This window comes from Megalobrama amblycephala, linkage group LG6 (assembly GCF_018812025.1).
Source record: "Megalobrama amblycephala isolate DHTTF-2021 linkage group LG6, ASM1881202v1, whole genome shotgun sequence".
NCBI classification, from domain to species: Eukaryota; Metazoa; Chordata; class Actinopteri; order Cypriniformes; family Xenocyprididae; genus Megalobrama; species Megalobrama amblycephala.
Window position 1 is genome coordinate 3,389,972 of NC_063049.1, and position 72,089 is coordinate 3,462,060.

The following is a 72,089-nucleotide window of genomic DNA, read 5'->3' on the forward strand; positions in this document are numbered from 1 at the left end:
GGTGTAACGGCCACGGTTCTTCATTGAATTTTGATATCAGCTAGAGCCGGCCAGAGCGCTACATAATAAGTAGCCACGCTTCCCAGTATGGAAATACACACAGACAATGACACGCCCCTACTGCGTGCTAGAATCTCCGAAAAACAAGCCGATTTCGACCTCAAAATGTACGCTTTTAAATATACCAATACTGCTATCTCAAACACGGAAAGGCTTCTTCATGATCTCAACTAACAGATTCTGCAAAAAAACGAAAATCACCAATTTTGAAAAAAAATGCTTCTTTCTCATTTTGCTCGAGAGTTGTGCTGCCGACTTGTGTCCCTAGATTCCGTGACGGGTCACATATATATATATATATATATATATATATATATTTACAATACATAACACAAGCAAAGTTTAAACAGGTTTGGTGTGATTTCTTTTTCCCAGACTAGGACAAATAGATACTTGCAGCTGAACGAACGAGTCCCCGTGTTAGACAGGTTGTTTGATGACTTGACTTGAAAGCAGATTTCAGGGCTTTCTGTCGAGACAGTCAATGTTCAGCCTTATTCAAATTCTCCACCGTCCTTCTGACCAAGGTTGGAGACTTGAGATCCAGGTGTCTGCATTTGTGTACTGGTTAGTGAGTGCAACATCATACAGAGTAGTGGCAAACACATTTCACATCCCATGGGCTACAGTACACAGGATTGTGCACAGGATAGCGAAGGCAATTACATTTTTTAACATATCAAATCAAGTGCACATATTTATCCATTTAGAAAGTGTATGGTGTCAACAGTTTCTTTTCAAATTATATTATTTGAATACACTAGGCCATGTTAGGACTGTTTGACATAATAGTCACCTTTCCACGGCCAGAAGATCTCCCAGTTTCAAGGCCAAGGTTTCGCTGCCCTGACTGGTTCTCCAGTTTTCCACAATGCTGTTGGCAGCATTGATGGTTGTCAGGTGGGTGTACAGCATGTTATCTAAAATAATCAACCTTCCAATTAATTAAGAAATAAATGTAACAATGACATCACAGTCGTATACAGTGATTTCCATTATTCTCACTGCCCTCTAATTAAAGCAAATTCTGTAAACTTGACAAGAGAGTAAACAACAAATTTACTTACGCTCATGTTGCTGCTCGACTTTTAAGTGTCTGTACCAGCCTTCTGCGATTGTACTTTTGAGTTGCACAGATGAAAACATAAGTACTGGAACAACTGAAATGTTTTTTTTTCCCCCCTTGTTTTCTACATAATTTGTAGGTCAGGATTAAAACACAGAGTGAAGATGCTGCATGTTACCTCAACAGGAAACTTTTCCACTCCATTAATCTCCAGGCCATGTGTGACCACAAAATGAGATTTTTGGATATTTTTGTGGGATATCCAGGGTCAGTACATAATTCTCGCGTGCTGAAAAATAGCCCCTTTTTCACACAGCAAAAATACCCACCACAAGGCTATTACATTTTAGATGTATAATACCCATGCCTCAGCCAGCCAGTAACCATCATAACACCATATCGAGAACCTGTGAATGATCCAGCAAAACGAAGGTTAGCAGATGTAGTGGTAGGCTTTTTGTTACAGTACATAGTAATACAATTTTATCAAATTTTGCAAATAATTACGACAATCGACAGGTTCAATCAAACATTTTCTCTTGGAAGGTGCATTATTGAGAGAGCCTTTGGTGTCATGAAGTCCAGATGGTGCTCAATATTCTTTAAAGCCCTGGAGGTCCACCACACCTTTACTCCTAAAGTCATAGCTTGTTGTTGTGTTCTTCACAATATCTGCATTGACAATAAAGACACTGTCGAGGTTAAGTATAAAATTATGGTTAAGAAAATAGCTTTACCAAAACAATGTGTTCAATACAAAAAAAAGTGGATGAACCACAGGGACACTGGAGTGGTGAAAACCTCAGGGGAAGGCTGGTGGCTGAACTGTCTGGACAGCACAATGAGCATAACTACTGTGCTTGTAAATGTGAGTGAAATGTTGGCTTCTTGTGATATATCCTACCTCCCACCTCTGAATTCATACCTAAAAGGATGACACATTCAAGCGTTTCATTATTAGCTACAATAAGAAACAGACAACCCATGCTTAGTGTAACATATTTCAAATTCAGTTGTTGTTTACACTGGGACATGACCAAAACGGTAGCCCTATCAAAATAGCTGTATTTCAAAAGAAAAAAATAAATAAAACCAATGCAAACCAACAATGTACTACAGAATCTATACTCTTTTCTGGCATGTTGAAAGTGTGAGTTCTTTCAGCTGGGACACTAACATATCAAAATTGTCAGCAACTTTTTTAATCATAATAATGACTTTGCTACTCTGAAGTTACACCTGCATGGCTCCTGAAGTTATATTTATGGTAATTCTGATAGCACATGAAGGAAGCCTGCATAAATGCCAAAATTATGAACATCATGAAATTACTGCATTTTATTTTTTAAACTGTCATTAAGAACTTAACACCAAACTACATGCTTTTTCAATAATTTTCTCTAGAAAATCTTCTCCTCTCTCTCTTCTGCCCTCCTCTCAAACCCCCTTGCATATTCTGCTTCCTCCATTAGGAATTGCAGAACTGCGTCATTGCTCTTCCTTTTTTTAGGCCTCCTCTCCTGTCTTAAGGCCTGTAACACCAGGACGAATATCGCACGCGTTTATCACCAGCGTTTTTCCGAGACGTTTTTTGTGAGACGTTTGTTTTCATACCCAAGCGATTTTCACTGGCGATGCGCAGAGTGAATGTGCAAATTCACTCCCTAACAGTATGTGGCGCTTGTGCTTAACGGTAGTGCAAATAAACATATTTATGATATTAATAAAGTTAAAGAAGATAAAAATGCAGATATTAAATGTCATATATATGACATATGAGAGATGGTAGTCAGAAACGGTAGTGCAAATAAACATATTTATGAAATAGACATTCTCAACTTTATTTCTTGAATGTAAAAGAAAAAACAAACAGTAAAACTACAGAGATAATACACATCTATTGGTGTGGCCAAGAACTGGCAGAGCACCCATAGCGTGCATCTCAATCAGCTTTGTGCTTGAGCGCCACCAAGTGACAGTCCTCCTTGTGTCTTATTATTATAATTGAATTTGATTACATTTATGAAATTGACATAAAAGATGATGCATGTATCATTAGGTTTAAAGAATGGATTTATAAAGGTAAAAATGAAAATAAATTTAAACGTATTGGGAAAAAAAAATAATTTCTGTTACTGCTGTGAACTGACTATCATGCAGAATATGAAGAATATTAAAAACTGTCCTGAGTCAGCTGTCCATGACAGTCCCAAACCTGCCAAGGTACCAGCACAGTAGACACTCAGCAAAATATCATCTAATTATCATTATTGTCACGTTTCCGCCCGCTACTCAGTCATGCAAGGATCCAGCAGCTTTTCTGAGGAACACTGGTTAGGTATGGACACAGCAAGAAATTTGTTAGCCCTTCGACAAGGCCCACGATCACTGGAGAACTATGCTGACAAATTTTTAGCCATCGCAAAGTTTTCTGATCTACCGGACTGTGTCTTGATAGACTTTTTTTTGTGATGGCATTAATCAACCTCTACAGTCCAAGATTAGACGAGAAGGTCCGTGTTCATCACCGAGGTATTGTTTAGCCTTGTATCCGACCTTGTCTCCGTGTTCCTTGCCTTGCCTTGCCTAGCCTAGCCTTGCCTAGCCTGTGTTTTTGACCTTGGACTGTTTCCTTGTTGATGATCGTTTGCTACCTGCCTTGACCTTTGCCTGTGTATTGGACTACTCTTTTGCCTTGCCTTCCTGTTTCTGTTTGCTGGTGTTTGACCTACTGCCTGTACGACTATGCTCTTATGAATAAAGCCTGCACATGGATCTCCAACTCTGTTGTCCCATCCGATACATTACAGTTATCGATAAATATTGCACACTTATTCATTTCACAGCCACCTGTTGTCTGGTGGAAAATTACCAGCAAAATATGCTTAGTGGCCAAGTTAACTTCTCAGACACATCTGACCCTTATAGTCACATAGGCCAAGAGGCCTCAAAATACTTCTAGCTTTTATAGTATGCAAACTAATTCTACAATTATTTTCTAAAGGATAGATAAAATACTCTGTCAAAATTTAAAACAGTCAGCACCCAGTACAAGAGGTGATGGTGAAATAATTGAAAAGAGTTTACTGAGTAATCTTAGTTGCATAATGTTAATTGGGTAACACTTTACATTAAAGTTCCCTTTGTAAAGGGTTTATAAAGGTGTTTGTTAATGAGTAATAAGTCCTTTACAAATGCATTATAAATCATTAATAATGCAGTTATAACTACATGAATAAAAAGGGCGACTAATGCAATACCTGACAAATAGTGAGCCATTTTTGAATCATGTTATAAATGCTTAATAAATGTATTTATTAACACTTATTTAACTCCTAGTTTATTTCATGATGCAGCAAAAATTGACTATCATAATTAGACTGAAGGATGTTGTATTTGTAGTTTTCTTATTAATATCTCATGACTGCCACTTTTCTATGTTGCTTACCAGAAGTTTCTGTCTTACCCATGATACTGTCCAAAAAGGTCATGATGCCTATCCACATCTTGTTTATCAAGATGAAATTGAACCTTTTTTTATTATCAATAAATGTATTATTTTTTACATGAACAATTTACAGAATCAGTTCAGTAAACATTTTTTTTCTAAACACCCTCTCACCCCTGTCCCACCCCTCAAAAGACAGAACACTTGCATGGACATCATTACAAGGCCTTGAGCTGATGTGTAAGATAAAAATTATAATAATAATAAAATAAATATATAAATACATTGCAAAAAAGTTAAGGTAAAGAAGGGTTACATTATCACATGAGCATTTTCAATCAATGTAACATCCAAATTATTCAACTATTCAATAAATTTGCCCCAAATCTTTAAACATTGATGATTATGTTTTTCAAATTAAAAATTATTTTTTTCCACAGGCACATAGGACAAAAGTTCTCTAAGCCATACTGTCACGATCACCATCTGTTCCTGTCATGTTCCTGTCACATCCCGGACTACATTTCCCATGATCCTCCATTGCTCATCACCTGCACTCACTTCACAATCACTCCACACTAATCACCACACCCAGCTGCAGCTCATTATCAGGACTATAAAGGACTTTCACTCACACCACCTCACCGGGAAGTCTTGATTTCCTTGTGTGTCATTTCTGAGCGTTTATTCCCTGTCTGTTCTGCCTGTTACCGTTTGGACTGTTACCCTGTTTATCCCTGTCTGCCGCCTGCCTCGACCTCTTGCTTGTATACCGACCTGTGAGTGATATCTGCCTGTCCTGATCATTGCCTGTTCCTTGACCACGATTCTGCCTGTCCCTTGCTGTTCCTGTTCGCTCCTGATTGACCCTGCCTGTACGACCACTCTCACTTGTAAATAAAAGCTTGCATATGGATCTTACCATGAGTCCCGCTTCGTAACAGAAGACTTCGCCAACACAGATCCAGCAGCTTTCGTGAGTGTTCCTGTCATTACCACCATGAATCCATCCGCCCAGTTGATCGGTCTCCGTCAGGGAGATAGATGCATTGAGGATTATGTAACAGACTTTATTGAACTGGCACATTTGACCTGCTTTACCGAGGAGTGTCTTATGATATTTTTTCGCGGTGGACTATCTGACCCGCTCAGTGCGGTCATGCCGATACACGATCCCAACGGGACGTTGGAACAGTATATTGAACAGGCTTTACTACTGAGCGGATCTCCCTTTACTGTGGGTGTCGCAGAAGAATGCGACACCATGCTTGATCACGTAATGGACGCCGCATCAAAGAACATTCACAAAATGGCGGCCACCATTACAACAACACCAGTCTATGTCCCAGCTGATCTCCATGAGCAACGTCACGTCTCCGCTGATCGCCCAGAGTCACGTCACGTCTCCGCCGATCGCCCAGAGTCACGTCACGTCTCCGCCGATCGCCCAGAGTCACGTCACGTCTCCGCCGATCGCCCAGAGTCACGTCACGTCTCCGCCGATCGCCCAGAGTCACGTCACGTCTCCGCTGATCGCCCAGAGTCACGTCACGTCTCCGCCGATCGCCCAGAGTCACGTCACGTCTCCGCTGATCGCCCAGAGTCACGTCACGTCTCAGCTGACCGTTCAGTGTCACGTCACGTCTCTGGATCTATCCAAGGGCGCAGAGGACTACGTTCCAGTGTGGCTGATCCTCCGCTGACTTCAGCACGAGCGGCTGGCATTCCGAAACCCACGCCGGCCGCTTCGCTCTCAAGCCTGCCGGCCGCTTCGCTCTCAAGCCAGCCGGCCGCTTCGCTCTCAAGCCCGGCGGCCGCTTCGCACTCAAGCCCGTCTGTTTCAACGCTCTCAAATTCGTCTGTTTCAACGCTCTCAAATTCGTCTGTTTCAACGCTCTCAAGTTCGTCTATTGCAACGCTCTCAAGTTCGCCTATTGCAACGCTCTCAAGTTCGCCTATTGCAACGCTCTCAAGTTCGCCGGTTGCAACGCACTCAAGCTCACCAGTTGCCATGGACTCAAGCGCCCTGGACGCGATGGACAAGATGGCTGCTTTGCCAGTGCCTACGGGCAAGATGGCCGCCCCTTCGGTGCTCACGGAGGTAGGGGGCGTTCCAGCCATGGAGTCCACCCCAGAACCCGCTTCAGCCAGTGAGTCTGCTCCAGAAACCGCTCCAGTCGGTGAACCATCGCCTCATCCTCAGAAGAGGAGGAGGAGGAGGAGGAAGAAGGCTCCTTCTGTTCTTCCCCTCTTACGTCCAAGCGTCTTGTCCTGCCGGCGCCACCCGAGCTCCTCGGTCTGCCAGCACCACCCAAGCTCCTCGCTCTGCCGGCGCCACCTGTGCTTCTTGCCCTGCCGGCGCCACCTGTGCTTCTTGCCCTGCCGGCGCCACCTGTGCTTCTTGCCCTGCCGGCGCCACCTGTGCTTCTTGCCCTGCCGGCGCCACCCGTGCTTCTAGCCCTGCCGGCGCCATCCACGCTTCTAGCCCTGCCGGCGCCATCCACGCTTCTAGCCCTGCCGGCGCCATCCACGCTTCTAGCCCTGCCGGCGCCATCCACGCTTCCAGCCCTGCCGGCGCCACTCAAACTCCTTGCGCTGCCAACGCCACTCAGGAGTCTTGCCCTGACGGCTTCACCCACACGCCTGGCCCTGCCGCCGCCACCCGAACTCCTTGCCCACGAACCTGCGACGGGCCCCGCTGAAATCCCCAAGAACTTTTTTGGGGGGGCAGTATACCTAGGGGTGGGGAGTTTGTGGGTGGGAACCCTGCACGGCCGCGGTCATCAGCGGTCCCTGAACTGCCCAGACCACCTGACCCGCCGTGGTCGCCAGAGACTCTTGACCTGCCATGGCTGCCCAAGCCACCTGAACTGCCGTGGCCGCCCGAGCCACCTGACCTGCCGTGGCCGCCCTTGCCACCTGACCTGCCGTGGCCGCCCTTGCCACCTGAACTGCCGTGGCCGCCCTTGCCACCTGACCTGCCGTGGCCGCCTGAGCCACCTGACCTGCCGTGGCCGCCTGAGCCACCTGACCTGCCGTGGCTGCCCGTAGCACCTGACCCGCCATGGTGGTCGAGTTCCTGGAACCTGCATTGGGACCCTGTTCATGTCCGCATACCAGTCCCCAATGCACCCACCCCCCCTCCCTAGCTGTTCCATTTACGTCGCGAGGACGCGCCTTCCGGGAGGGGGGCGTTATGTCACGATCACCATCTGTTCCTGTCATGTTCCTGTCACATCCCGGACTACATTTCCCATGATCCTCCATTGCTCATCACCTGCACTCACTTCACAATCACTCCACACTAATCACCACACCCAGCTGCAGCTCATTATCAGGACTATAAAGGACTTTCACTCACACCACCTCACCGGGAAGTCTTGATTTCCTTGTGTGTCATTTCTGAGCGTTTATTCCCTGTCTGTTCTGCCTGTTACCGTTTGGACTGTTACCCTGTTTATCCCTGTCTGCCGCCTGCCTCGACCTCTTGCTTGTATACCGACCTGTGAGTGATATCTGCCTGTCCTGATCATTGCCTGTTCCTTGACCACGATTCTGCCTGTCCCTTGCTGTTCCTGTTCGCTCCTGATTGACCCTGCCTGTACGACCACTCTCACTTGTAAATAAATGCTGCACTTGGATCTCCTGCCTGAGTCTCCATTCGTAACACATACAGCATGACTGGGCAGCTTTTCTGATTTTCTTTACATGAAGGTTAACTTTCACGGGTTATTAATGTTAATAACTCATTAATAAATGGTTCAAGTGTTCACTTTACATTAAGGTTAACTTTCACACACTCAAAAAAATGGTTTTGCGACACTGTTGTCCACTATACTTAATTATCAGTTATTAAACTAACATAAAGGGTTTAATTTCACGATTCAAAAAACTGCATGTGATGATTTCCAACATATTGGATGAAGAAGACGGCGCAAAGGAGGTGGGAAGGTGAATGGCGTCAGACCTAGAAGTACCAGCGAGGTAAGAAAATATAAAGTTAATCTAAAGGCAAAGTCTTTAATTTCTGTTAGTGTTTCGAAAAGTATGTTCTGGGATACTTTTAATATATTTAGTTTCGAATATTGTGTGAAATGTGTTCATTGCACCATTAATGGATGATATGTGGCTTAATGCTCTAAGACAGTGATATTAAAAGACAAAACTCACTATGCACCTTTTTAATAAACCAAACGTGCAGATGAATCCAGCATATGGACGCTTAACGTGTACGTTAACTAAACGTGTTGCATTCATATTCTGGGTTAATCTGCTTATCTTCTCGAATAGCATGTGGTTTACACTGAAAAAATAAAAACCTTGGATCAACTTAAAAAAATTGAAGTAATCAATCACACTAAATATTTGACATTGACTCAAAGTAAATAATTTCATTTAGTTTAATCTGAAAAGTTTAAATCCATGCAACCACTTTTTAAAGGTTGATCAAACTAATTATTTTAGTTTGGAACAAACTAATTATTTTAAGTTAGAACAAACTAACAAAACTAATATGTATAGGTTAAAGTAAATTAATTATTTTAGGTTAGAACAAACTAATATGTATAGGTCAGAGTAAATTAATTATTTGACTTGTCTCAAAAAAAAATGCTTTTAAAACATTTTGATCAATGACTATCATAACACTTTCCTTTAGAACACATTTATGTTTATTGTTCAATAAACTGACATTGAACATCTGTTACAATGTATGAATATTAAATTAGGAAGGTTTGTCCTGACAGAACACATTTTCATTACCATAAAACATCCTAAAATACAATTAAATGTTTAAACAGGTATACAATACTGTCTTTATACAAATGTATATGATGATGAACAGTTTCTTTCAGCTGAACACCAGAGACAAATCCTGGAACTGTTCCTCAGACAGTGAACAGTGGAACTCCTAAGACACTGACAGTTTCTGATACAGAGCTGTAAGCAACTAATTTATATGCAATTTAGCAAGCTCCTGGCCCTCTCCATTGGTCTGAAAATCTAAACTCTTTCATACAAATCTGTGCATACACTGAAAACACTGCAATCAGTCTCTCCAGTTGTCCATAACACTTGGCCTTTGAGGCTGGTAACCATCGAACTTGGGCAGCCACATTTCTAAATGCTGCTTGTGAAAATGCAGCTTTGTAAGTGCAACCTCTTACAAAAGGATCCGAAGTCTTGGCTTTAAAACACCATAAAATTTAACTACAAACATTTCAGAACACTTGGCCTACTTCGGCCTTTGAGCCTGGTAGCCATCGAACTTGGGCAGCCACATTTCTAAATGCTGCTGTGAAAATGCAGCTTTGTAAGTGCAACCTCTTAAAACACCATAAAATTAAACACAAATGGAAAATAAAATCAAGCAAGTCTGTGCAATTCAGCTCTGCCTACTCTGTGCTGTACAGCTGGGTGGTCAGTCTAGTGACTTTTGGGGTCATCTTTTTTCCATCAAGCTCCATCAGGACCTTTTGCACAAACTCAAAGGTGAACTGCAGCCTTTTCGGATATTTTAGGTTAAGTGTGTATATGAGCCCAAAGACCATGGCAAAAGCGTTTGCAACCGAGGGACACTGGTTCAGGACCTCTGTTCCTTCGATGACAATTTTAATGTCTTTTGGTGGATGGAGAGGATCCTCTTTCCCAGTGATAAAGATCGCCATGGTTGTCTGCTCCAGTTCTTCAACTTCATTTTCCTGCATAAAAAAGAGAAAGAGACAATAAGTACGTTATAGTTTCAGAAATCTCCCGATTTCATGTTAGATCATAATGTGCCAAGCTCTTATACACTCTAAACTGAACTTGAATAGGCGTGTGACGAGTTAGAGCCTTGAGAGCGAAGCAAGGCCGGTGAGTAATTGGCTGATCAGCACCAGCTGCGCGTCACACCGATCTCGGATCTCTCACAGAGGAGTGACGGGAGAATAAAAGGAGGAGTGACGACAGTGAAGGACGAGAGAGGACCAGGCCTGGATTTTACGTTGCATTTTAGTTACATTTTGTTATGTGTGTGCACGGCAGTCGTCCGTGAGCGCTTTTACTTTCTATTTATTTATTGATTTAAGTTTTTTAAATGTTCGCTGGTTCCCACCTCCTTCTTCTCATATCTATGAACTGAATCAAATGTTTATGACAAGGGGTGTGACTAGATTAAAAGAGATCTCATGAGATTCACGCAATTCAAATTTTTTCACATGCTGTCACGTGACACATCAAATTATCTGACGCAGTAAATAAAACAAATGTATAACTGATAACGTGCACTCACAGAGTGAATCAACTCCACCCAGCTGATGCAACACCAGCATACGCTGTGATCTAAAAACTGGAAAACTGTTTGAGACTGTGAGCTGCAGTTATAACTGAATTAAAATATATTAAATTTATCATTGAGGTGAAAAGGTGCCCCAAACACATTTAAAGAGGTTACTTCCCCAAAGACACAAAAGATGAGGCAAGACTAAATCATGCCTGCGTGTGTGCTGACTAGTGTTGTCACGATACCAAAATTTTGACTTCGATAAGATACCTAACTTAAATATCACGATACCAATTGTAACCCAGTTACAAAATATGTTTAAGAAAAAAACAAACACTTTTATTTCTCTCTTTCCCTTTCTAAGCCAATCAAAATGTTGTATTGCCTTTGTCCCGCCCTGCTGCATTGTCCATTGGTCGAATCAGCTCAGTGTCGATCCTTGTACAAAAACAGATTACGTCTGATAGAAAGAGTGAGAGCACATTTTACTGCTGAGCGGGAAAAAAAAAGTTAAATATATTGTAGAGAGATCGCAGTGGAGCGGCATTGATTGTTCATCAGTTTAATCAATCAGGTTTCCTGCATATCTTGGTGAGTTTTGTTAATTATTTTGTCATATTAAATGATTTTGATCTGATTAGCCTACGAGGCTAAACCATGTGCTATGTTATTGCACAACATGCGCTATTGCATCATAATCATTCGAAATCATAACGACTACTCTAATCTCAGTGAAATGTTTTTTTTTTTTTTTTTTATATCATCTTGTTGTAACATATATAAGTTATCTTCATAGAAATTATTGTCATTAGGCCTAATTGATGTTAATGTTTAAACAAATGTTTTACGGTCACCTGTTTTGTAAATTCAGGTCGGGTCTTTAGTAACCAGAGGATTCTGTTCATTGATTGTGAGGGATGTGAAACCTTAGATGGCGAGTCACCCAAACCGGATCTTCTAGAGTCTATGTGAATTTGAACTTCAAACCGTGAGGAACATTACGTGGTAGGACTGTTACTAACAAAGAGTCTTACAGACATAGGAGGACATTTTTGATTTTGACCATTTTTGAAAGACTGATCGTGCACTGGTCGTGCACGATACACATACACTGATAAACACACACACCAACATTAGTTTAAAAAGGGGGTTTTATTTCATTTTTATTTGTAAGCCGGCTACATTCTGTTGTGACTTTGTACAATATAATTTTCTTACTAAAGTTACATTGAAACTGTAACAGTGAATCTGTCCATTCATTTGTGTTGCAATGTCTGAACCTCTTACGAACCTAGAGTTGTGTATTTACCTATAGGTGGTTTACACGTAAAAACTTGGCGAGCCAGTCAGCCAGGAGGTTCTGTTGTATGACAAGAAGCCACAACTGAATGTGACTAAAGGTGTATTTCTAAATACCTTGCAACCTTGTATTGTATTGCATTTGAAGATGGAGGTAGTTCATTCTGAGAATATCAAGGTGCCAAATTCTGTTATCGTGAGTGGGTTAAGTGGCACTAAAGTAGATGAGGAAGTTTTTGACTATCTTAAGCAGTTTGGTTCGATATCAAGGTCAATTGAGATTACATTTCCTGATTCAGAACATATCAATCAAGTCATTGTAGAATATACATATGGCGACGCAGTAGAGGCCCTTGAGCATAGCTTGCCTTTACATAGGCAGTGTACTGCTAATCCTAACGTAATTCACCACATCGCAAGCCTGTCCAGTGTCTACAGTAGTGAGAAAGGTTCAGCAGCCACAAGTACTTTCCTGTCTGAGCTGAAAAACTTGGCTAAACTGAGTGGTAAATCTTTTGAGGATGTCCTCAAAGAAGAGCTTGGTAGAATCACAGAATCTATTGGGAAGTGTGAGCCCACTATTGGATCAAATATACCCAAAGGACTTGTCCCAGCCTCACCACTCAAAGAAACAGTAGAAATGCCTTCATCAGCTCATGAACCTCTGTATTGTGTAGGTGCAGAGCGAGAACCTGACTATTGCCCAGAGCCAAACTCATCTTCTTATGGACAGCCTCACAAGGAGCCAAAAGTTTCACTTTCATCTGCAGAGAGAACTATGCATTCTTTTCAGCTACCCCCTGACCAACTGAGTACACCTGAAGTGCAGCATGTAGTTGTAAAACATATAGTGAAGAGCACTGAGATAGCTACACAACTCCAGTCTGCTGTCCGGCTAAAGCCTTTCTCAGGAAGAGTTCCCTGCCCTAACCATGAAATTAATTATGACACATGGCGCAGCAGTCTGGAGTTTTACATGACTGATGCCAGCCTATCAGATGGAATACTGGTGAGGAAAATTGTAGATAGTCTGTTACCCCCCGCATGTGGTCAAACCATTAGGCCTCAAAGCCACTCCGAAGGCTTATCTGGATTTACTTGACTCGGCTTATGCAACGGTTGAGGATGGGGATGAGCTTTTTGTAAAATTCCTAAACACCAATCAGAACTCTGGTGAGAAACCATCTAGCTATCTGCAACGTCTACAAATAGCTTTAAACACCGTTTTGAAAAATAAAGTAATTCCAGACAGTGATGCAAACAGACAGCTCCTTAAACAATTTTGTAGAGGATGCTGGAACAACAATATAATTGCCACACTGCAACTTGAGCAAAAGAAGGATAATCCTCCTACCTTCACTCAGCTTCTGTTGTTGCTTAGGACAGAAGAAGACCGAATTGCGGCTAAGGACAGCAGGATGAAGCAGCACCTGGGGCTTGCAAAAGCAAAAGCACTGTCCAATGCCCAAGTCACATTTACTTCAGAAGCAGATTTTGATGTGAATAAACCGGTTGATGGTTCTTCTTCAACAGTGAATCAGCTTTAAAAACAAATAGCTGGCCTTCAAGCCCAGCTTGCAGCTCTCACCACTTCTAAAAGAGAAGTATCAGGAAAGGTTAAACTGACAAAGGAGAAGAAACTTAAATCGAGTGAGAATCCCACACTCAAGAAACAAGCACCGGCAGACACTGCAGGTGTAAGCAAAAGACCAAAGCCTTGGTATTGCTTTCGCTGTGGTGAGGATGGTCATATTGCTAGTAGCTGTGATAATCCTCCCAACCCAGCACTCGTTTCAGTAAAGACAAAAGAACTACAGAAGAAACGAGAGGTCTGGGAGAAGGAAGAAAACGTGGCTAAGCAAAAATCATCCACTCCTTTAAACTAGGAGGAGTTCCTGTCGAGGAGCTGACAGGAACTAGATCAAAAACAGGCTCCCATCAAAAGCCTAAATTGAATGTAGTACTTAATAAGCATCATGTTCATCACATCGTACTCCCAAAAGGATTGATTGGAAGCAAAGTCACAGCTAATGTGAAATTGGAAGGAGTTGATTGCAACTGATTAATCGATACTGGATCACAGGTCACAACGATTTCTCAGTCATTCTATAATCAGCACCTCTTTGAACATTCCATTAAGCCTGTGAGTGAAGTTCTGGAAATTGAAGGAGCCAACGGACAAAAGGTTCCATATACTGGTTATGTTGAGGTCAACATCCAGTTCCCTAGAGAGTTTGTCAACTCAGAACCTCAGATGCATACATTGGCTCTGATAGTGCCAGACACACGATCCAATGGCAGTGTACCAGTTATAATTGGGACAAACACCCTTGATTCCCTATATGAGCAGTACTGTAATATTAATTCTTCTAAAAGCACTCCATTTTACGGCTATGCTCAAATCCTCAAAACTTTGCAGTTGAGGCATCGACAAAGTTCAAGTGGTAACTTTGGAATAGCAAAGCTGAAATGCCATGAGCCAAAAGTTGTCCCTGCTAACCAGAAAATAATCCTTGAGGGCTGTGTGAACAGAAAAACTGCCAGTTGTGAACAGTTTGCATTAATTGAGCAGCCAACAATGTCATCCTTACCTGGTGGAATTTTCATTGATAGCTGTTTAATTTCCTTACCAAAAACATTTCCCTTTAAAATTCCGGTTCAAGTGAGAAACGAAACAGACCACGACATAACAATCCCTATGAATTGCGTTATTGCTGAGTTGACTGTACCACAAGACGTAATCCAAAATATTGACCCTGATCGAGTGAAAACAGTCACTTGCTGCTTAAGCCAACAAAATGTGGACACAGTTCCGAAATTGGAGTTTGACTTTGGAAATTCTCCTCTTTCAGAGGAGTGGAGGAAGCGGATAACTGCCAAACTGAACAGTTATTCTGACGTTTTTGCACAACATGATTTGGACTATGGTCATGCAACAAAAGTCAAACATAGGATTAAACTATCCGATGAAACACCGTTTAAGCAGCGTTCTCGTCCCATACATCCACGAGATTATGAGGCTGTCAGAAAACACTTACAGTCCCTCCTAGATGCAGGCATCATCCGAGAATCCGAGTCCCCATTTTCATCTCCTATCGTGGTAGTACGGAAAAAGAATGGTGATGTGAGGCTATGTGTTGATTATAGGAGGCTTAATTTACAAATAATTAAGGATGCTTACGCATTGCCTAACCTAGAAGAATCCTTCTCTGCACTCAGTGGGTCTCGGTGGTTCTCGGTGATGGACCTCAAGTCAGGGTTCTACCAGATAGAAATGGAGGAAAGTGATAAGCAAAAAACAGCTTTTGTGTGCCCCTTGGGATTCTGGGAGTGGAATCGTATGCCACAAGGGATCACAAATGCTCCAAGCACTTTCCAGCGCTTAATGGAGAAGTGCATGGGAGACATAAATTTGCGTGAAGTGGTGGTTTTCCTCGATGATATAATTGTTTTCTCAAAAACATTGGAGGAGCATGAAGTGCGGTTGACACACGTTCTAGACCGTTTGAGGGAATATGGCCTTAAGTTGTCATCTGAGAAGTGCTGTTTTTTCCAGACTTCAGTGCGTTACCTAGGCCATGTTGTGTCACACAAAGGGGTAGAAACAGACCCAGAAAAAGTAAAAGCACTCAAGACCTGGCCAAGACCACAAACTTTAAAGGAGCTGAAGTCTTTTCTTGGCTTCTCGGGCTATTACCGCAGGTTTGTCCAGGATTATTCAAAGATAGTAAAGCCTCTGACCAACCTTACATCTGGTTACCCACCTCTCCGGAAGGGGTGTGCGATGGCTAAAGTAGACGGCAAGTATCTCAATCCCAAAGACCCGTTTGCTGAAAGATGGACACCTGCATGCCAAGAGGCTTTCGAAAGAATCATCCACAAGCTAACATCCTCCCCAGTTTTGGGTTTTGCTGATCCTCAGTTACCTTATACCTTACACACTGATGCCAGTACAACTGGGTTGGGGGCAGCGCTATATCAAAGTCAGGATGGTCAAGATCGTGTCATCGCATACGCTAGTCGAGGACTGTCACGAAGCGAATCCCGCTATCCAGCACATAAACTGGAGTTTTTAGCCCTGAAATGGGCTATTACTGAAAAATTCCATGATTATTTGTATAGTAATGTGTTTACCGTTGTGACTGACAACAATCCCTTGAGATATGTTTTAACAACGGCAAAGTTGGATGCTGCGAGTTATCGGTGGTTAGCTGCACTCTCCACCTTTACGTTCGACATCAAGTATAGAGCAGGAAGGCAGAACCAAGACGCAGATGGCCTTTCTCACAGGCCCCATGGTGAGTCGGAGAATGACCAACTTTCTCAAGAAGAGAGTTCTAGGATACTTCAGTTTGTCTCCAATCATCTTGCCTCCGGCCTGTGCCCCGTTGAAGCAGTTCAGGTGACCTGTCAAAAACATCTGCTGGCCAGTGAGAAGGGAGACATGCCACCTTGTTTAATAGAATCTCTTGCTATGCACTCTAATGCCATCCCTGAAGTGTTCAACGAGGAAGAGTCGTATTGCGGACTTACCACTGTTCCTAAGTATAGCAGTGCTGAATTGGCTGCTTTTCAAAGGGAGGATCCAGTAATTTGTAGAATCCTTAACCTGATAGAGTTCGGAGAGCCCGCATCAGCTAACTTTAAAGCAGAGCCTGCTGAATTTTGCTTAATGCTAAGGAGATGAACCGCCTTGAACTTGTAGATGGTCTGTTATACAGACGACGACAATGTGACCACAGACCTGTCTATCAGTTTGTCTTACCCTTTATGTTGAGGTCATCAATTCTTGATAGCCTCCACAATGAAATGGGTCACCTCGGAGTTGAACGGACACTTGAACTGGTCAGAGCAAGGTTCTATTGGCCAAAGATGTCATCTGATGTTGAGGCTAGGATCAGAACCTGCGGAAGATGTGTGAGAAGGAAAGGTCAGCCAGAGAAAGCAGCACCTCTGGTAAACATACAGACCAGTAGACCTATGGAACTGGTCTGTATGGACTTTTTGTCTCTGGAACCAGACAGTAACAATATAAAAGATATTTTGGTAATTACTGACCATTTTACCAAATATGCGGTCGCTATACCCACTAGAGACCAAAAGGCCAGTACCATCGCTAAATGCCTCTGGGAACATTTCCTTGTCCACTATGGGTTTCCCGAACGTCTCCATAGTGATCAGGGACGGGACTTTGAGTCCAAAACCATCAAGGAGTTGTGTTCTCTAGCTGGTATTCGTAAGGTCAGGACCAGCCCCTATCATCATAGGGGAAATCCTGTAGAGCGCTATAACCGCACCCTTCTGAGTATGCTGGGGACACTACAGGAAAAACAGAAGTCAAAGTGGCGTGAACATGTGAAGCCTCTTACTCATGCATATAATTGCACGAGAAATGATGTTACTGGGTTCTCACCTTATGAACTCATGTTCGGTCGTCAACCTCGATTACCTATCGACATCGCATTTGGACTACCAGTTAGAGGGACTACATCCACATTGCATTCTCAGTATGTGAAATCCCTCAAATCTCACCTAGAAGAGAGTTATCAGTTAGCAATTAAGAATGCACAGAAGATAGCTCGGAAAAACAAAGAAAGGTTTGATGTCCGAGTAAGAGAATCCACACTTAATGTTGGAGACAGAGTTTTGGTCCGTAACCTTAAGTTACGCGGTAAGCATAAACTTTGCGATCGCTGGGAGTCTGAAGTCTATATTGTCCAAAAGAAGGCGGATGACTTACCGGTCTACACTGTGTGCCCAGAGGGTAAAGACAGACCTTTACGTACCTTACACCGGGATCTGTTATTACCATGTGGATTCCTCTCTGATGTTCAAGATGGTGAGGTGGTATCAGAAACTGCCCAGAAGAAACCCAAGACACGAAGTAGTTATATCCAACCGAACGAGGAAACATCTTACATCGAAGATGATGATTGTGGTAGTTCTATGGACATCCCTGCTACTGGAAAAAGGTTCATACAAGTCTATGAGATTCCAAAGGAGCAAGTTGCTAATGGAGTTCAGGGTGATGGAATTATAAATCTAGTTGACGAGAAGGAGCAACCCATATCAGAGATCTTACCAACCCTACTTGACTTGCCCCCTGACAGAGCTGCTAATGAACAAATGGAACAGTCTTCAGACTCACCTTCGTCGGAGATGAACCCAGAAGACGAGGGAAAGATGTCAGAGCTGCTTGTTGAAGTTCTTTTGGAAGATGATGATGTTCCTTTGTTAGACCTATCGGAGACAAAAAATGATCAGAATCGAGAAGAAAGCAATCATCAAACGGATGTTAATGATGACATACCTACAGTGTCAACAACTGTAAAAGATGATGTTCAAGAGACTGGCGAAAACCTTCGCAGATCGGAGAGAACTAAAAGAGCTCCTGGGAAGTTTACATACCCAATCCTTGGTAATCCTCTTATCTCTTTTGCTCAAACATTATTGGAGGGCTTCAACAAAGTGTTAGTTGAAGTTGGAAGCTTTAGCATTCCTGAAGATAACATGAAGGGACTCATGTTAGTTTAGAGGGGGTGGGTGTAACCCAGTTACAAAATATGTTTAAGAAAAAAACAAACACTTTTATTTCTCTCTTTCCCTTTCTAAGCCAGTCAAAATGTTGTATTGCCTTTCTCCCGCCCTGCTGCATTGTCCATTGGTCGAATCAGCTCAGTGTCGATCCTTGTACAAAAACAGATTACGTCTGATAGAAAGAGTGAGAGCACATTTTACTGCTGAGTGGGAAAAAAAAAGTTAAATATATTGTAGAGAGATCGCAGTGGAGCGGCATTGATTGTTCATCAGTTTAATCAATCAGGTTTCCTGCATATCTTGGTGAGTTTTGTTAATTATTTTGTCATATTAAATGATTTTGATCTGATTAGCCTACGAGGCTAAACCATGTGCTATGTTATTGCGCAACATGCGCTATTGCATCGTAATCATTCGAAATCATAACGACTACTCTAATCGCAGTGAAATGTTTTTTTTTTTTTTATATCATCTTGTTCTATATGAAGCTCTAGAATGTTCATTATGTGTAATATTTGGATTTAAGTATGCATTTATGCAGACTGATGTTCTAAATGAGGATGCAAAATATTTTTTCTAGTTTTTGCAAGTGTATATTGAAAATAATACACATTGAGTGTTTTATTTCTTATTCTTTTGTACTGTGGGATCTATAGTACAATGTTTTCAGTTAAGATGATGTTGTTTGATTATTTTATCGGACCAATTCATTGAAGTGCATCAGTATTTAATTGATGTTTTCATATATAGTGTTCATATATAGTTCATATATGTAACATATATAAGTTATCTTCATAGAAATGATTGTCATTAGGCCTAATTGATGTTAATGTTTAAACAAATGTTTTACGGTCACCTGTTTTGTAAATTCAGGTCGGGTCTTTAGTAACCAGAGGATTCTGTTCATTGATCGTGAGGGATGTGAAACCTTAGATGGCGAGTCACCCAAACCGGATCTTCTAGAGTCTATGTGAATTTGAACTTCAAACCGTGAGGAACATTACATGGTAGGACTGTTACCAACAAAGAGTCTTACAGACATAGGAGGACATTTTTGATTTTGACCATTTTTGAAAGACTGATCGTGCACTGGTCGTGCACGATACACATACACTGATAAACACACACACCAACATTAGTTTAAAAAGGGGGTTTTATTATATTTTTATTTGTAAGCCGGCTACATTCTGTTGTGACTTTGTACAATATAATTTTCTTACTAAAGTTACATTGAAACTGTAACAGTGAATCTGTCCATTCATTTGTGTTGCAATGTCTGAACCTCTTACGAACCTAGAGTTGTGTATTTACCTATAGGTGGGTTACACAATACTTAAACAATACTATGGCAAAAACCTAAAACAGCAGGAAAAGTAAATAACATGACAGAACTTCTTTCTTCACCAGTGTGCAGGCTGATAATTCTGGATTTGAGCTTCATTGCCATGAAGTTACAGAGTTAGATTTAATATAATTTTTAATGTTTATTATTGACTTGCTCAAAATTGTAAATTATTTGCTGTTATGTTTATATATATATATATATATATATATATATATATATATATATATATATATATATATATATATATATATATATATATATACACATTTAGGTGTTTTTGACAGGAAGATTATTGTAAAAATTAGATTACTGTAAATACTTAAAAGCAATATTATTAAAGCATAAATTGGTTTAAAATAACTGTATATACCCTTCACATTTTTATGTATTTTTTAATTAATTTTATTTTTTCAACCAGATATCACTTATTAAACTTAGACTTAATAATACCTTTTTTCGGAGGTCTGCTTGCACGAGTAAAATAAATAAGCTAGCTAGAGAGTAGCTAGCTACTCTGTCTGCTTATCAACACCTCGAACGGATTATAGTACATTTTAACAAGGCTTATTGTAGAAACGCTACCGCAAGAAAAATGTACATCTAGCTAGATCATTGATGTTAGTTTGACGTTATACTTGCGTGCTGCAATCATGTCGGATGGCAGACAGAATTGCAAAATAAAAAGCAATCCAACAGCACATTATACAATGTAAACAAGGACATGTTTTCTTGTGGTGGCCTTTATAAAATGAGCAGTGGTGAAAGTCTAGTCATGTTAGTGTGGCGGTTTGGTATTTCAACAAAACTCTCAATAAACTGACTACGCCACCCTGTCAACCAGGGAAAGATATTTATGAATTGATCACCTTTAAATGGGCACACAAGAACGTGGTTTCAAATATGGAGGCCTGAGACGTGGATAACAAAATACAAAACTTTATTTCAACAATAATCAAGCACAACTCTTAAAACATTCCTGCAGGCTGGGCATATTTTATATGGAGATGGATGAAAAGAGAAAAAAACCAAAGGGAAACCAAGGCTTACCTAGGGCAGGTAACTAGTGTGATGAGCACACGGCTACAATATTACAAAAGATCTTACCACCAGGTGCACAGGTCTCACTACACACACACACATTCACTCAAGTCAAGCGTGAACACACAGCACTCCGTGACAGAGTCCCACCACCGCACACGAGGGCCAACCAGCGACCTGCCTGAAGCCTCGGTTCCTACAACAAGAAACAAAAGTTAACCCAAAACCTCAAAAACAAGAAAAAAATAATAACAATAATAATAATAATAATAATAATAATAATAATCATAATGGTAACACTTTACAATAAGGTTGTATTAGTTAACATTAGTTAATGCATTAGTTAACGTTAACTAACCATGAACAACACCTCTGTTCAGCATTAGTTAATGTTTGTTAACGTTAACTCACGCATGTATTAATGCATCTATTCATATTAACAGCGCAAGTAGTTAACATTAGTTAATGCATTAGATAACATGAACTAATCATGAACAATGCCTCTTATTTAGCCTTAATGTTTTAAGGTTAACTTACTGTACTTACATTAGTTTATGTAGCAGTTGACACATTTCTAACTCTCCACTCACTTACACTAAAATAAGGTAAAAAATACCATTGTGTACCTTATCAGCATTATTTATTAACAAGGCATTGATTTGGGCTGTAAATATAATTACAAAGTGCAAACCATCTGAACATTAACAGATATGTTGTTCATGTTTATATGCATTTTACTATCATTACTTACATTCAACAAAGCATTTATTAATGGAATTTGTGAACCTTATTGTAAAGTGTACACTATTTCATCATTAACTGATGAGTTACCAACATTTGTAGACCCTTTATTAACATGACTTACCATTAACAAAGCATTTATTAATGGAATTTGTGAACCTTATTGTAAAGTGTACACTATTTCATCATTAACTGATGTGTTACTAACATTTGTAGATCCTTTATTAACATGACTTACCCTTAACAAAGCATTCATTAATGAAATTAAACGATATTTTGAGCCAATAATCCACACCTACCCATAAACCTACCCATAACCATTTCTTAAATCTCCGTACAGTTATAAATAAAAGAATAAGAGACAAGCGTAATCACAATAATTTATTTTTTTGCAAAAATGTCAAAAGTTGTACCGAAAGTACGTTAGTTCAAATGATGATGAGTTGCAGTCGCAGTCCTCTCTGGCGGTAATAGTTTTAATAGGGTACAGAGCAGAATTTAAGATAATAATCCATGAAAATATGATGAATCCGGCTTCTCTTCGTGAAGGCGCGCACTCAAATGTCAATCCACTGAAACACGGCATGTCGCAATCTGTGACGAAGCAGGTGAGAACCAATGAGCGTTTGATATCAGTGCCGTAAACCATGCCGTAACGGATCTCGTGGGCGCGCGCGACTTTTTAAAATTTGAATCATAGCGAGCGCGGGCTTTGACTATGACGGTCGCTGCTGAGAATGAAGATGAAGAACGACGGAAAAAACGCAGAATTTGGATATGTTCCTTACAAACATATGGATTATAAAGATTTGGAGTACAGCGAACAAATAAAGTTGATGTGATTTGTGAATTTATGTTGTGCTTTGGTGTGTCTTGTCAGTCACTGCATAGGAGAAAACGCCTCACAGCAAACAAACTAAATATTACAAAATGGGTAAACAATTACAGACATTTTATTTTTCATTTAAATGCTTTGTTAATGGTAAGTCATGTTAATAAAGGATCTACAAATGTCAGTAACACATCAGTTAATGTTGAAATAGTGTACACTTTACAATAAGGTTCACAAATTCCATTAATAAATGCTTTGTTAATGGTAAGTCATGTTAATAAAGAGTCAACAAATGTTAGTAACTCATCAGTTAATGATGAAATAGTGTACACTTTACAATAAGGTCCACATATTCCATTAATAAATGCTTTGTTGAATGTAAGTAATGATAGTAAAATGCATATAAACATGAACAACATATCTGTTAATGTTCAGATGGTTTGGACTTCAGAATTATATTTACAGCCCAAATCAATGCCTTGTTAATAAATAATGCTGATAAGATACACAATGGTATTTTTTACCTTAATTTAGTGTGAGTGAGTGGAGAGTTAGAAATGTGTCAACTGCTACATATATGTAATGTAAGTACAGTAAGTTAACCTTAAAACATTAAGGCTAAATAAGAGGCATTGCTCATGATTAGTTCATGTTATCTAATGCATTAACTAATGTTAACTACTTGTGCTGTTAATATGAATAGACACAATGGCATTTTTACCTTTAGCGTAGATGAGTTAAAAATGATCACTCTTAGTGTGTCAACCGCTACATAAACTAATGTAAATATGCACAGTAAGTTAACCTTAAAACATTAAGGCTATTTACAGGCATTGCCCATTATTTCATATTATCTAATGCATTACCTAATGTTAACTACTTAACACTGTTAACATGAATAGATGCATTAATATATGTGTGAGTTAATGTTAACAATGATTAACTAATGTTGAACAGCTAGGTGTTGTTGGTTAGGTAATTGAATTAACTAATGTTAACTAGTTGTGCAGTTAACATGAATACATGCATTAATATATCCGTGAGTTAACGTTAATAAACATTAACTAATGCTGAACAGAGGTGTTGTTAATGTTAATTAATGCATTAACTAATGTTAACGACTTGCACTGTCAACGTGAATACATGCGTTAATATATGCGTGAGTTAACGTTAACAAATTTTAACTAATGCTGAACAGAGGTGTTGTTCATGGTTAGTTAACGTTAACTAATTGTCATGATCACCAGTGAGAGTGCCCTTTCAGCCACTAGAGGGCACTCCATCCCGGACTCTCTGTTCACCCATTTCATGGACTACATTTCCCATACACACTCCCTGGACTAATCATCATTCATCATTGCACTCAGCTGTTTTGTGTTTCATTATCAGTGTCTGTCTATTTAGTCTCAGTTGTTTCTGTCCTTGGTTGTGGTTTGTTATATTCTGTTATGTGCACATTTTGTACCGCTGGCTTTTGTTTTCTGTGGACTGTCACTCTGGATTTTGACCCATGCCTGTGCTGGATGTATGATTTTGGATTTCCCTTTTATTAAACTGCTGCACTTGGATCTTACCATCTTGTTTCTGTGTGCAACCGTGACAGAACAAACCACCACTATATTGATCCAGCAGCATGGATTTCCGGATCCCTTTCCCGGCCCGCATTACAGAACGGATGGCTCAATTTCGGACATTGAGAGCCCTACGGCAAGAAGGATGGGAGGTAGGGTGCTTTGCAAAGGTCTTTTGGGCGATGGCGGTGGGGCTGGATTACAATGACGCGGCTTTGAAAGACCTGTTTAATGGTTGCCTTGACGAGCCGTTGTCTCATTGTGAGATGGAAGGGCTACAGAGCTTAAACTTTTGGAAGTTTGCCGCATATCTCTGCCATCGGATAGAGTGGGCCTCACCTAGACAACCAGCCAGTGAATCCGCTTCAGAGCCCGTTCCAGTCAGTAAGTCCGTTCCAGCTCGTGAGTCCGTTCCTGAGATCACTGAGGAGGTGGGCGCTGAATCTTCGCTTCCCACACGGAAGAAAAGGAAGCGGAGGAGGAAGGCTCCAGCCAGTGAGTCCACTACAGAGCCCGCTCCAGCCAGTGAGCCCGTTCCAGCCAGTGAGTCCACTCCAGAGCCCACTCCAGCCAGCGAGTCCGCTCCAGTCAGCGAGTCCGCTCCAGTCAGTGAGTCTACTACAGAGCCCGCTCCAGTCAGTGAGTCTACTACAGAGCCCGCTCCAGTCAGTGAGTCCGCTCCAGTCAGTGAGTCCGCTCCAGTCAGTGAGTCTACTACAGAGCCCGCTCCAGCCAGTGAGTCTACTACAGAGCCCGCTCCAGTCAGTGAGTCTACTACAGAGCCCGCTCCAGTCAGTGAGTCTACTACAGAGCCCGCTCCAGCCATTGAGTCTACTACAGAGCCCGCTCCAGCCAGTGAGTCTACTACAGAGCCCGCTCCAGCCAGTGAGTCTACTACAGAGCCCGCTCCAGTCAGTGAGTCTACTACAGAGCCCGCTCCAGTCAGTGAGTCTACTACAGAGCCCGCTCCAGCCAGTGAGTCCGCTCCAGAGCCCGCTCCAGCCAGTGAGTCCGCTCCAGCCAGTGAGTCTGCTCCAGCCAGTGAGTCCGCTCCAGCCAGTGAGTCCGCTCCAGAGCCCGCTCTAGCCAGTGAGTCCACTCCAGTACTGCATGCTCTCCCTGTCAGTCCCGTGATGGCTAGGAGGGCTGTCTTCACTTTTTATATTTTGGCTGTCTTGCGTGCCTGGAGGATGCACTCAGAACAGCCCGCGCCCGCTCCAGCCAGTGAGTCCGCTCCAGAGCCCGCTCCAGCCAGTGAGTCCGCTCCAGAGCCCGCTCCACTCAGTGAGTCCACTCCAGAGCCCGCTCCAGCCAGTGAGTCCATTCCAGCCAGTGAGTCCGCTCCAGCTCCGCATGCTCTCCCTGTCAGTCCTGTGATGGACCCAGGGCAGCCCGAGCCCGCTGCCGTCCCAGAGCAGCCCGAGCCCGCTGCCGTCCCAGAGCAGCCCGAGCCCGCTGCCGTCCCAGAGCAGCCCGAGCCCGCTGCCGTCCCAGAGCAGCCCGAGCCCGCTGCCGTCCCAGAGCAGCCCGAGCTCCCTGATACGGCCACGGAGGCCGTCACCGAGCTGGCCGCTCTCCCTGATACGGCCACGGAGATCGTCACCGAGCTGCCCGCTCTCCCTGATACGGCCACGGAGGCCGTCACCGAGCTGCCCGCTCTCCCTGATACGGCCACGGAGGCCGTCACCGAGCTGCCCGCTCTCCCTGATACGGCCACGGAGGCCGTTACCGAGCTGCCCGCTCGCCCTGATATGGCCTCGAAGCACCCTTGGCTAGTCCTGCCGCCGCCGTCCAAGCCTTCTGCCCTGCCGCCGCCGTCCAAGCCTTCTGCCCTGCCGCCGCCGTCCAAGCCTTCTGCCCTGCCGCCTCTGCCCAGGCTGCCGGAGCCGTTGAGACCCGCCTGGTCTGTTCCTCCAGCACCGCCCTGGCACTCAGCCAGGAATCCAGACCTGCCAGTGCCCGCCTGGTCAGTTCCTCCAGCGCCGCCCTGGCACTCAGCCAGGACTCCAGAACAGCTGGAACCAGCCTGGTCAGTTCCTCCAGCACCGCCCTGGCACTCAGCCAGGAATCCAGACCTGCCAGTGCCCGCCTGGTCAGTTCCTCCAGCGCCGCCCTGGCACTCAGCCAGGACTCCAGAACCGCTGGAACCAGCCTGGTCAGTTCCTCCAGCACCGCCCTGGCTATCAGTTGGGCACCCTGGATCTGGCCACCATCCCTCCCCCTGATCCTCCTCCTGTCCACCTCCCTCCTGAGTTTTTGTGTGTTTGTGTTTTGTCTGGTGGAGCGTCTGGTAGCCGCTCCTTTGAGGGGGGGTAATGTCATGATCACCAGTGAGAGTGCCCTTTCAGCCACTAGAGGGCACTCCATCCCGGACTCTCTGTTCACCCATTTCATGGACTACATTTCCCATACACACTCCCTGGACTAATCATCATTCATCATTGCACTCAGCTGTTTTGTGTTTCATTATCAGTGTCTGTCTATTTAGTCTCAGTTGTTTCTGTCCTTGGTTGTGGTTTGTTATATTCTGTTATGTGCACATTTTGTACCGCTGGCTTTTGTTTTCTGTGGACTGTCACTCTGGATTTTGACCCATGCCTGTGCTGGATGTATGATTTTGGATTTCCCTTTTATTAAACTGCTGCACTTGGATCTTACCATCTTGTTTCTGTGTGCAACCGTGACACTAATAACTGAAAAATAAACTTGAACAACAAAATACACAACGAGCAATTACAACACATCCAAATAAACGTCAAATCCAAAGTAAAAAAATAAAACAAAAGAAACAAACACAAGAGCGCTGACCCAACGGGAAGGACCGATGAACAGCGCACTATCACGCCGATGGTGACCTTGAATAGTCGGAGACAGATCACAGAAACAAACGTAAACAAAGCAGCAGCATCAAAGAATGTTGCCCCACAGGCTGCACAACGTGCAATGGATCCTAAAATCAGCTATTCTTCCTAAAAAAAAAAAAAAAAAAAGGAATCATTAAATCATTTACCACGTAAAAATAGTATAGACCTTAGTGATAGCTGTGGACTACACATACACATACCTCCATATTGTCGCTATAGTCACGAGTCCGTCCGCACGCACACTCGGACATCAAACCCACAAAAGGATATAATCACAGCAGGAGCATGTTGAGTGAGAGGGCAGCCGCCAACCAAACGCTATGAATGATTTTCGTCGGAAACTACGACCCAAATAAAACCAGTTACCTCAGACACGCATTCTAATGCTCACTACCCAGATAGCAAGCACTTTTGGGCCGATTCCGGCAGAAAAGCGGCACTGTCAGCTCACTGTCGACGTCGATGAAAAGATTATGGGCCATAACTCTGCCGACTGTACTCAACGCATCTGGCTGACAGACAGCGTTTTCTTTATGGGCCGGTCTCGGCTGAAATAGTTGTACTCGCGGAAGGTCCATATAACTCGGTATAGATCTATCGGCCCAAGTTCGTTTCGTAATAGGCGGGCCCCCAAATAACAAGCACTTTTGGGCCGATTCAGGTTTAAGCGCGCCAACATCGACTCAATTTCAGAGTCTGTGAAAAGATAATGGGCCAGAGCCGTGTGGACTGTACGGCTGACAGACGGCTTTTTCTGAACGGGCCAATCACGACTGAAAGCTCGTTATCTGTTTTCGGCCCGAGTTCGTTTGTCACAGGCGGGCCACTGCTGGGGTTAAAGAATTCAGCCGCCTGAAAAAGAGTTTTGGCGGTTAAATCCTGAGGGGAATCCTGCAGTCAACATTTCATGATCGAGAGAAAGGATCAGCTGCAAAACGGTAAGCAATTTAATTTATTTAATGTTAAGTTTAGTGTTTTTAAATGGATTAATTAATGGTTTGCAATGATAACAACGTCAGTATCCATTCGGTCCCAGAGAGTGATAGTTTTGAATAACATGTTTAGAACAACTGCTGAGCTCTGGAGCACTAGTTGGCTAATGCAATATCGAGTTAACGTTATATTTTGTCTACTAAAATCAGTCAGTCAATTCATCTTTTCCAACGAGTGATTATTGAATTGAGTCGGAGTATGCGGTGGCGCCATATAATAGGCCTGTATAGCACAACGTTTCGGGTGGAAGTTTTCCCCACAAAAACTTTCTATTAATAATTGTTAACATAAGAGCAATAATAATTCTGTTATAAAATTGCAGCTTCGCCCTCAGAGATCCTTATATATATATATATATATATATATATATATATATATATATATATATATATATATATATATATATATATGCGGCATTATGTTATTTTGTGTAGGCTAAATACTTGAACATGTGCTGCTTTAAACAGTCATAAATGCCATGTCAGTCACTTATGTTCAACCTTTGCAGTGTAATGATGGCTTTCCTTGATGTTGAAAAAAAAAAATGCCTCTCAATAATGCCTTTTACTGGAAAAGTTTATTTCTGACCCTGATAACATATATATATATATATATATATATATATATATATATATATATATATATATATATATATATATATATATATATATATATCCCATACAATATGTTTAAAATCATAGTACTTAATATATTTTAATGCAAAGGGAATTTCTATGATTTTGTGTCATAAACTAACGTTTAACCTGAACACACTGTTTTGGAGTCTTTTTTTTTTTTTTTTACAGATATTTTAAACTCATGCATAAACTCTGGATGCAATTTATCAAATATATAGGTGCTAAAGAAAAGTAATGCTTAAGACTTAATAATGACCTTACAATATGTATTCTTTTATTTCAAAGCTGCAGTTCAGAGAAACCCTGCTGAAATGGAGGATGAGGGGACCATGAAGAGGTGGCTGCAACTGGCAGCAAATTGAAAGGGCGGATGCATGGTAAGTCTTCTTAGTGTTGTTCAGGGGCCTCATGTATAAAACTTTCCATAGATTTCATACTAAAAGTGTGCGTATGCATAAAAGCCAGATTTTCACAAATTTTCAAAATTATAACACCATGCTTACGCCTGAACCTGCGCAAAATTATCTTTATAAAATCCAGTCAGCTGAAGATTGTGCGTACATGAATCTTTTCCCGTCTCCTCCATGAAATCACCATATATGGAGCTTACAACGCCTAGTTTTATTATGCATTACGTCACCTGCATATCATTTCCATGCATATTCCCATCCACGTGACACTGTGTTTAACTGTACAAGACATTAGGAAAATATGACGATAAATGCCGTCAAATTACATTGCTAAAAATCATTCACTCTCCTTCTCTTGTTTTAGAAAAAAATAAAAAGTATAAAATACTGTTCAGAATGGTTTCAGTGAAGAGTTATTTTAAACCGTTGTCTAGTAGCCAAAGTTTTTTTTTTTTTTTTTTTTCAAATGTATGCATTTTTGCCTATAAAGTAAACATAGCCTATATTTTAGGATGTTTATATATTTTTAATTGAAACAGATATTCAGGCTTATTTTTGCATTGTAAATTATTGTACGACTCACCGCATCACTGACAAACATTTTAAAAATAAAACGTGCGTATCTTACCGTTTCCTTCTAAATCTAGCCTTCAAATACAATGGCGTTTTTCAGAATATTGGTAAGACCATGAAATGTGCAGGACATCAGTAGCACACCTGCGTTCAGCAGAGGTTGTACAGTACTGTGTACAGTAGCTACTCGACGGATGATCACCGAGCGACTCCTTCAGTGTCATTATGCCATTATGTTGCTAAGCTATCTCTGCTTAGACGAAGTGCGCATCATTGATCATTATTCGTGCAAAAACATTTTCGAGTTCTGCTATTTAGAGCTTGACTTTTAATTTAAAGCGTAATTATCATGCACCAAGCAATCGTCGTTGTAGTTAAAACATTAAAACACAGCATGCCATAGGAAAAGTGTTCTAAAGCAGTGCATCCATTACAAATATTTGTACTTTTTTGTGAGTATGCGATGTTTATACATCAGGCCCCAGGTGACAGGCACAATTTGTCTGTTTAAATCTATATTAAAGACCCATCTCTTGTTGAATGTTAGAATTGTCATGTTGCATAAATAAGGTAAACTATAACCAGAAACACTACCTACAACATACAATATACTTGTTTCATCATACGAAGAATGACATTTATGCTAAAATTAGTCTGTCTGTCTCATTCCATTTCCAGAACAGATGGTTGAGATGACCACAACAGCCCTGAATGTCAGCAGAGAACATGACAACTAAACAAGCTCTGGAGACAGATCCGCTGTGAAGACCTTGTCGACACAACAGTCTACAGCACAGATCTTCAGCAAAGATCACGAGAACCAGACGAGACCTTTGCAAGGCCACTTCAACTTCTCTTCCCTCTACATATGCCATTGTGCTGTGTTCGATCCTCAAGCTGAATGATATCAGTCCACAATCTAACTTCTGATGCAGCTGAATCATAATCACACTGGGTTTGTTTGGCCAGAGGAAAACTGGCCCTCGACTGAGTCTGGTTTCTCCCAGGGTTTTTTCTTCATTCTGTCTTCTGATGGAGTTTGGGTTCTTGTCACTATCGCCTCTGGCTTGCATAGTTGGACACCTACTTTTCAATAATATTGATCTGACTGCATTGACACTATTGGATGAGAACTCAACAGAGCTGGATTATGACATTACTGTTTTCTGCAGAACTGATTTATAGTTGAATTGAACTCATTGAACTGAACTGAAACAACACTGAAATGACTTCAGCTGAACAATCACACTGTCTTTTGCTCCATTACAGTATTTAATTCTGCTTGCATAATTGAATTCACTATTTTCCAGTTTATCACTGTAAAGCTTCTTTGAAACAAACTGTAATGTAGGTTATAAAGCACTTTGTGAAGGTGACTTAACTTGAAATTTGGAAATTATTGCTAAAAGAATTTTTATGTGTAAGAAAGGATGTTGTTTCTCCATTTAATATACAGTAAATAATTAACTTAGTATTTAGTGGTTTAAAATGTATGTTGTTAGTAAATGTTTATAGTGTATTCATTGTTAATAATGCTTATAATGTATTTGTTAATTTTATAATAAAATGTCTTCATCTTTTTAAAGGGTTGATTGTGTTTCACTTGAATTACATTTAGCAGTTTCTGGACCACATCTGGCCCGGGGACCAAGCCGAATCTCAGCCAGATGTGTTTTACAGTGCCTGGGCCAGACCTGGGCCACATAAAACGATTTAAGTAAATTTCCAGTGTGCTGGCCAGATCTGGGCCACATCCATAAATAAGAGTCTTTTTACAGGGTGTGGGCCGCATCTGGGCCAGAGGAAGTTGTTTTTGTCCGTTTTCAGTGTGAGGACCAGTTTTGGGCCGGGGACCCAGCCAGAACTGGGCCGGAATTGAAGCAAGGATGTGGCCCAGTAGTGGGCCGGACAAATTTTGCTATCTGGGTAGTTAGCAAACACATACCTGAGAGACGGAAAGAGCCAAAAACCGGAATGGGCGGGCCTCGGGCAGTGACGCACAGCGGTGAGCAAACACACAATAGTGCTTTAAAAGTCCCCTTTTATATAGCCGTGAGAGTATATGACTGGACAATTCGTGCACTTGTGGCCAATTTAAAGAACGCACACCGTTCATCCCACTACATTAGGAACGGAAGTGAAAAAGACTGAAGACTGCTCTTCTCTGTTTATAGTTAATTTCTGTAGCAGAAAGAGCACCACATATAGGCCTGGAATATGCGTGTGCATATAAGTGTTAAGTCATTTGCAAATGGATTCGTTTGGGTGCACGTTTTTTTGACACTGTTCCAGGGAAGATGTCTGGACATGGTCAAAGTGTTTACAGCTCAAAATTCAGTCATAATTCAGCATCAAAGATTTCTTATAAATAGTGTTAAAATCTCTTCTTGTGAGCCGAGTTTCTCGTCATACCCCTATTTATTAAATATGGCTAAGAAAACCTAGACTATGACCATGTTAGTCTGTAGGTGTTAACTGTGTGAGCAAGTGAGAGAGATGCCCTTACCTGGTATTCTTTGATAAGGTGCTCAAGAGGTTCGCCGAGGTAGATTATCAGAGATTTGAGGATGCATTCTCTTCTGATGGTGATGTCCACAGTCTGAGTAAAAACAGTTGCTATGAATTAAAATTAAACATTTACAAAAAAAAAAAAAAAAAAAAAAAAACTATTCAGCCATGGATCCCAGTGATACACAACTTATTCATAGATACCTCATCTAAAACCTGCAAGATCTTGGTGGTCTTCTCTTTCACAACTCCTCCCTTGCTCCTGATGACCTCCAACAGTTTGGTGGAGTGCTTGTCCAACTGCGCCAAGAACTTTGTCTCCAAGGGAACTGTTGTAATTCGCATGAACTCGGCATTGATCTAAAAAGTAGAGCATACAGAAATAAGTTTAGAAGTTTTTAAGATGGTGAACACAAAACGGAATCCCCAGCACAACCTTACTAAATTATCGCCTACAACAAAAACAACAACTCATAAGTGAATCAACAGTTAGGTCTAAAAATGTTAAACTGTAAGCTATAAGACATTTGCTCGCATGGATTTAACTGGTCTTAGACAAAGTGCCATGCCTGTGAAACTCCACTACAGACCAAAAATTAAGTGAGTAAATGAATGGTTGACTAATGCGTCTGAGGTGCTTTGCATCTAAAAACCTACCTCTTCCATCTGAAAAAGTGCAGGCCATCTCTCGAAGACGTCTTCAATGCTCGGCTTCTTATGCACAATTTCTTGTCTCCGGTATCCAAATGTCTTTGCCATCTTTTCTTTTATTGCTTGTCTGTTGTTTCTTTGCTGTGCAGATTCACAAACATGTTCCCAAAATCAGTGTCCTTGTACTGCAGTCTTATGTGTCCTACTAATCCACATGCATTCTTGACCTCTTCGATGAGTTCTTCCAGTGATTTGGGAATCCCATTGCGTAGCTCCATTCTTACACTGTTGTCTTCGCTCACTGTATAGACTTCGCTTACTCATGAGTAAGAGAGACAGAGGGAAGGCAGAGACATGGTAAGAGGGAATGAATGATGCAGCTTTACACTTTATAGCCAATGACTAAGGATGCTAATTTAGATTTATTTAAAAAAAAAAAAAAAAAAAAATCCCAGGTGAGGCACAAGGGTTAGGACTGTTACATGCAAAAGTCATACAACCACTCACTAATTCTGACCTTAAACATGTATGTATCTTTTCAGAGTAATCAGCCGCATCCCCCCAACTGTGTAGTCAGCCAATGGATATGGATCTGTCAGTTCGTTTGGGCCAAGAAGTTCCACCTCCTTCGTAGGACACATTTTCAGTTCATAGGCTCTGTAATGTTCCCTGTACCACGTACTCAGCTTTCTGACAATAAAAAGCAGCTTATCCTTGACAACAATCATCTGGATTATTTCAGTAAATTCCGGCAGCCCTGCCAATGAGCCATGTGCAAGTATCATTCCATTTCTGTAGTTAAGGCCACTATACGTTGCATTTTTAGCCAAGCACACACAATCCAAGTCAGGGTGCCTCCGTTTAATAGTAAATGCAATGTCATCTTTCAAAATGTCTATGGGAAGAGTTGAAACATTTGCTACCTCCAGGGGGGATTTAGGAAAGTTGCACATGTAAAGGTGATGTGCCATGAGAAACTGATGTCTTTCTGCTAAGGACAGGAGCACATTTTTGAAGCATGTCGTATGGCGCACAACTCTTTTGAAGAAGCTGTGCTTCGCTTCGAAACGCATGGTCCATAGTGCAACTAATGGTCCAAACTCACAGATTAACTGAGGGTAATGCTCCAGGAAATGGTGTTTAGGCAGAAGATTTGTGTCCGGGAAAAGCTCTTTAAATCTAACTCTGTGCTCAGAGATCTTAAAGTTCAAATATCCAATTGATTCTTTAGTTTGAACTGGAGAAACAACAAGCTCCACAATGTCCTTTAAGTCAGCAAGGAGATGCCAGGCTGGTTCATCAGTGGGAACTTTCTGTCCAAGTAGTAGTAGAAGAAATCTTATTAAACTCCAGTTTTCATGTGCGTTTCCACCAGTTGTTCTCCTGGATGAATAGGTCAGTGGAACAGGATGGGGGCGATTTGTTTTATCAGTCCATTTAAATGGAAACTCTTCTATTGCCTTGTTCAAAGTGGCCAAAGTAAAATACTTTTTGGAAATTAATACAGTCAGACAGAGAGATATTTCAAAAGGAACTATTCCCTCAAATAAATCATGGGCAATGTCTGGAGGGAAACCAGTAGTAACATTGAAATGGGAAAGTTTTTCTGACAAAACACATTTCCTCGTAACACCATAACAGTTGGCCAAAGAATTTTCCTCAAGGGTTTTAAGGTGACTTGTGTGAAGCTCTTCAGTTCTCTGCGAGAAACCTCCAGCTCCAAAATTCTAACCTATCTGCCGTACAAAATCTGCAAACATATCTGCCAGAAAAACTTTCCAAAACCAGCAATACTGTGTGCTCCAAGGTTATCGGCAACAACACATTGCACTGTGCCCTTCAAAGTTTTCCCCAACTTACTCACAAAAACCCCATTTTGTTCTAATGTTATGAGATCACTAGTCAAAGGCTCTAAAACTTTGTCATAACCATAAACCTTGACATCATTGCTATTGATCAATGCAGCCAAATGGATAGAGGACAACAATGATTGAAAACCAGGTGGCAGATTGCCTAAAATCCAATACAAGGCACATATTTTGTGTTTTTTACGTGACGTACCAAGGGGATTGCATATTTCAAAATCGTCAATGTACAAAATCAAAGAAATTGCACACTCTTTTGAGAGAATAGCATTTCTTTTAAAGAGAAGTCCATCCCAAAATGATCTGTATACCTGACTATCACTATCCCCTGGTTGATGTTTTTCCTTCAAATTTGTAGCCTTATTTAGTATAGCTTCACAATTTAGAAGTTGCGGCAAAGATTTTAGTAAAGGCACATACTGAAAAGACTTCCCATTCTTTTGGTCTAACACATATTCAACTGGTTTCACAACATTGAAGTTTTTTCTATAGTATGTCTTCCGTTTCCAAGTGGTTGACAGTGGACCATGGTTTCCTATTGCAGCTTGAATGGGATTTGAAGTGCAAAGTACAGTGGCCAACTCTTTCACAACTGATTCATCAATCTGGCAATAGTGATTCTTTAAGAAGTGGATTATAGTCTTTTGGGTGGCCGGCACAGAGACAGTACCAATTAAATATTGCAACTCTTCAAGTAGTTCATTCACAGCTGCACTTGGCACCAGAAAAGCATTTTCTAACTTAATTTAAGGCTAATTTAAGTTCAATTACATTTGTCAAATCCGTTGATTCTTCATCAGGAAGTTCTTCAGATACTAATTCATCATCTGACAGCTCGGTATTGCCTACAAATGATTCTACAACAGCAGGACTATCAACAGGTCCATCAACAATTCCAGGCTTTAAATCGTTAATTGTATGGGGGGTATGTTTTCTCCATTTGTGAGTATTGAAAGCTCCATATAGATTGGTTTTGTATGAACAATCAGCAAACATACAACTGACAGATTCATGATTTTTCAAATGTTTCCCAATGTGTCGAAAATAGTCCGTCTCAGTAGAAAGTAGATTGTTGTCGCAAATGTGGCACTTGAAGAATTGTGAAAAGCTATCTTTCTGTGAGGATTGTTGAGCAGGATGGTATTTGCTTAGATGGGTCAGTAGAGCTTTCCATGTCTTGCATGTGCATGGGCAATTCTTATATGTACTGTCACAGAACCCTTGTTTCCCTGGACTTCATTTCCCAAGATCCTCCTGTTCTCCACACCTGCACTCACTTCCCTCGTCAGCTCCTCATCTTCACTCATCACCTGCACCTGGACTCTATTGTCAGCACTCCCCATATATTGCACTCACTCCCTTCACTCCTCGTCTGTTCTCTGTTGTGTTAACGTTGTATGTTGGTGTTCCTGCCTTGTTTAAGTAAAGAACTATATGTATTGTGGAAATCCGTATCTGCCTCGTCTCTCTGCACCAGCACACGTAACAGAAGAACGGACCAAAACGTTGGATTTTCACAAGGAAAAAATGGAGACTTCCCCCAGCTCCTTGGCTCCTGCTCCTCCAACGCCTCTCACCCTGACAGCCAGCGATCGCCTTATCGGGCTCCTGCAGGTAGGTCGTTCGCTGGAGAGGTATGTGGAGGAGTTCGTTGCGCTCGCTTATTTGTCTGACTGGCCTGAAGCAGTTTTGATCTCCCTGTTTTTGGATGGATTGGATGACGACACTATCCGTTTTGATGAACCTGTTTTTTGTTTCTCCTTAAGCGAAACTATCAATTTAATTTTGTGTTTAAATGGCTCCAAATTCTTCGTGGATAGGGTTCAGGATAAGTGTTGTCGTCCAGTCCATCCAGAAACACGGTTGGCCGGGCCAGTCAGTCAACCTCCGGCTTCCTCCGCATACCCTTCCAGCGAACTCCCTGCCTGCCCCATGCTGGACCCACATTCCTCTACTGGGCCCAGTAAGCGGAGGAGGAGGAAGAAAGCGGCTCCAGTCTCTCCAGAGCCGGCTCCAGTGTCTCCAGAGCCCGCTCCAGTGTCTCCAGAGCCCGCTCCAGTATCTCCAGAGCCCGCTCCAGTATCTCCAGAGCCCGCTCCACTATCTCCAGAGCCCGCTCCACTATCTCCAGAGCCCGCTCCACTATCTCCAGAGCCCGCTCCAGCCCTTTCCGAGCCTGCAGCTCCAACCCTGTGCGAGCCACCAAGTGAGGTGGCCTGTCTTATAGACTTTTGGACAGAGCCAAGTTCTCCAGTCTCCGCCGAGCAAGCCGCTCCAGTCTCCGCCGCCGAGCCAGCAGCGCCAGTCTCCGCCGCCGAGCCAGCAGCGCCAGTCTCCGCCGCCGAGCCAGCAGCGCCAGTCTCCGCCGCCGAGCCAGCAGCGCCAGTCTCCGCCGCCGAGCCAGCAGCGCCAGTCTCCGCCGCCGAGCCAGCAGCGCCAGTCTCCGCCGCCGAGCCAGCAGCGCCAGTCTCCGCCGCCGAGCCAGCAGCGCCAGTCTCAGCCGCCGCAGAGTCAGCCGCTCCAGCCGCCGCCGAGCTTACTGCCCCTATGAACTGTGTTTCTGAACCCGCCAGCTCTAAGACTGTTTTCCCTCCCTGCCTCCCTCTCCCACCTCCATCCATTTATGTTTACACGGAACCTCCACCTCAAGCCCCCTCGCCCCCGTTCACACCTTGTCCGTTCGTCAGCCTGCCCTCACTTCTGGACTGCACTCCTCCGTCTTCGCTCCGTCCCTCCGTCCCTCAGCTCCAGTTGGCTTCCTCACTCCCCCTGGTGTTCACTTTGTTGTCTGTCGTCTGTGTTCAACTGCGGCCTTCTGGAGCCCCGGCTGCGCTTCGGTCGGCGGAGCCTTCGGTTCCGCCATCACCCGCCAGTCCTTCAGCGACGCCTGGGCTCAACGCCTCGAAGGCTTCGGCTCCTGACCCGCCATGGCTGCCCGCTGCACCTGACCCGCCATGGCTGCCCGCTGCACCTGACCCGCCATGGCTGCCTTCAGCCCCTGACCCGCCATGGCTTTTGAACCTGCCCTGGAGACCTCCACTCCAGTCTGCTCCTCCCCCTGCACCAGCTTGAGGTCTCCAGGGCGCCCGCCCCCCTCCCGGTTGTTTCATCTATGGCGCGAGGACGCGCCTACCGGGAGGGGGGGGGGGGGTAATGTCACAGAACCCTTGTTTCCCTGGACTTCATTTCCCAAGATCCTCCTGTTCTCCACACCTGCACTCACTTCCCTCGTCAGCTCCTCATCTTCACTCATCACCTGCACCTGGACTCTATTGTCAGCACTCCCCATATATTGCACTCACTCCCTTCACTCCTCGTCCGTTCTCTGTTGTGTTAACGTTGTATGTTGGTGTTCCTGCCTTGTTTAAGTAAAGAACTATATGTATTGTGGAAATCCGTATCTGCCTCGTCTCTCTGCACCAGCACACGTAACAAGTACAGGGGTAAGCATGTCCCCGTCCATAATGCCGATGATCAAGTTTATAGTGTTTCAAAAGTTCAGATCTTCTTGAATATGAATTGTCACAGTCTTTACATTTCCACATTTACAGATAACTGAAGAAACATGAGATAGAAAGGATACATTTAGGCAACTGAGCAGACCACATCTAGTTTTAGATCTGGTAGACAACTTCCCAGGTGAGAGAAAATTCTACACTTTAGGATACCTAATTATCACAAATGCCCTCATGACATTGTAAATAGAACTTACCACAAGGAATGATCACTGGCAGGAGCTTCCAAATAAGTTGCACAGCAGGAACACAACTGATTGGTGTCTGCTTCCCTGAAGTTGAAAGAGAAAACATGATTAAGTTTTAGCTGTTAGCCATTCAAGTGTGGTAACTACTAGCATCATGCACAAGAATACCCAACATTTAACATAAATAGATATATGCTTCATTTTATGATTTTAGGAAAGCTGGCTAACATTTTATTACATTTTCACGACATGTAAATGCTGTTAACAGTGTAGCAAACTAACATTAGCAGCTAGAAATAGCTGGGCCTTGTAATATTATGGCTGACGATATTGTGGCTCACAAATATCGATTTAGATCTTGATTTATTATCAATTCATAGGCCTATATAGCTTTCTGTATATATATAAGGAAAATACGTTTGCCTTTTTAGCACCATTTTAAACTTTTCTTGGGTTAAATTATAATTGACAGAGCTGGCTTGTTTAGAACTATTCAGACATAGCTCCATGAACCACGTGACCGCGCGCCGCCACGAGATGAAAGCATGTCGCAACTCTGTTTTTCAACATTTAGTGCGCCAAAACGGAATTTATTGTTTGAATTTCGTATTAAAACTATTTAAAAAATGTAAAAGCTTATACTTTGTTTCATATCAAAAGCAGGTTTGGCAATTTGGCGTGAGATTTACTACTTGGGAGTGATGCCGTGTGACAGGGCCTGAAAGCGTGTGTCTTGGCAACCCTCTAGTTAGCTTTAAAACAGAGCCCGCGGAGCTCTTAAAAGACAGTAATCTCGACAAATAAACATTTTGTAGGCTCTTCGCACCACTGTTAACTATTAAAAACACTCAGAAGAAGAAATGCATTTGAATTAACATTGACCTAGCTGTAACGTTAACTAACTTACACGTGGTAACTTTAGCTAACGTCAATGCACCCACAAAATGCATTAGAAATAATAGTTTGCATTTATTAGCCAGTTAACTAGCGACCTGTGATAGCATTACTCACCCACGACCAGAGGGCGGCTAACGTAACTGAACGTTATAGTTTGAATGAAGAATGCTAACGTTTCTAGTGCTATCTTATAATTTACATGCTACCAAGCGTGAGCGCTGAAATTACGGCCAGAGTCAGGTATACTTGGGGAAAAAACGTTAACTGTAGACAAAGTTTAACTTACCAGTATCAATGTTGCTCGTGTCGCAGCCTGGCTGGAGGAGTCTGACGTCTGTTGAAGTGCACCGTCACGGCCAGCGCTCGACAGATTGTGTGTGTTGTGTTCTTCACAGACTGTGACGGACGGTTATTTTTTGAATCAGAGAGCGGCGGGACATCCAACTCAACAATGCGCATGTGCAAATCATGCTTAATCTAATAAAAATGCTCTGATCAAATTAATAAATTCAGTTTAATGTCCCGCGGCCAATTTATATTGTATCAATGTAAAAAAAAATGGATTCAACCATAAATATAAACTAAAATGTTTACAAACAACAGCAATGTTAGACTTTTTTCAGTGTAGGCTATTACTCACTCACCATGCATCTCTTGACGCTCTCTCCCGTTGCAGACTTCGCTGAACCACCTTCCCCTCGCCACAATAGGAATCGGGTATTACAGAAGCAAAAAATCCTAAAAGCTCTCTTAACTTTAGAACAACCCCACTGGTGTCCTAACTTCAAACCTTTTTGAAATCCAACAGTAAATATCTTTTTCGAGAATGGCGTTACATTTATCAATTATACAAGATAAAGAGCAGCGACAGTTGATGGTGGAGAGACTTTTGGAGGACCCAGAGGATGTGCTGTGCTTTGATGATAAAATATTTCTATATTTTCGTGGGTGAGCGAAGGTGAAAACTTGCCGAATAAGAACACTGAAATTAAAAGCGCACCATTGTTTCTCCATTTTGATTTTAGGTTTACCTCAGAAACAGTTTGCGTGTCGTTGGTTGCTTGGTAACAGACCTGACAGTTGATTACCGAACTCGATGGAGCGGTTTAAGATTTCCTAACTACAGATAAGATGAGATTTTGTAAGATAGGATAAGAATCCTAAATGAAGTTAAGATTTGCTTCTGTAATACGAATTTATGAAAAATCCTAAATTAAGTTATCATATCTAAAGTTAAGACCTAAGACATAAATTTTTTGTAATGCGCCCCCACAGTTTCATATCAATTTCCAAATGATCACGGGCTTAAGCCGCGGTTACACTAGACTTTAAGCATGCAAAATTTCTTCAGACACTGCAACGATCGTGATATGTCACGCTCTGCAGCATCTTTTTTTATAAACATGAATTCAACATATAAATTCAGACAAGAAGTCATGACATGAACTATTGATCCTCGACTGGTCACTTGTCTTCACGTGATGCGAATACGCAAGTCAGAGGTTCCCAAACATTGGAACGCAGCAAAATGCAAACTTTTTCGCATGAGCTTGCGTTTCAGGTCTGATGCATTTGCATGCATATGAATGGAAGTCAGTGGGACAAAAAGTGCAGTGTGACTGCCCCTTTAATTTCAATTTTTCAATTTATTTATAAAGCACAATTAAACACAACTGCTGTTGACCAATGTGCTGTACAAAATAAAAACGACAGAATCACAAAATAGACGACAGAACATCGAAACAGGACATCAACATCACCCGTCAAGTAGAATAGGACAGATCGAATAATACAGTTTTTAACTTAGATTTAAAAATGGACAGAGTTGAGGCAGTTCTAATATCCGTGGGCAAACTGTTCCAGAGTTTTGGTGCCGCTATTGAAAAGGCTCGATCTCCCCTGGTCTTGAGCCGCGATCTAGGAACCACTAAAAGCCTCAGGTTGGCAGACCTGAGAGCACGTGTAGGCTGATGGATTGTCAGCAAATTTGAAAGGAAAGGTGGTGCTAACCCATTCAGCGACTTAAAAACTAATACCAATACTTTAAAATGTATCCTATACTGCACTGGTAACCAATGGAGTGACTGAAGGACAGGAGTTATATGTTCTCGTTTGCAAACTCCTGTCAGGGCTCTGGCAGCAGCATTTTGAATCATCTGAAGGCGATTTATGGATGACTGATTAATCCCCAAATAAAGAGAATTACAATAATCAAGTCTTGTAGTGATAAAACAATGTATTACTCTTTCAAAGTTTGCAAATGACAAAAAAGATTTCATTTTTACTAAGGTTCGCAGCTGATAAAAGCTGGACTTCACAACTTGATTAATCTGTTTATCGAGCTTTAGGGCACTATCCAACCACACACCCAAATTTTTCACACAAGGTGCCAGAACACCAAGATTTACATCTCCTGTACCATGTACATCAGAGGGGGTAAACACCACAACCTCTGTTTTTCTCTCATTCAAACTTAAAAAATTCAGAGCCATCCATGTTTTAACATCTAAAAGGCAAGCGGCCATCTGTTCAGTGCCATTTTTGTGTTTAAGAGGAAAATATATTTGTGTGTCGTCTGCATAACAATGATAATTTAAGCCATGCTTTTCGAAGATGGTACTGAGAGGGAGCATGTACAAAGAAAATAACATAGGAGCTAGTGTGGAGCCCTGAGGAATCCCACAGGTCAATGGTACAGAAGATGAATGAAATGTACCAATATTGACAGAGAAACTCCTGTTTGTCAGGTATGACTGGAACCAATGTAAAGCTGAACCTCTGATGCCCACTATCTGTTCTAAACGGGACAGCAGAACATTGTGATCTACTGTGTCAAAAGCAGCACTTAAGTCTAAGAGTACCAATGCTACCGAGTCTCCAGAGTCAGTGGCTAGATAGATGTCATTGAGCACTTTTAAAAGAGCTGTTTCAGTAGAGTGAAATTTTCTGAAACCTGACTGGAAGATATCATAAATTTTGTACTCTGCCAGAAAGTTTTGGAGCTGACACAACACTACTTTATCTAAAATTTTTGTTAAAAAAGGAAGATTAGAGATGGGTCTGAAATTTGATCAAAATAATCTAAGTTAGGCCTCTTAAGTCTGGGTTGAACTGAGGCGCGTTTCAGATCCTCAGGAACGACTCCTGACACAAGACATTTATTTATAAAATTTAAGATCGTTGGACCCACCACATTAAACACTTTTTTAAATAACCGTGCAGGAATTATATCTAAAGGTGACCCTGTTGGTTTAAGCTGCTTCACAATGTCATTTAAGAAAGACAACGAAATAGGTGTAAACTGGCTAAGCACACCTGTATATTTTAATTGACCTGCAGGATCACCAACGGCCGGTGTGATGTTATGTCTAATTCCATAAATCTTATCTATAAAGAACTGGCAGAACCGCTCACACATAGCTACTGACTCTGTCGGGTAGGTACATACAACAGGGTTTAGTACAGCATTAATGATATTAAAAAGTGTTCTTGGATTATTATGATTATTGTCTATAAGAGTAGAAAAATAGTCTGATTTGGCCACTCTCACCGCACTCTGATAATTAAAAAGAGAGTCCTTAAACATCTGATAAGAGATCTGAAGTTTGTCCTTCTTCCATCTCCTCTTGGCCCTCCTACAGGCCTGTCTCAGTGTCCGAGTGGTGTTGTCCATCCATGGCTCAGGGAGTGACTTTTGGTGTTTTGTCCTCAATGGAGCCACATCATCTAAAATTGTACTGCAAGCAGAATTAAAATTATAAAGTAATTCGTCCGGGCTGAGCTCTGGTGAGAAAAGATCAGGGGACAAGGAAAACTCCTCAAACACTGAAGAGAAAGTAGCAGAGGTAGCAGCTGTGATTCTCCTCGCCACATGGGCCGTTGTATGGGATTTCATAATGTTAGATGCCAGTGGCAAAATAAAAATAATAGGGTTATGGTCGGAAAAACTATAATCACATATCTCAATGTCACCCAACGAGATTCCATGGGACAGTATAAGATCGAGGGTATGTCCCTGTATATGAGTAGGACCTGTAACCAGCTGCACCAGATCAAAAGCTTCTGCTAGGTTGATGAAGTCTTTAGCAAGTGAATTATGTGGGCAGCATATGTGAATATTAAAATCCCCAATGATTAAAAATCTTTCAAAATTCGGGATAATGGCCCCCAAAAAATCTGCAAAATCCGTAAGAAAGTCTTTATGTGGCTTTGGAGGCCTATAGACCACAGCAACAGCTAATGGAGTGTCAGAGTCCAGCACAAACAACTGCAGTTCAAAGCTGTTATATGTGGTTCTCTGTATAGTCCGACATTGAAAGCAGTCCTTAAAAATTGTGATTAAGCCGCCACCCCTCTTCACAACACGGGGGAGTTAAAATAATTACACCTAGGTGGTAACAACTCCGAAAAAGGCGTTAAATCTCCATTTGAAAGCCACGTTTCAGTGATAAATAAGAAGTCCAAAGTTTGAGAAGTAAAAAAGTCTCTGAGAATAAAAGTCTTATTTACCACAGACCTCGCGTTTACCAAAGCCATCTTTATCTGCGGTGAGTCTTCAGCTTGCTGCGATGCTCTGCGCAGCGGCCGAAGGTGATGTCTCGAGACGCCGCGACGGCGGAGCCGAGGCGAAAGGTGTAGAGGCCGTTGATTCCCCGAGCTCGGTAGAATGGGTACATTCCAGGCGTAGGCACCCAACGTTGAACGCCAGACGTAGGAGCGGTTACAATCACCTTCCCTCGTAGATCGAACAGGCTTGATATTCAGCTCATCGTGCGTCCAAAGCCAAAGCTTGAGCTTGACGGCCACCCCGCCACGCTTACCCCGTCTTTTCCGGCGTCTATTCACCGGAACATAATATGGTGTGCGATGCAGCCACGCCGATAGAGATGCCAGGAATGGAGGGGGCGAATGCCGCGATCCCTTCTGAGTTTGATTATGAAGCACTTCAGCGGAGATACGCAAATTTAGAAGCATATGGCGGTCATATACTAAAAGTGAAGATGTGACTTGTAATAAAAACAGCAACAACCACATAGACAGCCACATAGACGTAAATGAACTAAAAGACACTGACGACAGCAGACGGCGTGCCACACACAACGGCGCCATCTTTTCATCTTTTTGAGATCTTCATCTTTTTTCATCTTTTCATCTTTAGGGCAGTGGTTCTTAATGCTGGTCCCGGGGACCCCCTGCTCTGCACATTTTGCATGTCTCCTTGATTTAACATGCTTTATTCAGATCATAAGAAGAACTGAACTGGGTGTGTCAGGTAAAGGAGACATAAAAAATGTGTAGAGCGGTGGGTCCCCAAGACCAGTATTAAGAACCACTGGTTTAGGGCATTCAATTTGATCCCATATAAGGGTTCCACCAGTTGTTACTCATGCAACGTAAGCAATGACGTACATCCGAGTGAACAAGATGGAGAGAAATTAGTGATGGAAGGGCATAATAAATGGAATTAAATGCGGCCCATGATGCTGTTCATCACTCACACTAAAATCATTGAATTTTCATTGAAAATGACACAGCATTGTGCAGCCTATGATTGTAAACATCTAGCTATATATTTCAGATTAATCAATATTTCAACAGAACTAACCCCTATGTAAAATGTGAATTTCCAACCATTAATGTGACTTAAAGGTGCTAAAGGGGTGCTTTTCGTCGACTGAGAAACCAAAGACTGTTAGTGAGTTTTTGAAATGAGCGCATGCGTAAGAACAACCCCCCTCCTTCACAGCTCATTTCGAGGGAACGCCTCCCAAAACTCGTGCACGAGTATTGGAACACGAGAGTTTAGCACCGGCATTCGCTGTGTCGTGTTAGTAGATTCATTATGTCGGACTCACCGCAGGTAACTCATAATCTGCAGTTGTTACTCCTGTCTCCTGACAAAAACATTGCATGTGTAGCGGGTCCCGGCTAGGTCTCCGCTGGCAGATATATAGATAATCCTCTGACAGGAGTTCTCTGAAAATATTATAAATATTACACAGAAAATCAGTGACGCAGGACAACAGTTGCTCATTCTTCATTCACTCGGATTATATTTATTTTTAACTTCATTTTAACTTTGTATCTGCAATCATGAATTATTTTCTGTTATTTTTGTCTGTTTTGCATTGAAGCACAGGTGATATCCACATTTGGATAACATGAAGCCATATATTCTTCAAAGGTCTGTTTTCACATAGATGTATCCTCACATATTTTCCAAACATTAACTTATTAAAGTTTGTATGAAACCAAAAACAAACATTTTCCTTTTAAATCCCATTTTTGGTCTATCCTCAATCATGTCTGCACTTCTTCCTTTAAACAACTGTCATCTTTGTCCTCTTATTAAAAGAGTATTTTTGTAATAACTGTACATTTTATAAGTATTCACTTTATATAACAGAATAATTCTCATTTGCATTTAAGCTGTATTACATTCAGACTATAGGAAAACAAACTTCAATAATAAGCATCTGCCTCATAACTTGGCGCTCAGTTCTATGAACTAAGTTGTATTGTAATATTATTATGATATTATATTATTATATTATTGTAAATTGTAATACTAACATGCATGCGCCCTTAAACAAGGCCGCAGTCGTAACTGGTCGTACGCTGTACATTCACATTAACTTTTTATCTTCTTAACATTGGACAACATACATAGCTGTTTTTCACTCACACTTAAATAACCCACAACTACCCCGGAGCCGTAAGGAACAAATAAAATAAACAATCTGAGGACGTCGGCCGCCATTCTCTCAACTGTGTACTGTTAAACTTAACGGTTTACACCTTTGACATACTTTTAGCTTACAGAGCATACATCACCGGGGATTCATATTAGCTTATAAACATTTGTAGTCACATAAAAGGTGTGTAACTAACCTGAAAATATTATAAATATTACACAGAAAATCAGTGACGCAGGACAACAGTTGCTCATTCTCCATTCACTCGGATTATGAGCTCATCTTGCTCTGCATCGCTAAATGCCCCAGTGTGACGCTACTTGCAGCTACTGCCACCCTGTGTCCATTTTATGAAAAACATGTCATTATGTGCTTTTCATTCAATTAGATAAATCAGAATAAAATAAAATACTATTGCAATAAAAGGAAAGGAAACAAAAAGTAATAATCTCAACAAAACTTATTTTGTGAGTGTCACACATGCGGCACCTGTAGAATGTGGAAAGTTACTGGAGCCTGCAGCCGCGCACGTCTCGCACAAGGAACGTCATGGCAGTGATTGACAAGCCAGAGGGCCAATCCGCGCACGTCTTTCACAAGGAATGTAATGGCAGTGATTGAAGCCAGAGGGCCAATCGTTTACACGATGATTGCGTAAACGATTGACTGATGTTTTTAAGGCCCTACCTCATGCACAGATGATGTATATTAATATTATTCCTTTCAGTGCACCTAATAAATAGTCTTTTATCAGTTAGTAAAGACAGTTTCAAGTAATATTGCAAAAATGTATAAAACAAAACATCCTCTTTAGCACCTTTAAAGATAAACTAACTTTTGGCTTTGTAGTGGTTAAAAAAAAACAATAGGGCATGCATTTTGTGGAAGAACATTGTTTTGGTTGTGCTTTGGCTCTGCGTCAGAAGAATATGCAGAAAAAAATGGTTCTTTCTCATAACTAAAAAAGAGAGAATATTCACTCTGCCTCTGTTTAATTCAGCCACATAATTTTTGGTGCCCATTACTGGGTTACCATTACACCTCCTGCTCATACAACATTTACTACTATGCTAAAAAGATATAACCAGTTTAGATTAAAAAAAAAATTCTCAATCTGACTAGCTGAAAATGTTACTGTAGCCTTATCCATTAACCCTCTGGGGTCTGAGGATTTTTGGGGCCCTGGAGAAGTTTTGACATGCCCTGACATTTGTGCTTTTTTTCAGTTGTTCATAAACATATTAATGTGTCAAAAAGTGTCATTACATTGTATTCAGCACAAACTAGGCTACAATAATATGTGAGGAACATGTATGTACATGTTTGTGTTTTTGAAGGAATAACGTTTATGCGTGGTTATTGAAAAAACAAAAAAAAACTTAAGTCACTGAAATAAGGCCAAAAAAATATATTAAATCTGTGTTCAGAAGACTTCTGGGTATTGGAGGTTGTAGACTAGAGTTTTTGCTTCAAAATGATGTAAAATTATCCTGCCTACTCATTCATATAAAACAATACAGAGATTTTAATTTTGTAAGACACTTTTTGTCAAGAAACACAGTATGCGTGAAGATGTGAATCATCATGAATAATCCTGTAATTCACACCTGAGAAGACAAAAGAATTGCATAATGAGTTGTAATGACCTGCATATTAATGAGGCCTTTCAGTCAGGTAGGCTGTGAAAAAACCCTTTGTGATCATGTCTCAAGCTCATCATGGTGTATATCAAACATACAGAAAAAACAGCAATACTGTGAAATATGATTACAATTTAAAATAATGGTATTCTATTATATACTTTAAAATATAATGTATTTCTGTGATGCAAAGCGTCTGAACATTCATGTTACATCTATGGCATTTCATATAGCCTTTTAGCTTAAAAGCATGCACATATTGAAATATTGATGGATTCTCATATGTTTATGTCAATTTTCTATACAGAGGAGTAATATTTATTTAATATTTATTGTCATCACTGTGAGCGCTGGATACTGTGTTTTCAATTCATACTTGCAGCCGGAGGGCGCTCTGTGCACATTTAGTCCACAAATTAATCTAAAGAAGAACAGAACATTCCAGGAACTAATGGCATGTCTTCCAAAGGTCTCCAACCATGGCTTTAACATACAGATAAACACTTTTCAAGACAATAAATACACGATTGAGACGATATGTATACATGTATTGCCTCAGAATTTGCATCTGAATAGCGCTCCCTCCGTGGGCGTGGCCGCATTGGCAGATAATGAGCTGAATCACAGGCGTCTGACATGCGTCTCTTTTCATACAGATTACATAAACAGAGAATTTTTCTTTTTGATTTGACTTAAAACCGGACATTTCAATGTTTCTTTAGACATAAGTCTATTTTTTGTATTTTTAGTAATTAGTATTCACTAAGTTACAGTTCATTTTCTGAGAACGATCAGATTGGACTTCGTTCGGAGGGAGACGAGAGATCACGCATCATGTTAGATTTCTTTATTTTACAAAAAGCACAACATTTTGTTTTTACTCTGAGTGTATACAAATAAAAGAAGACATTCCACAGATTAAAATGGTGTATAACTCTTCATTATATGTGCAACATTGATGGAGTATTTTGAGTCTCTTTCACACTGGTAAGAAAAAAACCGAGGTGGTATCACCGGTGTGACCGCCGACCCGAGGGAGTTAATAAACGTGGTACTTCCTTGAAGAAAATTCCAGCACAGCAACCATATGTTACGTTACAGAGGGGTCAGACACAGAGGATCACAGGTAAGTGTTGTTTATTGAAACCAGTGAGCATAAACAGTAGTGCAGGAGTGAATGAATGGCAATGATGATGATAATGATGAATGGTAGAGATAGTTACAGTCCTTTCTGTTTTCAGATGAATGAGTCTTTGGAATCACTGGAGCTGGAGATCGCTGGAGACAAAGGAGCACTCACACATGGACGAAGGAACACATGGGGAGAACAGGAGATGCTGGAGGCTGGTAAGTAGAGAGCGGGGAGTCCTTGAGGTAAGCATACACGTAAGTATCTGCGAACGAAACCGGACATGGAGTGCTGTGTGTGAGTGCTCTTTGTAGTGGTGCTGATGAGTGCGTTAATGACATGCAGGTGGTGGTGATCAGTATTCCAGTGATTGAGTGCGACGTGATTGGTGGATGGTGGAGCCTGACGTGTCTGTGACACCATAATGGCATAATGAAATATCTCTACATCATAGATAATGATTTACAATGAACTCTGTCAGAGAGCTAACTTTATCTGTTCAGGAATATCCCTTACTTGCTTGCACACGCAAGTGACGTACTTGCTCGTGAAAACAATCCTACTAGGTCTGAAATATAAATGCTTATAATGGGCAGTAAATAGTGAATCAGGGTAAGACAAACACATTTTGAAAGAAGGATTAATGCATTTCATTTTTGTTCAAAAAATTTATGTAGTGTACCTTTTAAACAGTGTAATGTTAACATGTTTTGCATCTTTAGTAAGGCTACATTCACATGGGGCGTTGGCGGCAACGCTTGACGGAGGGCGTATCTGAAGCTTGTGCTGGTGCGACCGTCACCCAATCACATTACTTTCTGGTGTGGCATAAACGCAGTTGGCCTGCGCCTGTGATCTGATTGGCTGACGCCTGCGTTGGCACTTAAAGTTGAGAAATCTTCCTTTTTTGCCACGAGCAATGCGAGTGAAGTGACACGACGGAACCCACATTTCAGTTTGCTAACGCGTGATGTCACCCGTTCAAAGTAAATGAGAAGCGTTAACGCCGACGCCCCACGTCAAGTCACCTTTATTTATATAGCGCTTTTTACAATGCAGATTGTGTCAAAGCAGCTTTACAGTGATAAGTGGTATATAATTTGGCTGCACAGCAGCTCTTAAAGAATAGTGTCAATGCAGGCAGATCAAAAGCACTGTTGAATAAATGTCAAGAATACTGTTGAATATCAAATGTCAAGTCAAATGTCAAGTGTCCCCAACTAAGCAAGCCAAAGGCGACAGCGGCAAGGAACCCAAACTCCAACAAGTAACATCAGGTGGCAAACAGGTGGCAAATAGGTGTTAAATTGAGAAAAAAACCTTGGGAGAAACCAGGCTTAGTCGGGGGGCCAGTTCTCCTCTGGCAAACAGTGCTTTGTTACGATTCAGGTTGCTATCATAAGTCTGATAGGATCGCAACATTGAAAGTATTTATTTCAGTTCCATCCAGTTGAGGATCGTATTCATCACACCGGTATGGACGGTCTGTTGAGGAACTGTGGCACTGGCTGTCGTGTTGATGAGGCCTTCACAATGGATGATCTAGTTGACTCGATCTCTGCTGACACTTCAGGGCTGCGTTGTGGTCCAGTTGAGGATCGTATTCATCACGCACATGTTGAGGAACTGTGGCACTGGCTGTCGTGTTGATGAGGCCTTCACAGTGGATGATCTAGTTGACTTGATCTATGTTGATACTTCAGGGCTGCGTTGTGGTCGTATCAGGGCACTGGTCCTCAGTCTCATCTGGATACGGTCTAGATCCGGTTGACTACGGTAAACCTCGGGATAAACAGAAAAACTAATATTAGTATAGATGCCATTCTTCTCCTGATGTAATGAGTACATCTGGTGTTATTGGAAGTGTTCCCGGTTCCGGCTGACCTAATTTATGCAGCCTAATAATCCTTTAACGAATTTGAAAATATAAATTGATAATATGTTATGCGTATGCCAGGTTAAAGAGTTGCGTTTTTTAAACTGACAGAGTGTGTCTGCTTCCTGAACAATGCTAGGAAGATTGTTCCAGAGTTTAGGTGCCACATAGGAGAAGGATCTATCGCCTGCGGTCGATTTTGATATTCTAGGTATTATCAGCTGGCCTGAATTCTGAGATCACAATAGACGTGAAGGACTATAATGCTTTAAGAGTTCGCTCAGGTACTGGGGAGATAAACCATTTAGTGCTTTGTAAGTAATTAACAAGATTTTAAAATCTATACAATGTTTAACAGGAAGCCAATGCAGTGACGACAGAACTGGGCTAATATGGTCATACTTCCTAGTTCTAGTAAGAACTCTAGCTGCTGCGTTTTGTATGATCTGTAGTTTATTTATTAAGCGGGAGGAACAACCACCCAGTAGAGCGTTACAGTAATCTAGCCTCGAGGTCATGAACGCATGAACTAACTGTTCTGCATTCTTCATTGAGAGCATATGTCGTAGTTTAGATATATTTTTAAGATGAAAGAACGCGTTTTACAGATGCACCCATGTGAATGGGTGTTCTGGTAACTGTTAGATCAAAATCTCAATAATAGGTAGAATATTTGTAATTCCAGTCATCAGTTAAGAAACAGGCGCCTCAACCCATGTGATGTGTGACCAAGAGAATGACCAAGCAGACACAGATCAAGTGTGGTACAAAGCATTCTCAGATTTATTCAGGAAGAAGGGTCATATTTATAGACATAGGTCAAACAACAATCTCCAGGATGGCTTTAGCATCCAATCATACGACTTAAGAATCAAACCTTACCATGTATGGCATTTCAAGAAATATAATAACAAATAAGAAATGTATGTGCGTAAATGTGTGTGTGTCTTCAACTTCTGGTTGTGTGTGAGAGTGTCGGTGTGTCCAAGGACTACTATTTCTTGTTTTGTCTAGGTAGGTACATGATGTGCACAATGGAAAAATCCCAAGACACAGAGAAAGTCAAAAAGTGAAGCCCAGGAAATAAGAATTTTTTTTAACAATGGCCACTTTAAATCATTTATGATTTAGTGTTTCCCTTTAAAGGAAATTGATCAATCTGTTTTTCAAATAATAGCAAGCAAAATCTAAACACACAATCATAATCTAATACTGTGATCTATAGACTATTCCAAGACTTGTCTTAATCATTTCCTGTATGGATTGTAATATGCATGGAAAAATCATCAGTAGAACAGGAAACAACAAATTAAGGTACGTTGCCCAGTTAGAGAACTATTGTCTCATCCCTTTACCCCAGTCGTATGCTTAAGGTGGATCAACAATTATGGTTTTCATGTGATTTATCAAGTCAAAAATATTGATGTAGTAATCTGGAAATGAAAAACAGCATGACAAATTCAACATTTTACAAACTCCTCCTGCCTTGGCTGTTAAAAGGTCTAAGGTCATTCTGTTCTGAATTACAGCACTTCTTATAGCTCTCATTTCGTCATTTAACAGAGTGATGGAATCAGCAGTGTCATAATTCATTTGTTCTAACATTAAAGCCAGTCCATTTATCTTTTGCAAGGCAGCAACCACTCCCCCAAAGGGGAACATTCCCCAACCTGCACTCGTTGCTTGTGATGTCCATCCTCTGTATGTAGGCATTTCTCTCTTCTGTCTGGACAAAGTGTGTGAACTTGGTAATTCACAAAATGAATTCCTGGAGCTACAGCAAAGTCCTTGGGAAAGGTAGTAACTCCTTTACCACCGCAAACCCAGTATAGAGGCGTCTTATTTGATGTAAACCGTTCACTGAACTGGCAATACCCAGAGACATTCATCTCTCTGATTGAACATTTCAGTCCATTTATGGTTTGTGTGACATCAATTATCGTTTTGCAGACTGAATTTCCCATTTTGTTTACCATTCTGACTACACACACAAGTGTCCCCCATTTCCCATTGTCACAGACACGTCAGGCTCCACCGCTCACCAACCACAGCACACCCAATCACCAGAATACTGATCACTGGCACCTGCACCTCATCAGCACCTCATCACAGTCAGCATAAAGAGCACTCACACACACCACTCGATGTCCGGTCTCGTTTGCATTAACCTTACCTGTATGCTTACCTTAAGGACTCCCCGCGATCTACTTACCTGCTTCCAAGAATCTCCTCATGTGTTCTCTTCTCTCCGTGTGAGTGCTCCCAAACTCCAGTGTCTCCAGCTTCTCCAGTGTCTCCAGCGTCTCCAGCGTCTCCAGCTCCAAGGTCTCCGGTACCTGTTAACCGCAAAAGAACTCTGTTATCATCCTCCATCTCAAGAAACTACTCTACTGCACTGCTTACTCACCTGCACTTCTGCCACAGCTCATACTGGTTTTCAATAAAGCTCATATACCTGTTCTAGTTGATCTCTGTCCCTTCTGTACTGTAACAGAAGACCGGACCCTAACAGCGCTAGGCCAGTATGAGCTCCCCAGATCCCTTCCAAGAACTAGTGGATGTTCTCCGACCAACACTCACCACCAGCGCACCTCCACCACCACCAGTCAGCACTTCTGTAAACACCGTCACCTCTTCCTCTCCGTCAGCACCTGCCAGTCCCATGGCCAGACCAGCACCCTACTCAGGATCGGCGGAGGACTGCAGCGGTTTCCTCCTGCAGTGTGCACTGGTCCTGGAGATGCAACCGCACCTCTACCCCTGCGACGTATCCAAGGTAGCGTTCATCATCTCCCAGTTACAAGGCAAGGCGTTGCAGTGGGCTGAATCCATCTGGTCTCAAAAGGGTCCCGTCATTGAGTCATATGATTCCTTCGTGTCCCACTTCCGGGAGGTGTTCGGTAAACCCTCCTACGACTCCTCTATTGGTGAGAAATTGTGTAATCTCAAACAAGGTTCCATGACTATTAACGATTATGCCTTGCAGTTCAGAACGCTAGCCGCGTCCAGTGGATGGAATGAACAAGCCCTCATAACCACCTACCGTCAAGGTTTGGATCCTCGGGTGCGGTTGCATCTCGCTGCATACGAGGATTCCATCGGCCTCGAACGATTCATCCAGCTGTCCATCCGCTTTGCCTCTCGTATGCAGTCGTGTATAGAAGAACACCAGGACCAGTCACTCTTTCACCACCTCCTCCGCCGACCAGAACCTGTCAGCCCTCCAGAATTAGCCCACGAACCAATGAACGTTGAGAATTCTCGCCTTATTCCTTCCGAGCACCAGAGACGGCTGACCCTGAACCTCTGTTTATATTGTGGTTTACCTGGGCACATCATCTCGGCGTGCTCAACTCGTCCCCCACGACCGATGGTGAGTGCCATTATTCCTTCACTCAATAAGATGAAACCACTCACCACTGTTGTCAACCTTACTGCTGCCGGTATTTCTCTTCCAGTGGTGGCGCTCCTCGATTCAGGGTCAGCCGGCAACTTCATTTCCGGCGCCCTCTGCAGGCAGCTCAAACTCAAGACCTCGCCCTCTCAGACTGTCTATCAGATCAACTCAATCACGGGAAAACCTCTGAGCCGAAGATGTGTCCGCCGATGTGTGGGTCCCATTCAGTTACGTGTCGGCATTCTTCATCAGGAAAACATCCATCTGCTGGTTCTGGAGGAATCCACCTCTGACGTGGTTCTAGGGCGCCCCTGGTTGGAGCAGCACAACCCTTCCATCTCCTGGAGAACCGGCGAGATCCTGAAGTGGGGCGAAGCCTGTTTCTCAAGCTGTTTCTCTGACCTTCCAGTTCCTCGAGTATCATCCTCTCATGATCTAACCATCTGTACCACCTCCATCGAGAGTCCAGTTGAGAAACGTTCCACCGAAATCCTAGAGTGCTACGCCCCCTTCAGTGACGTCTTCTGCCCACAGAAAGCCTCCAAGCTGCCTCCACACCGGCCATGGGACTGTGCCATTGATCTGCTTCCGGGTAAGTCAGTGCCAAGGGGTAAGATCTATCCCCTTTCCATCCCAGAGGAGAAGGCCATGGAGGAATACATCAAAGAGGCCCTTGCTCAAGGATACATCCGCCCGTCTACTTCCCCTGCTGCTTCGAGCTTCTTCTTTGTGGCAAAAATGGACGGAGGCTTGAGGCCCTGCATCGACTACCGCTCCCTTAACAAGATCACCATCAAGTTCCGTTACCCCCTTCCTCTCGTCCCAGCAGCCCTGGAACATCTCCGTGGTGCCACTGTGTTCACGAAGCTGGACCTCCGCAGCGCGTACAACCTCATCCGGATACGCGAGGGGGACGAGTGGAAGACCGCCTTCATCACGCCCACCGGCCACTATGAATATCTTGTTATGCCGTATGGCCTGGTCAACGCCCCCTCCGTATTCCAGGATTTCATACATGAGGTGCTCCGGGAGTTCCTCCCCAACTTCGTACTAGTTTATATCGACGACATCCTGATATACTCCCGTAGCCTGGCCGAACATCGCCACTACGTTGCGGAGGTCCTCCAACGACTTCGCCAGTTCCATCTCTTCCTCAAGGCAGAAAAGTGCTAATTTCATCAATCTTCTGTTCACTTCCTCGGGTACATCATTGATCACAGTGGTATCCGGATGGACGAGGGGAAGGTGGACGCCATCAAGACCTGGCCAATCCCAACATCCATAAAAGAACTCCAACGTTTCCTCGGCTTTGCCAATTTCTATCGACGATTTATCAAGAATTACAGCTCCATAACCCATCCACTCACCAACCTGCTCCGTAACCAGCCCAAGTCTCTGTCCTGGACACCAGCTGCCACCAATGCCTTCGAAAGCCTCAAAGAAGCCTTCACCACCGCTCCCCTCCTCGTCCACCCTAACCCGGACCTCCCTTTCGTCGTGGAGGTGGACGCCTCCACCACAGGAGTGGGAGCTGTCTTGTCTCAGCAGCAGGGGACACCAAGTAGACTCCATCCATGCGCCTTCTTCTCCCGCAAGCTAAACCCGGCGGAGGTCAACTACGACATAGGAAATAGGGAACTCCTAGCCGTGAAGTTGGCTCTAGAAGAGTGGAGGCATTGGTTGGAGGGAGCCAAACATCAGTTCCTTGTGCTGACAGACCATAAGAATCTGGAATATTTACAAGCCACCAAAAGATTAAACCCTAGACAAGCACGCTGGGTCTTATTCTTCTCCCGATTTGATTTCACTATTTCCTATCGTCCTGGATCTAAAAACGTCAAAGCAGACGCTCTCTCTTGACTTCACGCTCCTGAAGAGACCACCGCTGAACCTGAATCCATCCTCCCTAGCTCCATCATCGTGAGTCCCATCTCCTGGTCGGAAGAGACCATTCCCTCCTCCAATGCCTCCACTAACCCTCCGCTGGGTTGCCCACCTGGCTTGCTATACATCACCTGAGCACGACACACTCCACTTATCCACACAGCCCACTCTTCGCTCGGCACTGGCCACCCGGGGGTCAATGAAACCCTCTCGTTGCTAAGGGAACGCTTCTGGTGGCCGAGTATGGCATCCGATGTCAGAAGGTACGTGCAGGGCTGCAGGGAGTGCGCCATTTCCAAGAGCCCTCGCCATCTCCCATCCGGCAAGCTCCATCCTCTGCCCGGTCCTAACCGACCCTGGTCACACCTAGGAGTGGACTTTGTAACGGATCTACCCACATCAGAGGGCTGCACCTGCATTCTAGTAATCATCGACCGTTTCTATAAGTCATATCGTCTGGTTCCACTGAGAGGGTTACCCACTGCCATGGAGACAGCCGAACTTATGTTCAATCACGTGTTCAGGTACTTCGGAATACCAGAAGATATCGTCTCAGACAGAGGACCTCAGTTCATCTCCCGAGTGTGGAAAGCCTTCCACTCGCTCCTAGGTGTGACCGTAAGTCTATCATCCGGCTACCATCCACAGTCGAACGGGCAGACGGAGAGGAAGAGAGCGAGAGGGTCTGGGACTCAGCACACCACCATCTGCAGAGAGCCCTGCGCAGACGCAGGATGACGGCCGACCTTCGTGGCTCTCACGCTCCCACCTACCAGCCCGGACAGAACGTATGGCTGTCAACAAGAGACATCCGCCTGCGTCTGCCCTGCAAGAAGCTGAGTCCCAGGTTCATTGGCCCGTTCAAGATCCTCAAGCAGATCAACCCGGTGACATACCAGCTACAACTCCCCTCACAGTATCGTATACATCCCACATTTCACGTATCTCTCCTCAAGCCTCACCATCCCTCTGTTCCTCTCTCCACAGGGCCTGATGTGGCAGCCGCCGAACCCCCCCTTCCACTCATCGTGGAAGACGGAGCCACCTACGAAGTACGGGACATCTTGGACCCCCAGCGCCGTGGTGGCCAGTTGGAATACTTGGTGGACTGGGAGGGATATGGCCCTGAAGAACGCTCTTGGGTCCCCAGGAACGACATCCTCGATCCCAATCTGCTACTTACCTTCCACGCAAATCACCCTGACAGACCTTCCCCCACGTGCAAGAGGACGGCCACCTCGACGCCGGGGTCCTCGGCCCTCAGGAGCGGGCCGTGGAGGGGGGGGTACTGTCACAGACACGTCAGGCTCCACCGCTCACCAACCACAGCGCACCCAATCACCAGAATACTGATCACCGGCACCTGCACCTCATCAGCACCTCATCACAGTCAGCATAAAGAGCACTCACACACACCACTCGATGTCTGGTTTCGTTTGCATTAACCTTACCTGTATGCTTACCTTAAGGACTCCCCGTGATCTACTTACCTGCTTCCAAGAATCTCCTCGTGTGTTCTCTTCGTGTGAGTGCTCCCAACCTCCAGTGTCTCCAGCATCTCCAGCTCCAAGGTCTCCGGTACCTGTTAACCACAAAAGAACTCTGTTATCATCCTCCATCTCAAGAAATTACTCTACTGCACTGCTTACTCACCTGCACTTCTGCCACAGCTCATACTGGTTTTCAATAAAGCTCATATACCTGTTCTAGTCGATCTCTGTCCCTTCTGTACTGTAACACCCATTGCACCCTAACTTATTCTAGTTCAATTCGCTTTGTAGAAAGTTCACATACATTTGAAACAGTCACAATTCCATTATTCCGATTTCTTAGCTGAGGTTCTCCTCTGTGCCAGTCTAATAATGCTAAAATCTTCATGATGGTGATTGGCAGGGTGCAGGTCTGATTACTTTTTACATCGTTCATGTTGATTGTCTTGGCAGCATTGTAAGTTAGGGGGACAACGGACCAGACGCTGTGTATGGCATGACAAATCAAACAGTCCTTGGTGTCCATGTTCTCCGCCATGGCAGCAGACAGAGCACAGGCAGTGTTCCCGGAGCTTTTCTTTAAATGGGTGGTGTTGTCAAAGTTATTGTTACAAGTCTTACTCTGCAAAGTTTTTAGGGGATTTTTCTCCAACACTGCCTGTCACTGAACTGCCCTCTCCTTCCTTGGTCCTTGACGTTATGTTGGTCCAGATTAACTAATCAGATCACATATGGACATAACGCTGCATGTCTCAGCCCTTTCCGCCTATATGTTCAGTTAATCTGAACGTCCCCCTTGGCACGGGGCAGCCTTCAGTCTACTCGCATGTATCCGCTGCGGCTGCAGGTCAGTCAGCACTCCTATCCTCGTCACTGCAATCACCGTGGCTGGCCCCAGATATTTTGTCTTTCCGATCTTGACTGGCTTCAGACTCCTTATCAGCACCTGCTGGTTAGGCACAAACTGGTGTGTTGGTTTCTCTGAGGGGAGAGGAAGAGTTAGTGAGACATCACCATTAATAGAATTCAATTTTTCAACCATCTCTGTGACATAGTCATCCAGGATGACCTCCATTTCACCTAAAGAAGAAACGCCAGTGCGGCCTTTGACCCATGGTGTCGGGAAAGGCCTACCCATTAGAATTTCAAAAGGAGATATTTTAGTAGTGGAGGATGGTGTCATTTGTATTTCAGCTAAAACAGCTGGCAATACAGTCATCCAATTTTTTCCTCTCTCAAAACACACTTTAGTTAATCGATCTTTGATCATTCTGTTAAATCTTTCAACAACTGCGGACAATCTTGGATTGTACAGTATGTTAAAATGCCAATCAATAGCTAAAGTTTTAGCCAATAATTGTGTTACCTTTGATGCAAAAGGTGTTCCATTATCACATTCAATTACACTTGGTATCCCAAATCTGGGTATAATTTCTTTGCACAAAATCTTAACCACCCTTTTTGCATTCTCCCTCGCACATGGGAAAGCTTCTGGCCACTTTGTGAATCTGTCAACAATCACAAGCAAATATTTACAATTTTGAACAGGTGGCACATGTGTAAAATCTATTTGCAAATGTTGAAATGGAGCCTCTGGAAATGGTAAGGCTGAATAACTTGCAGGTCGATGGATGTTAGTTTTTGCACAGATAAAGCATGAATCTAACACCAATTTGGTTGTCTTGTGTACATCTGCAATGCAATACAAAGCATTAATTGCCTGAGCTGTCTTTGCAGCACTTGTGTGTAAGAGACCATGATAGTGACGTATAAGCAGCACAAGTGTTGATTTTGGCAAGGCCACTTTCCCTTCAGAGTATCTGATAATTCCCTGTTTGTCTGGCTGACAGTCTTTTGAGGCCCAGTATTGTAAGTCAGCCTCTGTAGGTTGGCTCTGTAATATTTTGACATCAATATCAGGCAAATTAGTTACCTGTGGCATCATAGAAACTTCCCCAAATTCAATTGCCTTTTTGCATGTTTTTTAGCAGCATCTTTAGCAGCTGTATCAGCCAATTGACAAAAGCTAACAAAGCTAACAAAAAGGAGTTGTTAGAACGTTTTGTTAACATTCTCTTTAAGTTATGAAAACGTTTTGTACACGTTCAAAACGTCCAGTTTTTTTTAATGTATTAAGAACGCTTTTTGTGGGGTCTCTGTGAATGTTACAGGAACATTCCATTCAAGCATTTTGAAAATATTACGAAAACGTTATTACGGAATGTTCTTTAAATGTTTAAAATGTCAATTTTTTTCTATATATTAATAAAGTTTTTTCTTGGTTTATGTGAATTTTATAGAAACATTCCATTTTATCATCTTGAAAATGTAATTAGTGAATGTTCTTTAAATGTTTAAAATGTGCGTTCTTTCATGTATTAAGAACGTTTTTTCTTGGTTTATGTGAATGTTATAGAAACATTCCATTCTATCATCTTGAGAATGATAGGAAAAACCTCAGAATGTTTAAACGTTCAAACATCCTCCAGACATTGCCTTGGGAACTTTTTTTATAAACAAATATCAATTCAAACAATAACATTTGATAAAACATTACTACTTATATTTGTCAAAACCAAAAACTGTAAGACACTACACAAACATTTTTTTATATTTGAATATATTTTCAAATTTTATTTGTTCACCTTTTGCCAAGGATAAGTGCACTGTAACATACAGTAAATCTAAATGAAAACAATTTCATAACTGATATTTTATTTTCACATTTTATATACTCAAACATTCCACAAACTGAAACTTTCCAAATCGTATAACAAAATACTTTGTGTGTAAAACAACTAATTAAGTGTGTTGTGTGTCCTCTTTTCCAGAAGTCTCTGCTTCGGGCTGAAGTGACATCTTAAATTGTGGCATCTATAGAAACAAAACATAGTATTAGTATATAATTTGCATTGTTTTCTTTATTATTATTATTTTTTTTTTACAAACTACAAAAGCCTTACTTTATCTCTGTGTGGTTCAAACTTCAGTGTTTCTGATATGAAGTCCTCAATCACTTTTTCCAGGACCTTGGTGTGCGTTCGACGACAGGCATCTTAAAATCCAGTAAAGATACACAAAACCCAAACGTGTTACTGTTACTTACAATAAATGATGACTAAGCATGCAGTATGTACAATACACTGTTCATTTTCTCAATACCTCATATGCAGTCTTTGGACTAACTTGGTCTAAAAGAGTTTGACTTTAGAGTTTGTCTAGAGTTTGACTTCAGCGACTTGCTATAAAATTTCTGGAATAACAAACAACTGAGAAACAACTCACGGATTATGACATTACATATTTCCAATTGCTGGAAACTCTTCTTGCCTTTGTGGCCTTTTAGACTATATTGGGCCCATAGAGTATTCGTTCCAAGTTTTCGAAGAAGTCTTCTGACCGACTCCCCAGGCGTGTTGCCACCCATTAGGCTCAGCCAATCGATCTGAAAGTAAATTTAATGCTAGATTATGCTGCACAGCAATAACTAACAGCAATATCTGAACCAAGAAAAATAAAACTGTGTGCATAATTACATAAAATAATATGGAAAACACAGGGTTGCTTTGGTGCTTGGTTTGTTGTGCTGTGCTTAGCCCACTACACCACTCCACATCACCAAAGACCACACACAGATGGAGTTACAACAATGCATATGACACTAGGTTCCAAGTGCAAACTCTAACAACCTTGAAATACTAACCATTCTCTTTTTGTAGGCTGCATCTTTTAACATTGTGCACAAATCTTGCAGTTCCTCTGGTGTGTTAAAGGGCTTTTCAATGATTTCTTGTCCTTCGGATGGTTCAGAACGCATGTTAGTCCTTAGAAGGCGTTCAATGTTTTGGAGTCTCTCATCAACTTGATTGAGACGAAGGAGTACAGCCCGCTCAAACTTTGACTCTGGATACCATACAGTCCATTAATCTCACAGACAACACATAAAATGACTGTTACACCAGTTACACCAGTACATTTTAATTATGCAGGCCTAATAGGTTAAATTACCATCACTGTCTTGTTGGGTTGTGACCAATGGCTGGTTGTCAATTAGATTTCCTGATAAATCCAAAGAATCATTTAGAAAATGCATATGCAAGTTACACATGAACCATTGGAACACTATGCCGAAAGCTGTTTTTTATGCTTACCATGGCCATGACTCTCTACCACTGCCTTCAACCTGTTGCTGATGTTAATGGCAGGACTCCTCAAGGAGAAGCCTATTTTAAGCAATGCAAAAACATTAATGAAAAATAATAACATTACTGCTGATTTTGTAAGCTTCAGTATATGTTAAAGTACTATTACCATTCTGTAGGGAAGAGCGATTCTTATTTCTCTAATTATTCTTATTCTTATTATTTGTATTTTTGAGTATCTGTAGACCTAAGATATCATATAAGGTATCATCAACTCAATCAGCAATATTCAAGTTAGGTTAACTATCAAGAATCAGCCCACTGACATTTGTACATTTGGTAGACATTTTTATCTAAAGCAACTGCATTCACCAATAACACGTATTGGGAATTCTTGTGTTTACTAAATCATACTCAAGACCTTTGGCATTGGTCATGCCATGCTCTACCAGCTAAGCTACAGAAATGTACTAGAAAGTTCTTTCTTAAGCTTCAAGATATCATTTACCAATTTATAATTAAAAGACTGACTGACTTGTCTCATTTGACTCCACGGTCTTGAGCGCTGAAAAATATTTTGCAGATGGCATAACTAGAAAAGAAAATGAAGGATAGCCACAGTCACTGGATAAGTCACATAATAACAGATTGCAATATGATTACTGAATACAATGCCAGCCCAGGTTACATGTATAGAATTACTCTATGTGCACAATTATATATTGTGTTCTCTTAGTTATAGAATTATTTAATATAAATGGCAAACTAATAACCATTGTACAAACATTACTCACAGGAAGGTGTGCTTGAGATCAATTTTGTCCCTGAAAATCTCTCAGGTCTTTTCCTTTTAATCAGTTCATCATCCTCATCATCTACAAAAAATATATTTTTTATATTTTGAGATATATTAAAAGAAACAACAGCAGGCTTTTCGTAATGACAACACTCTTGTCTCGTTAAGTTATTAAATTCACCATCTTCAACATCTTCTCTGTAACGTGTGGGTTTACAGATAAGTCTTCGAGCAGGCTCGTCACTCTCCAAATTTGATGAAAACATGGCATGCTGAACTTTTCGCTTGCCTTCGGCATAAGTCTCTGTTATGAAAATATGTACAGTATTACATTATGAAAAAAATAAATCAAGTGCCCCATGCTTGACCCAAAATCCCCACAGACAGCATCATATTGTCTCTCAGCAAGGCACTTAACCTCTCTGGACAGACTGTGTATTAATAACCATACTGGAATTTACTTCAAAACATCTGCTAAATAAGTATGTGCTTACACTTTTGTAAATCTCATTCAGATTTATCCTACATAACATTATATGCTAAAATGCATACCTGCATATCCAAGAACAGTCACTCTGTATCGTGACCAGGTTTCCTTGTCTGGAATTGCTTCTTTCTTTACTTTAACTGACACATTTTTGCGTGGCCAATAGCAGAAAACAGCCTGCCACAAAAGAAACAGATGCCTTTAACATTAAAGACTCCAAATGCTAATACAATAATTACAAAAAAATAAATACATCAACTACAAAAGGTGCGCTTAAAAGATTTAAAATTAAAACAATGTAAATTTCATTGTTACACATGAGCTGCCAAGTATGAAGAAAAATTGCAACTTGCAATGTAAAAAGTTAAGCAAGAGTAGATTTGTGTATAAGACATTTTTAAACAGCAATCCTTTAACTTTTATTTGGTAATGCAAAGTCTATGTTTTATGCAGAGAAATCTTCCTGTAGATTGCATGATCCCCCTCATTTTAGACTTCTGCCTTTGTACTGATTTGGACACATCATTCCTAACATACTTTGAACACAAACTTTGAGAACTCTAGCATAAAACATTATCAAAAGTCAATACCTCTTGTGTTTTTTCTAGCCATATTGAAGGCACTGATTCCACAGTGTTGTCTTCAAATTTTATAACAGAAAAGCAGTTCTCTGTGACCTAAAAAGGCACACACATAAAAAATTGTTTAACTTAAAAAAATAACTAACATTAAAATCAGCTGACAGTGAACACTTACCATACTTTGGACAGCTGACTTGAGTTCAGATTATACAGAAGATACAGAGTAGACCAATAATAATAAAATAAAATAACCCCCATACTCCTGGCACAAGGCAAGGTAGACTTGTGGAAGTATAAAAATGCAAAACAAAAAATAAGGCAGGTTAGGCATGTCACATTGTACAACCAATGTATAGGGAAAAGCTTTTTTCCCCCCTTAATTCAGTCCCAAAGCTAGTAAAGAACTGATGTCAAATGAAATTAAAAATGTATACCAAAAATAAATTTTCACTTAAGGCTTTCCTTCACAGATATAATAGTAATACGCAAAAACATATTTACAAAATTTGTGGACAGGCAAACATGTTAAATGTCAGTTTTACAGTGAATGTAAAACTGTAAGAAAAATTACATCACCGTTATCCTCTACCACAAACGCCTTTCTGTTTAGCAACTTTAAAAACAGATTTTTCATTCTTGTGTGGTTAATGTGGCCTTTATAAATGCCAATAAGCCTGGAATCACAAGGCTCTATAAACAGTGGCTCCAGGTGGTCATAGACACGACAAATCACGCTCTCATGTAGGGCTGGGCGATATATCGCATGCAATTGTCACGCGCATTTCGTCAGTAAAGCCGGTTCCCTGATTACCGCTAAATCGCCATCACCTGCTTTTAAATGGAGCGGCATTTAATAGACAGAGCCGTAGATCACTGATAAGCTATGCAATATCGCATTCATATCGCAGATGAATCGCCTTCGATAATGAACGTGATATTGCGTAGCTTATCAGTGAACTACGGCTCTGTTTATTAAATGCCGCTCCATTTGAAAGCAGGTGATGGCGATTTAGCGGCAATCAGGGAACCGGCTTTACTGACGAAATGCGCGTGACAATCGCATGCGATATATCGCCCAGCCCTACTCTCATGATCTCCCTCTGCATATTGTACAACCTCACAGCATTCCACATCACTAAGAGCAAAAATGTTGTCTGGTCTCCGAGTTCTGAAAGTGGTAGCCAGTTTTGGCGATTCTTTTACCCATCTGTCCATTTCACCAAGCCGTCTGACAATTTGTGAAAGAGGACTTCTACCAGAATGAACCAGCCTTTTAAGCTGGTGCAAGTAGCTTTCAAATCTGAAGGCACTGCACTGATCAAGACTGCCGTAGTGGTTAGCATCAGATGCAAGGTGTACTAGCAAGTGTACGTTATAAACCAAAAACTCACTACTATACAGAAGTTCACCTTGTTTTACAAAAAATGTCAGCAGTTCTTCAGCATACAAGTTATATTTCTGGGCAAGGGCAGGACTAACAAGAATAGACAGTGCCACACTAAACATGGTCATACAATCTGCTAGGTATGAGACCATTTAGCACAATTTTCCCCGTATAAAGGGCAAACTGGCGCAGCTCTGTGGCCTTCCACCGAGCTATTTCCTCTAGGCAACGTGGCTTCCTGGCAAACACAGTAGGGATGGATGGTCGAAGTGCCACAAGTCTGCTACTGACTTCCTTTATCTGACCAGAAGATAATCTAATCCCCTTTGGACCACGTATCCACAAGATAACCAATTTGCGCATTACACCTAGGCAACATTGATGCACGTAATCAATAGGGAACTGCTTAATCATATCAATAGGCAGTTGGCAAAATGGAGATCCGTCTGAAAGGAGGTGGTGTTCCTCCTGCGTCTTCTCTCGGAATGACCTATCTGTTCTGAGATTTAGGTTACTGGCATCAGGATAGATTACGCGATGGCCATCCCACAAACTTTTTTGTGTACACTTATCACAGCCATAATACCCTGAATACTGTTTGATACTTTTCACAAAAGCCTTGGCAGGAGTGTCACAGGTCACACAGCATAGAGTCACTTTGATTTTTTTCATTTCCAAAGTCTAAGCCGTTTTCCATCAAATTACAGAGATCCCTGACAACATTGTTTAGAAATTCAAGATCACTAGGCTTTGAGGTCCCGCAGCACAAAGCAAATGGGAAAACTGAGTAAGGAGACAAATTAATTTTACACAGAACAGGCCAAAGTGACAAACAGCTACTTTTAAAGAGAGGCAAACCATCAACGTTCAAAGAAATGTCTAATTCCCTAAGATTGCTTAAAACACTTTGGGGATACATTTTCAAGTGCTTCAAGAGTTGTTCTTTGCAATCAAGGTAGACGTATTGCATGCCAGATTTGACCTGCAAATTTACACTGTCACAAGTCTCAAGCAAAGTTCTTGCTGTTTTGGGAAGCTCTTGATGCCCATTTTTCCTCAGAATGTTTAACAGTGAATCAACTGCATTATGCTTGATTTGGAATTCACTGGTCCACTGAGAAAGACTGTCACTAAGACAAGGACTGTGAGAGGTAGAAGGCTCATTTTTATGTCATCAGAATCATTTGATTCACAATCTGCCTCTGACACAGTGTTCTATGATAAAATACAGCAGATCCATCCGACATTTAAAACTCTTTCAAACCAGGAGAAACTGCCATATCTGTTAGGAGAACACAAGAACTGCTGTGTGTTTGCTGCTCAATATGTGTCTGCCTGTCACCATAGAAGAGAAAACACTCAATCTGCCCTGATCTGATGTTTCCAGCACACATTAGTAATTCATTTTGTACTACATGCTTAATACTTTTATATATTATTATTACTATTATTCTTTTTTCTGTTAATACATATATGCACTATTTGTAAGCAGCCCAGCTGCAATTGCTTTGGCAATACAAATGTATAGTTTTTGTCATGCCAATAAAGCACACTTGAATTGAATTGAATTGAATTGAGAGAAAGAGAGAGAGCGAGAGAGAGAGCGAGAGAGAGAGAGAGAGAGAGAGAGAGAGAACACGTAAGTACTGACATACAGCTGATTCATTTTCTAATTAAACTTGCAACTAACAGTCACAGAAATGTATAGCAATTTAAATAACCTGATTTTATTAAAATGAGTGAGAGATGAAATTACAGTCAAATAAATGTTTGTAAGACATTAATTGTAAGAGCCATATTTCATATTTCACAATTTTATATTTTCACATTTTTATTATGAAAATTTTGTACAATAATTGTTTTGGTTAAGTCATTTATTGTTGAATATATTTATTTGATTTATATGTGTTCTCAGCTGCTTTAAAGGAAAGGCAGGCATTGGAATTGAAAGAAGCAAAGTTAAAGGCTGAAATGGAGAAGTTGGAAATAGAAACGGCTCTTGCAATGTCTAATGCCAAAATTAAAGTGTATCAAGACAGTGAAGAACAACAACAGTATGCAAGTTCAGATGTGGCTATCCAAGCAGCTGATGTATACATCCGAAAACAGGAGCATTATGAATATGATGAATACAGTGCATCATCAAATCACGGCAAAAAGTCATCACATCCTGAAATAATTCAGTCAAGTATACCTGTAAGTGTCCAACCAAAGAAAACAAACATTGCAAAAGAATGGTCAACACCAGTCAATGAAGCATCTGGCTGTAATACTGATACATCGGAACTTCAAAGAGTGATGCAACGTCAGACAGATATCACAGCAATGCTCGTGAAGAATCAACAGATGTCTTGTCTACCTCAACGTGATGTTCCTTTGTTTCATGGCGATCCACTTGAGTTCAGATCTTTTATGAAAGCGTTTGAACATGCTGTTGACTCCAGAGCTGATAGTAATGCTGACAAGTTGTACTTTCTGGAGCAGTATACTAGAGGTGAGCCCAGAGACCTTGTAAAAAGTTGTCAGCATATGCCAGATGATTGTGGTTACGCAGAAGCTATGAGACTCTTGCACAAGAAGTTTGGAAATGAACTGAAAATTGCAACAGCCTTAATGCAAAAGGCATTTAAATGGCCTGAAATAAAGTCAAAGGATGGAAAGTCTTTAAGTGCATTTTCATTGTTCCTGGTTACTTGTCGCAACATAATGGAGGATATTGAACATATGGATGAGTTAGACAATCCTACCAACATGAGGATTATTATCTCAAAGCTGCCCTACAAGTTGCGTGAAAGATGGAGAGCTCATGCTTACGAGTATGAAGAGCATAACAGAAGAAGAGCCAAGTTCATTCAGTTGGTGGAGTTTGTTGATCGCCAAGCAAAAGTAATATCAAACCCACTTCTGGAAATCTGGAGGCTTTGACAGGTGATAAAAAAAACACACCAACAAGTCTCTTCAAGGAACCAAGCTGAAAAGAGAAGGAAAAAGAAGCAGCAGTTTTGTAACTGACGCCAAACAAGTTGGTGAAACTCAAAAAGACTTGACTATGATGAAAACCAACAGTACATCAGTCACCAGTGCCTTCACAAGGCCTTGTGCATTCTGTGAGAAAGGCCACACCTTGGAGCAATGCTACCAGTTCGGTGCTAAGTCATATAAAGACAAATTGGACTTAAGAAAAAGTGGATTTTGCTTTGGATGCTTAGTGAAAGAACACTTAAAGGTGCCCTAGATTATGTTTTTAAAAGATGTAATATAAGTCTAAGGTGTCCCCTGAATGTGTCTGTGAAGTTTCAGATCAAAATACCCCATAGATTTTTTTTAATACATTTTTTTAACTGCCTATTTTGGGGCATCATTATAAACGCGCCGATTTTATGCTGCGGCCCCTTTAAATCCCATGGTCCACGCCCACAGAGCTTGCGCTTGCCTTGAACATTGCCTTAAAGTTTACACAGCTAATATAACCCTCAAAATGGATCTCTACAAAGTGTTCGTCATGCATGCGGCATGCATGCGTCGGATTATGTGAGTATTGTATACTGTTATATTGTTTACTTCTGATTTTGAATGAGTTTGATAGTGCTCCGTGGCTAACGGCTAATGCTACTCTGTTGGAGAGATTTATAAAGAATGAAGTTGTGTTTATGCATTATACAGACTGCAAGTGTTTAAAAATGAAAATAGCGACGGCTCTCTTGTCTCCGTGAATACAGTAATAACCGATGGTAACTTTAACCACATTTAACAGTACATTAGCAACATGCTAACGAAACATTTAGAAAGACAGTTTACAAATATCAATAAAAATATCATGTTATCATGGATCATGTCAGTTATTATCGCTCCATCTGCCATTTTTCGCTATTGTTCTTGCTTGCTTACCTAGTCTGATGATTTGGTTGTGCAGATCCAGACGTTAATACTGGCTGCCCTTGTCTAATGCCTTTTATAATGTTGGAAACATGGGCTGGCATTATGCAAATATTGGGGGCGTACACCCCGACTGTTACGTAACAGTCGGTGTTATGTTGAGATTTGCCTGTTCTTCGGAGGTCTTTTAAACAAATGAGATTTATATAAAAAGGAGGAAACAATGGAGTTTGAGACTCACTGTATGTCATTTCCATGTACTAAACTCTTGTTATTTAACAATGCCAAGATAAATTCAATTTTTCATTCGAGGGCACCTTTAAGCAAAGACTGTAACAAAAGAAGCACATGTCAGCTATGCTCAAAGAAACATCCTAGCATGTTACACTTAACCACACAAGACAAGATTCCTGAGAAGGAAATGGTAAAAGTTGAAAAGACTGAAGTTAACACTTTACCTGCCACACTGAGTCATAAGACAAGTGCCTACACTGGGGCCGGGGATGACTGTGTTCTTGCCATAGTACCAGTCAAGATAAAGTCCAAAAAAAGTGATAAGTGTGTGGAAGTGTATGCCTTTATGGACCCAGGCAGCTCAGCCACTTTTTGTACTGATGCACTAGCAAGACGGTTGAATGTCCAGGGTAGAAAGATTGACATGATGCTAAACACTATGAACTCAAAGAAACGAGTGGAAAGTTATGTACTCACCGACTTGGAAGTGAGTGGATTGGAAGAGAACAACTTTGTTGAACTTCCTAAAGTGTTTACACAAAAGAGCATACCAGTGTCAATGGAAAACATTCCACAACAACATGACATTGACAAATGGTCATACCTCAGCGAAGTGAAGTTGCCTTGTATTGATGCTGGAGTGGAAATCCTCATAGGAAACAAGGAGTTTAAGCTTCTGGAACCTTGGAAAGTAATTAACAGTATGCACAATGGGCCGTATGCAGTGAAGACTGCCCTTGGATGGATTTTGAACGGACCTCTTAGAGAACCTGTTGAAGAAAGCATGCATGGAGATGCACAAACAAACATTACAGTCAACAGAATCTCCATTGAGAGTGTGGAGCAAATGCTGATACAACAGTACAACCACGATTTTCCTGAAAGAAATTGTGATGACAAAGCTGAACTTTGTCGCAGATGGATCACCAGTTTTTGGAGTCTGTGTCTAATTCAGTGCAGTTTTCCGATGGTCACTATTACATTGACCTTCCTATCAAGAAAACAGTTGTCCAAATGCCTAACAATTGAAGTGCTGCTGTCCAGCGAGCTCTAAATGTCAAAAAGAAATTACAGAAAAATCTCTCATTTCATAAAGAGTACACACCCAGATAGCAAACGGATGTGGGCCACTTTAGGCAATGATGCGGCACTGCAGGCCTTCTTATGGCCTGGACAAAATGTATGTGAGCCTTAAGTGGCCCACATGTAACATGGCAAATATGGCCCAAATATTTCAAATCACATGTGGGCCTTTTTAGGTAAAGATGCGGCACTTACGGCAATGTGTAATCTGAATGTGAGCCTGAAGTGGCCCATGTGATAAATAATGAATATGGGCCAAATATCACAAACCAAATGTGGGCCATCTTTGGCAAAAATGTGGCACAATCAACAATGGCTAATCTGACTATAAACCAAATATGGCCCACATATGCTGCAGCAAATGTGGCCCAGTTATCTTAAAACACAACTGGGCCAGTTTTGGCAAAGATGTGGAAAGTAATCACTGGCGATTCTGAATGTGAACCTAAAGTGGCCCACATATTGCATAACAAAAATGGCCCAGATACATTACTTCAAATTTGGACCACATTTGGCAAATGTACGGCACAGTCGGCACTGGCTAACCAGGGTGTAAGCCTAAACTGGCCCGCATATAATGCAGCAAATGTGGCACAGTTACCTTAAAACATATCTGGGCCAGTTTTGGCAAAATTGTGTGACAGTAGTCACTGGCAATTCTGAATGTGAACCTAAAATGGCCCACAAATGGCATAACAAATATGGCCCAGATACATTACTTCAACTTTGGACCACATTTGGCAAATGTACGGCACAGTCAGCACTGGCTAAACAGGGTGTAAGCCTAAACTGGCCAACATATAATGCAGCAAATGTGGCCCAGTTCTCTTAAAACTTATTTGGGCCAGTTTTGGCAAAATTGTGGTACAGTAATCACTGGCGATTCTGAATGTGAACCTAAAGTGGCCCACACATGGCATAACAAATATGGCCCAGATACATTACTTCAACTTTGGACCACATTTGGCAAATGTACGGCACAGTCAGCACTGGCTAACCAGGGTGTGAGCCTAAACTGGCCCACATATAAAGCAGCAAATGTGACCCAGTTATTCTTAAAACATATCTGGGCCAGTTTTGGCAAAGATGACGGAGTGTAATCACTGGCAAATCTGAATGTGAGCCTGAAGTGGCCCATGTGATAAATAATGAATATGGGCCAAATTTCACAAACCAAATGTGGGCCATCTTTGGCAAAAATGTGGCACAATCAACAATGGCTAATCTGGCTTTAAACTAAATATGGCCCACATATGCTGCAGCAAATGTGGCCCAGTTATCTTAAAACATAACTGGGCCAGTTTTGGCAAAGATGTGGAAAGTAATCACTGGCGATTCTGAATGTGAACCTAAAGTGGCCCACACATTGCATAACAAAAATGGCCCAGATACATTACTTCAAATTTGGACCACATTTGGCAAATGTACGGCACAGTCGGCACTGGCTAACCAGGATGTAAGCCTAAACTGGCCCACATATAATGCAGCAAATGTGGCCCAGATATCTTAAAACATATCTGGAGCAGTTTTGGCAAAGATGACGGAGTGTAATCACTGGAGATTCTGAATGTTAACTCCAACTGTAGTCCATTACTCCAACTTTGGACCACATTTGGCATATGTATGGCACAGTCAGCACTGGCCAACCAGGGTGTAAGCTCAAAATGGAACAGTAAGCATGTTAATAGTTAATAACAATTAGGGCCAATGTTGGTAAATATACGGTACAGTTGACACAGCAAATATGCTCTAAATATCAATGAAGGGGCAGTCGTGGCCTAATGGATAGAGAGTCGGACTTGTAACCCAAAGGTCATGGGTTCGAGTCTCAGGTCCGGCAGGGATTGTCGGTGAGGGGAGTGAATGTCCAGCGCTCTCCCCACCTTCAATACCACGACTGAGGTGAGACCCTTGAGCAAGGCACCGTACCCCCAACTGCTCCCCGGGCGCCGACTGAATGGCTGCCCACTGCTCCGGGTGTGTGTTCACGATGTGTGTGTGTTCACTGCTGTGTGTGTACACTTGGATGGGTTAAATGCAGAGCGCAAATTCAGAGTATGGGTCACCATACTTGGCCACATGTCACTTCACTTC

General features: G+C 41.9%; 1 protein-coding gene and 1 long non-coding RNA gene across 2 annotated transcripts; one reads left to right on the top strand and one right to left on the bottom strand.

The window, feature by feature from the left end:
- Positions 1 to 9,276: 9,276 nt before the first annotated feature.
- Positions 9,277 to 33,139, bottom strand: LOC125269684. Its single transcript, XM_048192637.1, has 4 exons — positions 32,843 to 33,139; positions 32,390 to 32,545; positions 32,184 to 32,276; positions 9,277 to 10,273 (listed from the first exon to the last, which is right to left on the bottom strand). The coding sequence occupies exons 1-4, from the start codon at positions 32,942 to 32,944 to the stop codon at positions 9,968 to 9,970; spliced, it is 657 nt and encodes a 218-aa protein (XP_048048594.1). The 5' UTR covers positions 32,945 to 33,139; the 3' UTR covers positions 9,277 to 9,967.
- On the top strand, positions 27,527 to 31,210 carry LOC125269690. Its single transcript, XR_007185175.1, has 3 exons — positions 27,527 to 28,001; positions 28,980 to 29,071; positions 30,356 to 31,210. It is a non-coding gene; the product is annotated as an uncharacterized LOC125269690 (long non-coding RNA).
- Positions 33,140 to 72,089: the final 38,950 nt, after the last annotated feature.

Excerpts from the sequence above, each read along its gene's own strand:
- LOC125269684 (XM_048192637.1), bottom strand. The coding sequence starts at position 32,944 with ATGGCAAAGACATTTGGATACCGGAGACAAGAAATTGTGCATAAGAAG. Across the intron at positions 32,546-32,842 it reads CACTTTTTCAGATGGAAGAG|ATCAATGCCGAGTTCATGCG; the intron begins GTAGGTTTTTAG and ends TCTACTTTTTAG. Across the intron at positions 10,274-32,183 it reads ACCTTATCAAAGAATACCAG|GAAAATGAAGTTGAAGAACT; the intron begins GTAAGGGCATCT and ends TTTTTTATGCAG.